This window comes from Cryptomeria japonica, unplaced genomic scaffold (genome assembly GCF_030272615.1).
Source record: "Cryptomeria japonica unplaced genomic scaffold, Sugi_1.0 HiC_scaffold_79, whole genome shotgun sequence".
Taxonomy (NCBI): domain Eukaryota; kingdom Viridiplantae; phylum Streptophyta; class Pinopsida; order Cupressales; family Cupressaceae; genus Cryptomeria; species Cryptomeria japonica.
The window spans coordinates 198988-271076 of NW_026728901.1; the positions used below are offsets into that span (position 1 = coordinate 198988).

Sequence of the window (72089 nt, forward strand, 5' to 3'; positions counted from 1 at the left end):
TCCTTCAACACTTGCTTGATTGATTCATGTACTTCCTTCATTGATTAAGAAAATTCTTTTGCATATCCACTTCTTGCTGCTGCACTACCTAAGTCTCTCAACTCCAAAATTCCTCTTTGGTGCACTCCATAGACCACCTCAAAAGGGCTCTTGTCAGTAGTCCTATTCATGGTGTCATTGTATGCATATTGAGCTTGTGAGAGTACTTGATCCTATGTCTGACCATATTCCTTAGTAAGGCACCTTAATAAGTTTTCCAAGCTCCTATTCACCACTTCAGTCTGCCCATCTGTTTGAGGATGATAGGGTAATCCAAAAGAGAGGTTGGTGCCAATCTTTTGCCAGAGTGTCTTCCAAAAATTACTCATGAACTTTGAGTCTCTATTGGAAACAATTATCATGGGTAAACCATGTATCCTCACTACCTCTTTGAAGAACAATTGAGCTACTTGGCATGCATCATGAGTAGTCTTGCAAGGCACAAAGTGAGCCATTTTGCTAATTCTCTCCACAATGACATAAATGTTGTCATATCAATGTTTTGTCCTTGGTAAACCTACTACAAAGTCCATACTAATGCATTCCCAAGGTCTATTTGGTATAGGAAGAGGTTGGTATAAACTGGCATTTGTAGAAGTACCTTTGGCCTTTTGGCAAACTATGCAAGTCTCCATATACTTCTTCACATCTTGACTCATCCTTGGGCAATAGTAGTACCTTTGAACCAACTCTTGAGTCTTATTGACTCCAAAATATCCACTAAGGCTTCCATTATGCTTCTCTTGTAGGAGATTTTCCCTCATTGAGCCTCTAGACACACAATGCTGCCCACCTCTAAACAATAGTCCATTTTGCAAAGTAAAATCAGAATACTCACTATGGAAGTGGTTTTGATACTCCATTTACACCTTGTAGGCATTTGAGAAGTCTTCGTCCTCTGGATATAAGCCTCTAAAACTGTCAACACCTATGCTTCTCAATTGGATCTCTTGGATTGTCAAAAGTATTCTACTCAATGCATCCGCTACCCAGTTTAACTGCCCTTTCTTATGCTTAATGGTGAATGTATAGGCCTGCATATACTCCACCCATTTCATATGCTTATGACTGAGCTTATCTTGTGATTTTAGAAAACTCAATGCTTGGTTATCTATATAGACTACAAATTCCTTAGGGAGGAGATAGTGTCTCCACTTTCTCAAAGCCTGCACTAAAGCATGCAACTCAAGGTCATAATAGGAGTATTTCTTCTTGGAATCACTTAGCTTCTCACTATGGAAAGCTACTGGTCTTTCTTATTGGCTTAGGACAACACCTATCTCAACATTGCTTGCATCACATTCTACAATGATAAATTTCTCAAAACTAGGCAACACTAGAACCCATTGAGTAGCTATCTTCCCCTTCAAGGTTTCAAAAACTTTGTTGGCTTCCTCATTCCCCTAAAATTTTTCATTCATTCCACCTCTAATGGTGTCTAACATCGGTGCACATATAGCACTCAATTGCCTAATGAACTTCCTATATTACTGAGCTAGTCCATGGAAGCTTCTCACCTCTATTGCTGACTTAGGAGTGGTCCAATTTAATCTGGATTCAACCTTGCTGGGATCCATCTTCAGGTTTCCTTGAGACAATTCAAACCCAAGGTAAACCAACTCTTGGTTGACAAACTCACACTTATCCAAGTTCATGGTTAGCTTTTCATCATACAATCTTTGTAATACATCTTGCAAATGAGTAATATGATCTACCATCTAGATATACCATCACAAATTTACCTATGAAATCCTTCATCACCTCATTCATGAGTCTCATGAAGGTGCTTGGATCATTGGATAATCCAAATGGCATTACAAGCCACTCATAAAGTCCCTTTGTTGTCTTGAATGTTGTTTTCCACTCATCACCCTCTTTAATCCTAATTTGGTGATATCCACTTTTAAGGTCACTCTTGGTAAAGAACTTAGCTTCCCCTAAACAATCCATGAGGTCTTCTATTCTAGGAATAGGGAACCTATATCTGATGGTGATCCTATTTATGGCTCTATAATCAATACACAACCTCCAAGTACCACCTTTCTTTGGGGCTAACATAGTAGGGACAGCACAAGGGCTAATGCTTTTCCTAATTAGGCCTTGGTCTAAGAGTTCTTGGATTTGCTTGGTAATCTCATCTTTTTGTTTTGGAGTCATCTTATAAGTTTCCTTATTAGGTAAGGATGCTTCGGGAATGAAGTCTATTTGATGGCTTATGGCTCTTTTAGGAGGTAATGTGGCTAGTTGTCCGTCACTTACTATGCCTTTGACTTTTTTCAACAAATCTTGCACCTCTTTTGGCAAATCTAACAGTTCTTTCTTGTCTTCCTCTTTAGGGTTCATCACTAGTGCAAATCCTACACCTTCACCTCGCTCAAGTGTCTTCAAAAACTATTTTTCACTTACCAAAAGAACATTAGGACCTGCTGCCCTTTTCTCACCTTCCTCAAGGATAGAGTGAATCTTGCCATGGTCTTCCTAATAGGAGATGACATGCATCCATTGGTAGGACTTCACATAATACCTTGTCCTTATACCTTCCAATGGTAAAATCCACCCATGCTTGCTCATTGACCAGAACATGTTGGCCTTTGTTTAACCAGGTGAATCTAAAAGGATTGTTGTGAGGTATCCTTTGCAATTTGAGTTTACTCATTGCCTCTTCTAATACAATATTGTCTATAGACCCTGAATCAATGATCACTTTGCACACTTTGCCCATAATCTTGCATTTGATTCTAAACAAGGACCTTCTTTGGCTAGGCTCTTCTCTAACCAGTTCTTTGATCAAAGTTCTCCTTCTCATCAAGTTGTCACCTACTTCTGAATCTAAGGCAACCTCTGAGGTCACCTAGTTCTTTGTTCAGTACTTCTTCCTCCAAAGCCTCCCCTATGGCCTCTATTGCTACTTGAGTCATGTTTTCTTTTCAGTTTTTCCTCCACCTTAAGGGCAAGTTGAAAGGTTTGATGGACTTTTTTTGGACTCATTAGGCTGATTTCTTCTTGGATGTTCCACCGTAGACCATTTAGGTACCTAGCAACCTTGAGACTCTCTTCTTCCACCACATGAGATCTAAGGCTAAGTTTGTGAAACTCCTCTGTGTAGCTACTAACATCAAGGTCTTTTTGTCTTAAATTTTGTCTCTTCCTATGGATTTGCACTTCATAGTCATCAGGGAGGTAGACTTCTTTAATTTTTACAAGCATCCCTTTCCAAGAAGAGATGGGTGCTTCGTCCATTTTCTTCCTCTCATCTTTTATAAATTGCCACCATGTGAGAGCAACTCCTCTCATCCTGGACTTCTCTACCATGACTCTCTAGGATTTAGTTATACCTTCATATTCAAAGTGTTTCTCCATACCTTCTATCCATTATAGGACCACTTCTGCCTCCATCTTAGCAGTGAACAATGGCAATCCTTCTAGTGATTTACCACTCAAGGCTTTCAATGCCTTCAGGAAAGGTTCTTTCTCTAGGAGAGGATCTGGTTCAGGCACTTTGTCTATCTCTAACACTTCTTTACCCTTCCCTTCCGCTCCTTCAACCTTTACCAACACTTCATCAGCCTTAGTTTCAATTGCACCAAGCTTACTCTCCAATTCAATCAATTTCTCTTTCAGTAGTCTATTCTCTTCCTCCTGATCATCCACTTTCCTTGCCAACTCTGCATTGGTCACCATGATTTTGTCTCTTACATATTCCACTGATGACATCAACTCTTTTCACCCAAATCTTATAGGCTCTGATACCAATTTGATGGGGTTTACCAAGCTTGCTAAACACTTCACCTAGTTGGTGTTTCTCAATTCCACCAACTCACTAGGCCTTATTGCACTCTATACCTCCAATTCCTTCTCAATCTCTTCTAGGGATTGATTCTTGACCATTCTAAGGTGTTTTCTTCAAGTGTTTTGGTTAGGAATCCTATCAATTCACGGTGCTTCTCAGATGCTCAATTCTGGCCTCTTGGCTTCAACTTGTCAAACTGACCTCCTACTATTGTGGGATGATGCAGAGGTGTCCAAGTATCTTCTAACATGTTTTGAATGCATTTAGGGACCATTAGTGGTTTGCAATCGTTAGGTTTCTTACCGATTTCAAAATCTTGCCTAGAAAAGGGCTACAAGGAATGAGCCCCACTTTGGCCTCCAAATCCGGTTTTCTAGGGCTTGAAGGAAAAAGATGCAAAAGACCCCAAAATAAGTTTGGATTTTCTTCAAAGATACACCTAACACTAAAGGATTTTTTTGGTTTTGGCCCCTGGTTTAAACGTACAATGTACTAACCCCAAAATGAGGGTTTTGAAGGGTTTACTAGGCCTTTAACGAGCAATGAATGAACAAGTTGGGGTTTTGGCATCAAATAGCTTTGTCAAATCTCCTCCTTGCATGAAAAAATCTATCCCAACTTTATGGACCCCTCCAAACTCTGAAATGGTGATTTGGCACACACCCCTACACTTAGCACTTCATTTTCACCTTATTTCCTCTAGCCTGGTTGCTCATGGACTCGCCTAGAACAAGGTGGCAGTCATACTTAAACTCTTCTCCAGAACTTGAACTTGCATATGTATAATGTATAGGTGGTTTCCTGTCATGTCCCAACTATCCATGATTTTAGCACGTTTGGAACTCATGGGGACCATATTTACAAGAAAACTGCTATATGCAAGCCAAAACTAGCTGCTTGCAAACTTAAGCAAGAAAACACCAATGAACAGTATTTACAAAACTCTAAATTGAACCAAAAACACAATGACACATAAGAGTAACTCAATCCATTCCTGAATCAATGGATTCAATCCATATTCAATTGCAAAATGAGTGAAATCAAACCAAAATGTTGTCAACAAGACTGAAAATGAGTAGTTTCAGTTGTTGAGCTTACATCACACACTTCTCTAAACTTGGTAAACATGCAAGAGAGGGTATTTAAAGCTTTCCCATGTGTGGAGTCCTCCTAGGGCATTGAACAAACCCTAACTACACCGCTAACCAATTCAAGACAAAAGTTGTCATGACAACTTTCAAAAGTTGTCATGACAACTTTTTGCAACTTTGTGATTTTTGCACTTTTGGTCTTTCCAACCTATAAGACCTATTCCAAGTCATCACATACAGCTTTTCAAACATGTCTAAGACCTATTTAACTCTCCCTATTTCCTATACCAAGTTTTGACACTCTTGACCATCAAGAAGTTCAACCACCTACTCAAACCCACTATTTACACAAAAATGCAAACCTAAGAAGAATGAACTCAACCTAGGCCTACATTGACACAAAATGCTAACTCTTGGACCCTCAAATGTAAATAATACAAAATTTATTAAATAAATTAAAAATATGATTTTCATAAAAATAATAATTGAAAAATAAAATAAAAAATTCCAAAAATCCAAAAAAATTTACATATTTGAAATCTACACACCATAATCTATAATGTGTTTTAATTTCGTCAAACAGTTATGTCAAAGAAGGCTATAGATATATGTTGAAAGTCGGTATTTTCCATTGTTATTGACATATCCTTGTACTTGTAGGTCCAAGGCTAAGGGTCGGCCTAACCAAGCCTAGTTGCTGAGCTGAAACCTAATGCAAAGGGCAGGTTGGAATTTCAAACTTTAAATAACGGGTACCCATTATTTAAATGTAATGGGCACTCATTATTTAAGGTGTGAAAATGAGTTTGTAGAAATTAATAAAATATACTTTAAAATAATGGGTAACTTTTTAAAAAATATATATATTTAAGATAACATTACTTGTTTTTTAAATAATGGTTACCTACTATTTAAAAAATGGGCAATCATTATTGAATTTTAGTCTCAGGCTCTGATGCATAATAGGTACCCATTTCTAGTGGTATCTTTCCCAATGCACAAACTTCCCCAAAATTGTGCTCGTCTTCTTGCACTTGTCCATATATGAATGACCAAACATAACACGACTTATTAGCTAGGTAAATTCATGTAGCTTGGAATGTCTGTGGACCCCCAACACAGCACACTTGTTGATTTGTAAACCATGGAATATCGTCTTAGTGGTGTATGCTTTAGTCTCTTTCTAAAAGTCCACGTGTCTTTACAATAGCATTTTGGGAATGATACTTAATATTTGGCACAAATTTTTAATTGAGGTCTCTTCACCTAGTTGAATTGGAACCTTTGTTTGTCTTATTACTACTATCCTTTTTTGTGCTTTGTGTTCCTTTTGTGTCCTTAGTAAGTGTATCCTTCTTTTAGTATTCTTGTGTAGGTTGAAAAGATCCTAGGCTCTAGAGCTTGCAAATCCCTCAACTTAGTGTTATCCTATCCCTAGAGTGCCTTGCTCTCAACTGCTATATTTCTTTACTATGAGTATGAGCATAAGATCATACTTTCACTAAAGTAGGGGCTAAATATTACGTCATAAATTGTTTACGTTAAAAATTTTAAAGTTTATCTAGTACCTACTTTAGTGAGGTTTCTATTAGATCATTTTAAGACCATTTGTGCTCTATCCTACCCTATAATTTTACTGATGAGCCTATAACTTAATCATCATCAAATATAAAATTGAAGACTAGGTCCTATGTTTAGGATCCTGACATTTTAAGTTTCCCCTTTTGAAGGTTCCTTTTTAAGTGGACCTATTCCTTAATTCTCTAGTCCCTCTAAAAGAAGCTCAAATTTTATTATTGCAAGTGTCCACCTTCATTATTAGTGATTTGGTCTAAGAATTATTTGCATTTGATCATTATTTTCTAATCTATATTTAAAATAACCTTGTAATCTCTACATAAAGGACATCTTCGATCATTCATAAGGCCCTAAGGTAGATAAGACTATCTAGTAATCACATTACAATATAATCAAATATAGAGCTATAAATATATAAAGAAGTAGACTGCAAGAATTCTATATTCAAGTATGGATTCATATTTGTCATTTATTTTCATTCTTTTATTGCACTATTATTTGCAGGACTTCCAAAAGAGAATCACATTACTAAAGGGAATCATGCCATTTCAATATTTCACCATTGATTTAGCCTCTATCTTTGCAAGGGCATGCACTCTATCACTCATCATAGTTGTTGTGGAGGTGGGAACACAAACATAGGGTTTGAATTAGGCAAGCCCTTATACAACACAACCATTTTCCCCTTTTATGTGTGTGTAGGTTCAAATCTAATAGTGAGAGAGCTATAGAAGACCACAGTAAATAGTGATAGACTATGATGGATGTTGAATAGATGGAATACTAGGGTTCCTAACACCCTTTTTTCTCTATAATGACCCAATTTTTTGAGAGATAGATGTGTGGAGCCTCCTAATCGCATTTTTAGTCATCTTCCACAACCTTCATCACTTTTAGACTAGGGCACCCAGAGCTTATATCCTGTATAGTTAGCTTCAAATTTACGATCATAGTTCCTCTATGTATTCTCATCTCATATCTATCTTATTGTTCATGCTTTTCATCCTCTATCTACTGTATACAATTAAATTTAATCATTTTGTCATTTTTAGTCTAGATTACATACACACACATCACTATCTCATTCTTTTTCAATTAAAGAACATAATCTCAACACCTAGCTCTCTTGTTTAGGATAATAATAAGGCCTATTTATGTTACAATGTTACAAAAGGACCTTGAGATCGTTTTAGCTTAGAGGTCTGAAATCCCATTGTTTCAAAAATATTACTAAAATACCAAGTCATCTACCTCCTAATGTTGAATATACAATAGCCATTATAAGAATGTTACAACATAAATATTTTATCCATCTACCCATTATTAAAAAAAACTTTTGAATTGGAGTGTAAAAAATGTGCAACAATAGTACTCTAATAAACTACAAGATGATATCTTTTGCGTTCCAATTTAATTAGTACTAGCAAAATTGATTCCCACGAGTAAGGTTTTTACCTAAATCTATGTAAACAACATACACCCCTATGACCTATAACATTCTCTTCACCTTTGATATCTAAAATTGTGGTGTCTATAGAGAATAGTGAAAGTTTATCGTGGAGAGATTATTCTTCTTAGTCAAACCCCTAAAGTGAATTTAATGGTTTGAATAAGGATGAAATACTTGTTATGAAATTTTGCAACACCATAATGTGCAAATTATCTCAACAACTAACAACTAGTTGAAAGGAAGTAAGATAAGTTTGGGGCAATTTGTTAACAGGTTCAAAATAACAACTATAATTCTAAATTAGATTATCTCCATCAGTTAAAACGATAGACGTCAAGACATAGATTATACACAAATTAATTCCAAATTATTTAAAATTCAAATAAAATTAAATTCAATGATACCATGGTGAATTCCCATAGTTGTCAGGAATATGAAAGGTAATTGATTTAAGCATTCATTGATGAATCCTTACAAAGTAGCGGACTGTTTAGCGAGTGTTGAGGACGTTTTCTAGTCAAGTCAAATCGTAACTTGACTGCAAGTCGGTACCTAGAAAGTTGTAAATTAGATTTCTAATGGGTAACAATCCTTTTCTCATTGCCGTATTGCATGGGTTCAGTCCAGAAATTCAGGGGGGGAGAGAGGACTGAACGAGACGTGGGTCCCAGTGGAATCCTCCGTTCTTTATTTTTTGCTTTCTTCTTTCCTCGCACTTATCGGGTAAGACGAAGAAAATTCAAAGTCATAGCGGAAAGAGATGATGCACGTATTGTATGCATTTAGCATTATGGTATTCATTTCACGTGAATTAACTTTTACATTTCTTTTTTTTATTGATTGTAAGCCGATGTGACTGTCCGCATTAATTATAATAATGTAGGCTTATATTCATTGTATTGGTTAATCCTATTGATCATTTGCATATTGATGAGAATACAGTTTGTTCTTGTCAAACTATTGTCTCTCTTTTGTGTGCTTTTCATTGTGCCCTTGATCTTGGAAAAATCTCACACTTAGGATAATGCATTCATTGCAGTTTGCATATGAGACACTTAGGCAAGTGTGCATCTAGGGAAGATGGTTGTAGGACAAAGTCCACCTTTTGTGGTGTTATCTTGTTATCACATTTTACCTTCGGTGGATGATCAACCTTTAGTGTTCAGAATATTCTGTTATTTCTCCTACCTACCCCTACTTACCTTTGTATTTCATTGAGCCATATGTCATGGTTGTGTGCTCTCATTCCTTTCCTTTATAAGTAGGCTCATTCACATTGTATGCAATCCAATGATCTAGTTGATCATGTTTTGCATCTTGATGAGAATACAATTTGTTCTTATCAATATTTTGTCTCTCTTGTTTGTGATATTCATTGGGCTCTAGATCTTGGCTACTTTTGACAAATTCTCACATGAGTGAATAACGTCTAGTCCCTAATTAAGATCACATACCTTGTAAATTCCTAGTAAGGAGACATATTCACATGTTAAGTTAACTTAGTTCCTAGATGTCATTGTAGAAGTTAGTTATAATGGGGCCATGCTCACCACATTTATTTTTAGTTACCTAGACATTTAATATTAACATTGAGGATTTAATCATTGTCATAATGTAATTTCTCATCCTACATCTCACCTTGCCTATATAAGCAAGGCTAATGTATATTTGTAATCTATCCCATATCTCATATCTCAATATTGAGGAAATCTCATTATGTAGCATGCTCTCTTGTGGAAGGCATCATTTTTTTTGTAGGTGATCCTAGAGTTTTCAGCTCCTACATGAGCTCCTACACTAAGCAGCCTCCTTGGCTTCAATCCTTGAAGCTAATTTTTCTTGTCATTTCTTTCACTTTTTCTCATTTTATTTTCAATTTTAGTTGATATTTGTAAGAGCCAACATTCAAAATTTCCTTACCCATAGAACATTAGTACTACTATGAATAAAACACATTTAGCTATATAATTTCCTTGGATAAAAAAAAAAATCATTCCTCTAAAAATATAACCTTGCTAAATCATTAAATAGATTGCATCATTTTTTTATTTTCCATAATTTACTTTTACTATTTTAAAAAAAAAATCTCATGAGCACAATAGACAAATTTTTAATCACCATAAAATAAAATATATTTTTAAAATATTTTCTATTTTCAATGTTGTCAAAATTTTGTTTTACTTTTATATAGATTATGTCTTTATTTTAGTAGTTTAAATTTTACTAATTTAACAAAGATTTAATGGTTATAGAAAAAACTATTTATAGCTATATTGGCCAAGAACTACATATATTTTGTTTGTTCCATAATCCACTTTTTGTAGTTTTTAGCAGATGGGACTGCAAATATTTCTATATTGGCCATTCTATGGTACCTTTAGGGGTTTTTGTAGTAGCAAGTAGTAAGACAGATTTCTATCCCTCATTAGACTCGTGGGATGTAAGATAGATTTCTATCCCTCATTGCAAATATGGAGTGAATGATGCTATTGCTAAGTGGAAACTTGATAATGTGTTTTTTGTGGAAGTTAAACTTAATAGCCTCTATATTGCGTCTTTTGTATCCCACATATGGAGAGAGGTTACTTTATTTTACATGTCGTATAATGAAGGTACGAGGATAAATATTGTGATGGCTTCATGGACATATAAGTTTGTTATTGATAGTGGGGATGACCCTTCACATAGTTGTGTGTGGGTCCTTTCTTTTATCAGTGGATAACCTATTGATTTTTGCTTACTTTATGCTTCTAATGATCCATAAGATAGAAGTGAATTATGAGAGTGGATGTACAAAATGCTTCATAGAGATAGAAGTGAAGTGGTGTACAAAATGACTAATAGAAAGAAAAAATAATAACAAAATTATATTTGTTTAACTAGTTTATTTCACTAGCTTTCTACTTAGTTATTGTCTTGATCACATATGTTATGATTAATTAAAAACTTCAATTAATTACCCTACCCATTAAGATATCATATATATTTTTGAGGTATAAATTCTATAATAATCTTGAAAAATTCACTACGAAAAAGTATAATAATTAAAGTAATTTTTTCAATCTTTGACGCCTCTTCATTTCTAAGGAACCCCCGACTTACAGGGCCTCCCCTCGAGAATAGAACACAAAACTCTGGTTTTGATGAAAGAGGTAACCAGGTAGAGTCAAATAATACAGTAGTTGCAGATGCAGAAATAATGGATTGATGGTGGGAAGTGGCAGTGGGATTATGTTATGGGGTGGGATTTATTTCTGTGATTGCTTTGTTGCGTTTTCACATAGAATGGAGGTACAGATGCTTCGTTTTTCTGGATGGTGTTGTTTAGAGTGTGAATTGTTTTTAGGTTGAAGGTGTGCACTTATAAGCTTTTTCTACTTACAGTTTTAGAACATTTCTTTTAAAATATGAAAATTATGTGGTATTTAAAAAAAAAAAATTCACATTATATGGTGAATGATCTATTCTCTTAGTTTTCTTATTGAAATTTTGACAAATAGTAGGTAAATATCTACATCAATTTGATATCATACTATTGTTGAGTAAAGAGGGATCTAATTAAATTTAGGTGATAGTGAAAATATAATTTAAGGACTTTAATATTACACTTGCACAATGATTATATAGGTTTAGATGGGATTATTTTTAATTCCAAATAATTGAGAATGAATATATATTCTTCCTACCCTATTTATTTGTATATGTTTGGAAATCATATTATTATTGGAAAAAAATTTAATTTGAGCTCTTATTGCACATCCACAGGTGGATATAGTTCATTTTGAAACCCAAACCATTTACATGGTCATACTAGTTGAAAATGATGATCATACATATGATCTTGAAAACTATGTAAATGTTTACATCCTTAATAGCTAAGATAGATATGCCATATACCTTGCATGAACTTTGTACAAGGGAATATACTCCCTCCTTACTAGCCTTTTTCTTCAGGAATTCATTAAAAAAAAAAAAAAAAAATTGTCCTTATCTCAGTTATGTACATCCCCTCTCACTTGTTGTAGGGAATCTTAGTGATTTCCTTGATGAAGAGGGGTGTTCACTTCAATATAGTTATTGTTTCTAGGGCTAGGTGAGATTCACCTTACAATCCTAAGAATAATGTATTTCATTTCATTACTTTATGAGAAATAATTTTGTGCCTCCAACAATCATGGAGAGGGTAATTGGATGCCCTACACAAAGAAGAGAGATAAATATTTAGTTATCCTCTCTTAGTGACATAGGAAATGCATGTAAGCTAAAATAGAATTAGAGTGGGGCACGAGATTTGTCTCATTCCAGATGAAGGGTATAGCTATGGTAGCTACATGATATATTACTGTGATAACATGTAGTAATGGTTATGAAAATGTGTAGGAGCACCTTCTGTCCTGTATGACAATTATGACAAGTTATGGCATATTCCTTACAAAAAGATAAATGCATACTATTCTAAGAGTTTCCACATGTGTATGTGTATGTGTATATGTGTAGGTGGGGAAATTAGTATTTTTTCCACATATGTGTGAGTTATGTTTGAGCCTGAATGGGCATTTTTAAGATGTGATATGGGGTCATATTTTATCACATTCTTCACAATACCATTCATGGTATCTTGCACTATTTTTTCTTATAAATTAAAACCTTGGGATAGAAAAGTATATTTTTTGTAGGTTAGATTGATTTATGTCAACTAATAGTCTCTGTGCAAGAGCTCTCCATCATATTTATCAACTATGGTAGATGCTAAATCTCTTATCTTTTCTTGAAGTTCATTAATTCTCATTAACTACACAATTGTGGCTCTTTTATGAGATTTGGGTTTCTCGTCCTACATAGAAGTATTTTGTAAACTAATATTATTGATGAAAGCATGATGTCTCTTTTTCCAAATCGAACTTTAACCTTGTGGGAGTTAGCAGGCTAGGTTATAAATCTTGTTGTTTTTTCTTTTGATTTTCTTGTTTATCCTTCATTGGAGACTCCTCTTGCTACTCCTATTGTTAATATTTCACTATGGTCTCTTTCTTTGGTTGTTTTCACTTATTAGGAGCATGTCCCTTTTGACGATGTCTCCCTTCTCTTGGTATTACTAGGATTGTCTTGTTATTGCCTTTTTCTATCCCTCCATTGAGCTTATAAGATTTTTTTGCTCCTTTGTAGTTAGGACCAAATTAGAGGAAAACTTCACTAAAGGTGTGTAACCTAGAAATATACTTCAAAATTGAACTTGCAAGATTGATTAGTTTTCACAAATAACAAGAGAATCCTACAGAATACTCCAAAAGTTACCAATGAAACAAATTATAAAGGATTTAAAACTTAGAACATTATACCTTCACTTACTGTCCCATTGTGTCCTATCACCATTTGAACTTGGTTGTAGATATTCGCTCTCAAACTACACTATAGTTGCTTCCAGGATAAAAATTTGATGAATAGACCGATAACTAGATTTTTGATATGCAAGTTGCAATGATTATGAAAAACTATATGAAAATGATTAAGCCAAAGGCACACTTCTAATTTTCTTAGAATGCTTGATTGCTAAAACTCATGGATGCAAGATAACTATTAGATGACTACTAGACTTAGAATTCTTAGGGAATGCCCTTTTTATAGATATTTATGAGCAATCTTGCAAGATTGATGGCTATGAAGAGATTGTTTGGAATGTGAGAGAAAAAGGTGGAAGGAGAGGCTAAGTGTTAGAAGGCTCACCTTGACTGGGGTTGAAGACTTGAGAGAATATAGGATGGTTAGAGGAGATTTAGGGATGTTGAGACAAGTGGACTCAACTTACTCCAAGAATGTAGGGATGTTGGAGAGAATATAGGGGAGTTGAAAATGTGTGTACATACACATTATTTTATTTAGGAGATGGAAATTGAAGATAAATATGGCTATTTAATAATTGAAAATTAATAAAAATTTTAGCAACAAAATTGTGAGTTGGCAACATTGAGTGATGTGGAGATGAGTTGAGATAAAAAAAGAAGATTAAATAATTATAAAATTATTTAATTAATGGAGACCTTAGAAGAATGCATAATGCATGATTAAATATTAAATATTTAATAAGATTGAATTAGAAGAAAGACTAAATGAATTAAATTAATTAATTTTTTTTAATTTAATTCTTTAATAGAGGAATTATAATTAGATAAATAATAAATATTTATTTAATTATTCATATAAAATTTTGAGTGTATACATTTTGCCCCTCTTTGAAATATTGTTGAAACAACATTGTTTCAAAGAAAATCAAGTCTCGATATTTTTGCCCCTATCGGTGATAAAATGCCACTAGTGTGTGCCCCCTTGGGAGATTGATCATGAAATTTTGAATTTTTTGATTTACAAATGAATTCCACAATAAAATGATGAAAAAGTTTGATTTAAAAGCCCCTAGAAATTAAAATTTAATTTTGAAAAATAAAATTTCCCCTCAAATTTTAAAAATTAATTACTCCTTTAATAAATCAAAAAGGTAATTATTTAAATCACATTGGGCCCATTTCCACCTTATTTGCATTTTGTCATTTTGGAGAGTGAAAGTAGGAGAGCTAACTTGGAGTGTTAAGCTATCACCATGGTGGTACCATACACGATTCACCACTTCGAGTGAGTGCAGAGATACCAGAGACCGACTATGTATGGAGCCCCGGTAGGTACCCTAAACTTATTCTTGCATTTCAATTTGTACGATTTTCTGATTTTTCCAATGTGTTAGTTAGGTTTTTAAACTTTTTTATTTTTTTCGATCTTGATTTAGCGCATTTGTTTGATTTTTTAGTCCTTTTACTTGTTTTTTTTGTGCTTTCACTTTTCTGGCACTTTTGTGCAAAGTATTTATGCTTTTGTTAAATTTTTTCACATATTTGTCATTCTTGCACATGCATTATGTGTTTTCTCATCTTTGTCGGATTTGACAACACATTCATTTAGTCTTGTGCATACACTCGATCTTTTCATTCATTTGTTAGATTATATGGCGCATTTGCTTAGTTTTACACTTTAACTCAAAGTTGCCATGCATTCATTACATGTTGTAGCGCTTTTGTTTGTTTTAGTGCAAATACATAAATTTTTCATGTTTTTGTGGTTTGGTTTAGCGCTTTTACATTTTTACCTTGCACGATTATGTCTTAAGTCAATTTTGTTTGATGAATCAATGATTTTTTATGTGTCGAGATAGATAGATGATGTGATTGATAGATTGATAACCATGATTCATGGTTTTAGATTGGATAGAAGCTCAAAGAGACCGGTTTAGTCTCTGATGAAGAGCTTGATGAATAGATTCCTTGATAGATAGGATAGATGAATTGATAAATGATGATTGACTTAGACAACATTGTTTGCATAAATAAGAGAGATTTGATGTTCTCAAGTGTCGTGAGCAGTTTCCCTCGATGCAACATTTAGTTCCTGAGTTAGATGCAGTTGCCTTGAGACATATTGATGCCTATGGTTTAAGATAGCTCCTGTATATGCTTGATATCAGGATAAATAGGGGATTATTGATAGCCAATTAACCAAATGGTATGATTACATCTACAATTTCAAATCTTGTTAACTTAAGAAGCCTTTGGATCAACTCCTATAGTTTAAGTGGCTTCATTTCCCTTTCTATATTTGATAATCTCACTAGACTTAAAGAGTCATATCCTTCTACCAAACACTTAATTGTAAATATTTATTCAACATGAATTCCATAGTTTAAGCTTTCCTCTTTGGGAGTAAGACCTAATCCCACTCTCATGCACACATTGGAATACAAAAGAGCCTAAGGAGATGATTCACTTTGACTACTTCTTGCAAGAGCGACTCAAGGAATATCTTTAGGGTCTATATTTGTTTTCTTCTATGAAGAGGAGATGTGTAAAATGTAATTATATGATAAATTAAGCTAGGGAGATGACTAAAAGTGCAGATGTAAATTGAAATACATAAAAATCTAGATCTAACACTGAGATACAAAGTATAGAACAAGAAATTAAACTTATATGTGCACCTGTGACCAAAATTTGAGCGTGACTGAGCAGGACCAGGGTGCTAGGTGCCTTGGTCTCTAATACTGCACTGAGCTGGAATCCTAAAAACTATAGATTAAGATCCTTGCAAGTTGAACTGCTAAAAACTACAGAAATATATTGCGGGCTAGGGTGCTGGGCACCATGGTCCTAGTGTTTTGGGGCCTGTTTTTGGATCTGAGACTGCACTTGTGAGTTCTATCTTTCCAAAAGATCGTGCATCCATTAGATTCCTTTACCTGCACTCGCAACTTGAAAAATGGTGTTTGGGTGGCTATATAGTGTTTTACCTTAGTCAAACCCCTTGTTTTGGTGATTTTTACCTCCACAATAGTCAATAATGTATTGAAAATGTGTGTGCAAGAACCTTATGTGTGTATAAGATCTTAAATGTACTAAAATATAAGAATAAGAGTTCTATCCTATGATATGAGCATACAACCCTAAATGAACATGATGTAAATGAGAATGCTTCAAATTACAAATACAAAACTTGATCTAAAGCAACAATATAGGTCTGAAAATAAGTATTGTGAAACTCATACAAACATATAAAAATAACATGAAATCATACCAAACCCTAAGGGAGAGGTACAAGCCAATCAACTGTCAGATATCTCCTATTATTCTTCAATATCTTTAAAGCTTCAATTGATGATGAAAATGGTTGATGTAGAATTTATAAGAAGCTTAATTTTCTAATTGAATACTTCATATAAACTTATAGTTTCACTTCATAAGAGGCTCCTTCAATTGCTAGAGTTGTCGGATCCTTCAAATGAGGAAAGGAAAGGTTATATGTATGAAACCCTAACTTTACTTTTGATAATAGGTCGACCTAAAAGTCGTATAATTTCACACCAATTCGGTTATAAACATTATAATATTTCCAAAACATGATCCTAAAATTCGAGGAGAAAAAGTAGGGACCGATGTGAACCACATCGGTCTGACCAACTTTTTCCCAAATTTTTAGGGATGCAAGGTATCATGATTATAAGGTGATCCCCAACTCGATGCGACAATTCAAGATGTTTAGATATGTGAAATTAGGCCTTGAAGGTCAAAATAGAACATAGTTAGGGCTTTGATGAATGAATTAATTAAAAAAATAAAAAATAAAAAGGAGCACACTTATAGTTAAGGGCCCATTTTTATGATATGTGAAGTGATAAAAGAGGATTTTAGATTTAATTAAATTCATTAATTAAATGCTTAAAGGGGATTTAAAATGAAAAATGCAACACACTAAGGTGGGTGCTAACCTAAGCATGGAATTGTACCACCCAATTAAGAGTGTACAATTTACGATGCTACAATCTTATACTATTATTTTACTGTTTGATTCTTCTCAATGATATTGAAATTATTGTTATCAACATTCATGATTTGATGAATTTATGTGCTAGAATAGTGTAGGGTAAAATGTGTTAAGCAACTGTTTGGTTAATTTTTTATTGGGTTTTAGAAGTATCACTAACTAGACATCCAAAGGTAATTCAATACCTATAAGACTCTTACACATAACCTCCATCTGATGCACCTAATTTATAGGATATAACAAATGACATCTATACCAAAATCAATGATTTACATGGGGAAAATCCTTCCAAAAGAAAAATAGCACACTTTAAAGATACCCAATTTATTATTTAAAAATAAACAAAGTAATACTATATAGTTGCATAACAAGTTTCTCATAGAAGTATCACTAACTAGACATCCAATGGTAATTGAATATCTATAAGACTCTTACACATAACCTCCATCTCAAGTAGCTAGTTTATAGGATATAAAATACAAGAAACTATCAAATGGTATTACAAAGCCATGAGCTAAAACTAGCTAAAAGTGGTGTCCAAATTATTTTTTATTCAAGATTCCCTATGATGTGTTAAAAGACACACCAACACATGTAACTCCCTTTTACAACTCATTTATATTCCAATACATTTTTATATTTCCCATTTCAAGAGACCCAAGTTCTAGAGGTCATAAATTTGATCTGAGAGTTTGATTGACAAACCACTTGAATAAATTTGGTAAACACATTTTTATACAAACAATAATTTTTCAATAACTTGAGTTTATATTTTATATTAAGTATATGAAATATGGTTGGATATGATGAGTTGTGCAATATGTATGAGAAGTTAGATTATGTTTAACATTTAAGAGAGAAAAAAAATCAATTGTATTTTTTTTAAAACGTTTTATGGATATTAAGATCATTAGCTAGTTTTATTATAAGAAAAAACGTTATTTCTATAAATCTAGATTAAACAAATAAATAAAAATAATTATCTACAATGGTGATGCACGAGGATTAAAGACATTAAGCAAGTATGTAGGACACCTAGAATGATGTTGCAAGCTAATGATGCCCTTACTAGGATGTTACATGATCTTTATATTATGTTTTCATGTAAATATTATTTTGATTATCTCATGATAATTTAAATGAAGTGAAATTAGTCCTTACAAACACTAACCTAGGTTGTAATGTGGAATAAATTAGACTTTAATTTAATAATAATGGTAAAAAAGGGATGAAATTATCAATCCAATTTTGAACTGTTAGGTTCAAATATGCATGCACGCAAGTGACCTACGTGAATTATGCATTTGTGGGTCTAATCTAGAGTGATGAATGGTGGAGATTCGATATGATTACTTTTGTTTTTAATTGTGGTTTTTATTTTCAATGAAAATTTTGGATCACACTCACTTAAAATCAAACCGTCGATTCATAAATATGCATTGTTAAAATGAAAAGTAATAATATCAATTCTTCATGGACTATGAAAAAATCATGCTAACTAATGGTGGAGATTATTGATTATGTTCATACCTTTGAGATGCATGGAGATTGAATCAAATTAGGATAAAATCATTGAAATTCGATGTAAAATTATGTAGGACATATACTAATCAACACATAAAAGATAACCTAATCAAATTAGGCCTAATACAATCTTTTCTATTTCAATATGGATAAATATAAACTTTAGGAAAATTAAAGAAAAAATTAAAAAAAAAGCAATTTATAATTTTGTTGCCAATTCTTGGATGAGTTTCGATAAAAATGATGTTTCTACTCTATGTGCGATTTTTTTTTTAATATATGAAATTCACAAACTTGTTTTTAAAAATATATTAGAAACTTGAATTTGATTACTATCTAATAATATTTAATTTTTTAATCATAAAATAAAATTATTTTTTATCAAAACTCTATTACCTATATAATTTTTATAATGATAAACAGTTAAACTTTATACAAAATTATTCAGATATATAATTAAATTTTATATAATTTAACTTGTTATCAAATATATCTTAGTGTTCAAAGATCACATGAATAAACCACAATTAAAAATGTTGCTTGATATTCAACATAGATTTTAGAAAAAATGCTTTGCTTGAAAATATCTCAACTCCGAAAATTTAGTTTGTGCCCCTGATTTCTTTATTATTCTTATATTTTTGTAGTATGTTCTATTTTTGTGTGAGTCGTATGATCTGGTCTATGTTTTCCAGCGATCTCAATTTTATGTGAAATCTTTTCTTGGTTGATACAAATATTTGTGGAAATAAAATGCACGAGATTTAAGTTTAATAAAAAATTATCGGTCAATGTTGGAAATAATTAGAATAAAAAACATATAGTCACAATTTACATAGTTAATTTTCCATATTGACACACCATATTCTTGTTTTACACGATACCCATCACATTCAAATTGGAAATATCACTCCACGACCCTCGAATTTGTTGTGCCTTACGTTCACATGACTTTTCCACCCATTGAAAATGACAAAAATGTTACTGTGTTGATGTGGCTCTTTGCATACACGACACTCTTCACACAACAACACTTAACCACAGTTAGCGATATATTCATCATTCTTCTCCCATGATTTCTGATCATCTCTTTTCTTTCATAGTAAAGATAATAAGAATTTTAGTTTCCAAAACAATGGAAGCTATGCTTTCATGTGGCAGAGTTGCATTTGCAAACATAACAATATTATGTTGCTTCACTTCCCCTGCAATTGCATGCCTCCTCCCTGAAAGAAATCTTCTCCTCGATTTCACTTCCCCTGCAATTGCATGCCCTCTCCCTTAAAGAAAACTTCCTGGCACAGATTCAATTGCTACACGTGGAGAGGAGGTGGCTGGTGTGGGCCCATAGCTTCTCCCAAATCCATTCCATCGAGTCTTGTTTAGCACCGTTAATGTTTGAATTCAAACTTTATTCCCGCCCAATGATTCCCATTTATATCACTGCTGTCATGAAATGGTCAAGGATTTTTACAGCCCAGCACAACACAGCCCAATAATTATCAAATATCATAGTTGGAAATGCTATGGTAGAGATTCAATCAAAATGTGGAAGCATAGACAAGGTACGTGAATGGTTTTACAGAATGCCTTGAAGAAATATGATCTCACGAAATGCTGTGATTGCAGGGTATGGAGAAGATCTATTTCTTGAAAAGGATTAAGATGATTTCAACCAAATGAGATGGGCAGGTGTAAAGCCAGACATCGCAACCTTTGCCAGCTTCCTCTCAGCCTCTGCGAAAATGGGAGCTTTGGAATAGGGGATGGACATCCATCACAAGAATTTATTCAGATCCTTTAGTTGCAACTATCTTGACTGCCCTTTTAAATATCCGTGCAAAATGTTTAAGCAAAGATGAGGGACATGAACTGATTGACAAAAGGCCATGATTGCAGGATATGCAAAATCTATAAGCATAGGAAAGGCACCTGATCTGTTTGACAAAATGCCTCAGAGAAATAGAAATATCTTCTCATGGAATGTCGTGAATGGGATACTAACAAAAGATTTCATTTATATCCACCAAGTTCTATAAAAGATTGCATTGGACAAGCCATGGGCAGATAGTTTTTGAGCTTATTAATAGCTTTACAATACTTTGCAATTTTGAAAGATACCCTCGAAACAACATTGTATTATCCATATTTCTAAATGATACCATGGATACCCACTTGCTCCATTTCTTCTTGAGCAAAACAAACACTCTCCCATGTTTTGCCATCATGACCTACCTAATAGGTCTAAAAGACAATTTTGTTCATTTGTAATAACAATGCAAGTTCTTTTTCTTATCATAAGGACTGTTTCTTACCATTCAACCCAATTATATGTAACCTAAATTACTATTTTGTAACAATCAAGCAACATTATAGTTCAAATTTTGCTCTGAAACTAAATTGAACCTTTCCTTGTGGGGTTTCCACAACCTCAATTTAATTTTCTTACAAATCCTCCATTAAAAATCTTGGAGAATGAGATGATAACAAAAACACAAATTAATTAAATTACAAGGCTTCCAAAAGCAACAATTTAAATGCATCTCGAGTAAACAAAAATATTCCACCCATGCTTCTCATGCCACTACTACTTATACTTTTAAATCTTCAATATATTAGTGAAGCAATTTGATCAATTTAAGAAGAAAATGGATGTTATCTGTGCAACTTTGACTCGATTATATTAAATAGATGTTTCTTATGAAGAAAAGGATTGAAATTATTAACTATAGTCAATGGGCCCTTGAATTGTTGGTGAAGTCGAATGGTTCTTAATGAACCCATCAAGGATCAAGTCTTGCTAAGTGCATGGCTCCAACATCTTGAAATAGGATGAGGTCGAGATCGTGCCTTGGGTGAATTTGGATACCCCTTAGTCCTTGGCTCTTATGATAACTCTTGTTCTCTACCAATAAAGAAAGAGGAGGACAATTTCATTCTTCAATATATATGAAGAAAGAGAAATTTTCATCTTTATTATCCAAAGAAGAATAAGAAATCAACTTTTAACAATCTCAATGCTAATTGATTTGAAGGCACTACTTTATGAATCAAATAGTTTATTTAGGATATTTATAATCTCATCATTTCCTTTAATATTTGTGTTGTGTTGATTTTTGATTCCTTAGGCTTGCCTAATTCTTTTCTGTATCATTTCATTAAAAAATTTGTGAGATATTCTATCTATTATTTTTTCTGTAATGAATTTTTTATTTATAATGCATGTACAAAAGATTGGTTTAACCTAACTTCCTATAAACTAATTATATCTAGCTATATTAAATTATACATTTGATTAGCATTTGGACAAATCTCTCCTTATACATACCCGTGCATAAATCCTTGAATCTCCCTACACAATTAATTCATCTAAGATTTCAATTTTTTTAAAGTGAAATGTCAATCTACTCCAAGATTGTGCATTACCACTATTCTTGAAGAAGACTATAAATTCTAAATATATTGAAATTTATTGGATTTTAAGATCTAATAAGTCAAAACAATTGATAATTTTTCAAGAAGAGGCCTACACCATTTGACATCCTTGGCCCTCCATTAAGGTCATTATCCCTTTCCATTTTATTAGATAATTCTACTAGAAAGAATCCTCTTGAGAGGAATTTCAGTGTATAGGATTCTCCTATTTGATTTTCAATTTAATTTTTCATTTTCCTTTTTCAAGATAGGAGCCAATAAAATTTATAATTTCAGCAAACTAAATGAAAGATGAATTTCATTCTCTAGTCAAGAGCAAACCAAATGAAATATGAATATCATTCTCTAGGCACAAATTATTAGATGAGGATCTTGATTGATGGAATAGAATTATTGTTAATTTTCCCTAGCCTCACTTGCTTCTCTTAACGTTGATTTCCTTTCTTGAAAGGTGAAAGATTCATTAGTCTGTTTCAAGAACTATTTTCATGGACATTATTAAAAAAAAAATTTGTTGAGATATGATTGATTATTAAAAAAAAATGACATTCTTTTCTTTCCTTTTTGCCACTCATGATATTCATGTATTATTTTTGTATAAGTGTACTTCTTCCTATGGAGTTGTTCAAATTAGAAAGATTCTTCTTGCCTTTTTGTGCACCTTTTCTTGGAATTTTTCCTAACCATTGCTAGTTTATTTCTCAATTATATTTTTCATCAAATTCATGGTGATTATGCTAATGATTTACCAAACCCTCAAAATTGGTTCATAATTTGTTGCTCCAATTCACTCACATGTGGTTTCTCACTATTTCTTATGGAATATTTAAATTATTTGTATATTTAAATGGATATTTTAAGAACTCATTACATATTAACACGTTACAGTCACTATTATTATTTATAAGTTTATAGAGCCATTTTTTATCAACTTAGAGACAATCTATAATTGGTTATAGAGCTTACTAGGAATATTTTCATAATAAATATGCCCTCAATCATAAACCCAATTAAATCAAAGTTGCACACATTATGTTTCTATCATCCTTGAATTTATGCTTCATTAAATTAGTTTATTAAATGGTTCAATATAGTGCATAATTAAGGATGATTAGGCTCTGTAAATCTAATTAAAATAAATTAGCATGCCTTAGGGATTTATTATCTTTAATTTGACATGTGATGTGACCAATAAAATTATTTGTTTAATCAAGTGTTCAATTGCAACAAGCCCTTTATATGAGTAAGGGAATTTGTTATGTTTTATGAATTAGTATGTTAAAAATGTATAATACCTTAATTGTTATCATTTAAGGAATTAGAGTTACATCAACTAAAACTTGATTTAAAATTAAGGACATTCAACTAGGTGAAATCCAAGTACTGTGACACATCATGATAAAAGAAATGAATAGCACTAGCCTTTGGTCTAACTTTTAAACTTGAAGTACATGAAAGTGACATAAATTTTTAATGCATTTAATGTTTTTATTTAAATTTTAAATAAAAATATTAAATTATATTTCAAAAATTAACATTTTCTTTAATAATTAAAAAATTTCAAAAAATGATACCATCTCAAGATATATTATGTTCTCTAGAACATCATATTTATTTATTTATTTTAAAAATTATATATATATATATTATATTTTAATTTTAGATAAAAAGTAAGAGACCATCAATAATAAATATATTATTTAAAATTCAACGGCTTGTCCGTGCTTCCACAGTTTGCATACGTTTGTCAGAGCATTTGCAACCGTGCCAGCTCACCACATAGCTCCCATTTTGGTACAAGCTGAAAGAATGCTAGGAAATAAAAATTGCCCAGAGGCTATTAGCAAACACGTACTGAATTCACTATACTTACTGGGCGGGAGAAATTTGAGAATTTGAATGCTAACGGAAACGGGACAAACGGCAACGGATGGTGGCAAAGGGAATGGGCCCACACCTGCCATACTAAGCGGTCAACGCTTAGTGTGTGCTGTTTAAGGGTGGCTGTATCTTTCTTACAATCACTTAACTGTAAACATTGACTCAACATGGATTCCGCAGTTTAAGCTTTCCTCTTTGGGACTAGGTTCTTGCAATTTAGATAGAATTCCATCCTTCCTTGTGACCCAATATAACTTGGAAATTCTGGACCTATCTGCTAACAGTATCCAAACAATATTCCATCTTGGATATGGAACTTACCCAGCCGTTATAGTTTGAACCTTAGTTGTAATCAATTAACAGGGTCATTGCCATCTAGAGTAACCTTACCCAAGTATTTTGGCTATCTAGATTTGCACAATAATAGCTTAAAAGGTGCTCGTCCTCTTCCTCTCGCTGGAGCTTATCTGCTGGATCTGTCGATGAATCAGTTTAATGGTTCTATTCCTAGTCGCATCGGTGCGTATCTTGAAAATGCAAGGTTCTTATCCTTGTCGCGGAATAATCTCAGCGGAGCGATTCCAGATTCTATTTGCACTCCATATTTGCAGGTTCTTGACCTTTCAAAAAATACGCTGAGCAGTGTCATTCCTCCTCATTTAACCAGGAATTGTTCTTCTCTTAGTGTTCTAGATTTGGCAGAGAATCATCTGGAAGGTATGCCAGCAGAGTGGGGCAACATTACAAAGATTCATACATTGAAGCTCAATGGTAATCATTTGAGAGGAGTTATTCCCTCATCCATTTCAGAAGGCTGATCTCTGCAAGTATTGGATTTGGGAAATAATGATTTGGAAGGCACCCTTCCCCACGCCAGGTAATTGGCCTTCCGAATCTTCAAATTCTGGATCTTTCTGGCAACAACCTTTCAGGACCCATTCCAAGAAACCTTACAAATTTGCTCGCAATGGTCAATGCATCGCAAAGTAATCCAGACTATCTCGAAGAATACACTTCAATTGGTGCTACATATACAAATCAGATTAAAATTTCCTGGGAAGGTTGGGATGTTGAATTTGTGAAAGTTCTTTTCATTCTTAAATGTATTGATCTTTCAAACAACAACTTATCTGGGAGCATTCCTCCCGAAATGGGATCTCTTCAAGGCTTGATAGCCCTTAACCTTTCAAGGAATGATCTCAGTGGCCGAATCCCAAAAACATTGGGACGCATGGATCAGCTAGAGTCTTTGGACCTCTCGCTAAACAGGCTGAATGGCAACATTCCATTAGAACTTCAGTTGCTGAGTTATTTGCAGTTCTTAAATCTATCTTACCCCACGGGGGGCAGTTTCTAACGTTTGGGGAGTCGTCCTACTTGGGCAATCCTAAGCTAAGTGGGATTCCATTTACCAATGTAACCGTCTGCAACAACTCTTCTGGCTATGGCAACTGCACAAGTATTGAGAGAAGTGGTGAAGCAGAGAACTCAGATGGTGAAATGATAGGATGGGCAATCGGACTTGGATTGAGTTATTGTTTGGGATTCTCTATTGTGATTGGAATATCGATCTTCAATAAGAGGGTGAGAAAGAGAGCCTTCCATTTGTATGATGTTGTAATTTTAGCTCTCGATCGGTGTATAAGAGGGAATAGATAAAAGTATATAGCATTGTATAGAGTGTTTTGTTAGTATATGGAGTAAGTTTTCTGTTTGTTTTGTTAGTATATGGAGTAAGTTTTCTGTTAGTGTAGGGACACAAAATTTAATAAGCATAAGGGGAGCCAGAAATCGTTGGTGTTTCTATGATGTAAACATCGCGAGGCGTAATATAGAAAATTCCTTGATTTTAACTATTTTAGTGCCTAATTGTACATGTTTTATTTTTATTATTTTTAATTTAATACGTAAAATGTATGTGTAAGGGGTAAATTTGTATATGAAGTAAAAAATAAAAAATGTTTTTTTTTTTATTGTAAATATGTAATTATAGTACCTTATTTTATTTTCTTAGTACATTGTTAGATTTTTATTTAAAGATTTATTAATTACTTGGTATTATATATCATTTAAATTTCCATCAATAATTATCAATAGATAGTTCAATTCAACTTGTCTATTTCAAAATTTAAATCTTTTATTTTTTGACTGACCTTTCTATGATAAAAAAGTTATTATGATATAATGATCCAACCAATTAAATCACTAATGAAACAATTACTTATCCTTAAAAAAATGGCATTTAGAAAAAAATAATATCATCCACTCTAGAAATTCATTTTCCAATAACCATAAAAAGAACATCTCAAATTCTATGTCTCTTTATAATAAAATTGTTTAGAGTTTATAAAAAGTTCTTGAGATTATTTCTTAAAATATACCCTTCTCTTAATTTATATAAAATCTATTTTATCTTATCTTAAGAATATACCTATCTCTTCATGTTACTTACAATCTCTATTTGATGTTCACTATAATTATAAACGACATGATATCATATATCTCATGTGTGTGTGTGTGCACGCACACACGTGTCTCATTTTGAAATCTAAGATGTAAGAATTCAAGAATACAATATCGACCACCTAATATATTTTGTAATTAATTTTTGTGAATTAAATTATGCAGAATAGTTTTGAAGATCAACATTTTAGATCATACATCATTATCTATTTTTAGTATGAGAATAATAGTGATATAAATTAATATCAAAAATTTAAATATCAATTATGAAAACATAATATTTCACTTAATTCATATTACTATTTTTAAAAAAGAAACATAATGATTTGAATTCAATTTCAATTATTTTTGTATAATGTTTAGTATAAAAACTAGCCTCTTATTATAAATGCCTCACTTTTATGAAATTTGAAAAAAATAAAAAATCCATAAGGTTCCTTCTTATCCTCGTATCTATGGGGATACTGATCTTAATAACCCCTTGCAAAAGTCTATTGAGATCGAACTAAGCAGCTTGCATTGGTTTCAACACTTGGATTGTGAAGCTCTTCCTTAAATTGGTGTTAGCTTTCCCAAGTTTATGAGAATCTCGTATGGAATTGTTTTAAGAGGGCCTCTGATGTTTGTCCCTTATATTCTATGTCTTCCAAGTATATGTCTATGGTAAAGGGCAACAAACTAGTGTCTAATATGCGTACGAAGTCTACTAAGTTTATTCTTGTAAGAGATTTGAATAAAGTGAAAAAAGTTGCTTGAAAGAAGAAAGGTTTATCTAAAGGATATTTTAATAATATATTTGATGTTTTAGAAACGTTTTATGACATGAATTTAAATGTGCTAGGCAAAATTTTAGAAATTTCTACTTTGCGTCCTTCTTCTTTTGTTGTTGATGTATCTAAGGAAGTCCTGACTCCTTCTAGTGTGCATTCTATTATTGGGCTACTAATCATAAAATGTCTGTTCCTTCCAAATATGACTTGGTGGATTCCTTCAAATTGATCTATTGCTTATTTTGCAGTTGTTCCCTTTAGTTACCCTACTTATACTTTACCTAATGGTTGTAGGATGGTTCATGCAAATGAGAATCTCAAGAAAAATATTCCTCTTCCTTTGGGTCTTTAGTAGTAGAATCTCAAAAAAGATACTTTGGACAAGAATAGCAAGGTTGGGAGGAAAAGTTATCAAAATAAAGTAAAGTTTTTGGGTGAAGCTTTAGTAGAATTGGATGATGTTCATCCTCTGGACTTGCATTTCACTGACTCTCACTAATGATTATCCTTTCATGGAATGCAAGGATTTGGGTAGCACCTCTTATCAAATATTTTTTTTCAATCTTGTTCAACATCATGAGATGGTTATTTTGTTCCTTCGGGGGACTAAAATTTCCATGGATGATATATGAAGTCTTTCTTACACTTTGTCAAAGGGATGCTAATGTTAGTATGTGGGGGTGATAGGGGGAAAAGGAGGAGTGACCTCATCAACTTACTTCTATATTTTTCATTTCTTCCAAGCACTCACTATCCTTGGTGGACAAATATTTTTCTTCTATTGATCTTATTCTTCTTTCTGACATTAATGCACCAACATATTTTTACAATAAGCTTAAGTTATGGTCTAATTTATATCTTTTGCACACTTTATTTGTTTCTCTTCTATGGATTTTGGATGAAGACTTTAATTCTATTCTTTCTCTTGAAGACATTATTAGAGGTCTTAGTTGACTAGATCAATCTTTTATCCTTTTTAAAAACAATATTTCATTTCTCAATCTTGTGGATGTTAATCCTATTGATGCCTCTTTTACTCGAGTAATTGTCATTCTTTGGAATAAATTTCTAAAAGATGAGATCATTTTTTTTTCTTCTTATTACATTAGTGATAAGTGTCTCACAACTTTTGAAAATTTGGATTCGATTCTTCTCTTTTTCCTATGAAGAATCATGTGTTTTTTTAAATTTCAATTAATGTGGCTACAAGATCATGCTCTCTATGAACACATGTCATAATGGTGGAATTTGGAAAAACCTCCATGTGGTAATTCCAATTACTAATTCTCCAAGTTACTCCAATTTATAAAATTCCAACTCAGAAGGTGGCACAGTTCTAGATTTTGGAATATATTTATATAGACGAAGCCAGATTCAATCTCAGTTGAATAATGTTACTTCTCTTATTACAGATTATGGTATGACCATGGATCACCTTCGAAAGGAGTCTTCTTTATTGAAATGACTTCATGAATGGGAGCTTTGTGAAGATATTTTTTGGAAACAAAAATATTGCATCACTTGGCTTTAGGAGGGTAGTCAAAATACTACTTTCATCCATAATTATGTCAAGGATAAGAATTGTATTAATCCTCTTTTATATGAGGTAGAGGAAAACCCTTATTCTTGATGCTCTCAAAAGAGCATAGAATCAAAATCTTCTTGACAAAACCAAGAGGAAATCCCATCACTATGGAAGTGGAACTTATGAGGGGTTTGAAAAAAGAGTCCGTAATCCCAAAAACCAATATATAGATCAATGTAACTTTGTTGAGTAACTTTGAATCAATGTCAACACAAACAAATTATAGTAAAAAGAAAACAACTTCTAGATTTTGTGATATCATTAATATAAATGAACTGGCCAATTGCATCACCAACTCGTTGGATGATACGTTAATTCTAGAATTCCAATGGGAGTTATGAAAATTTAACTCATATAATGGTCAAATTAAATTTACTAGCATTAAAATCAATAGACCATCTTTGAAGGTGAAGAGAATTCTTACCAGAAAACCAAGGACCACCCTAAAGAACGCAAGAGAATCCCTCATATAATTTGAAGGAGAATATGAGAAATATGTTCAACAAAGATTACACATTTTGTCTGAACCATTCCATCTATTAAATGGGCTCCTATAGATAGAGTCAATGTTTGGCTTGTGACCAAGAAACCTCCCAATGAGTGAAGACTGCAACCTAGAAGAAGTTTTGCAAGCCCAAGGATCTAATAAAGAGTAGAGTGAAAATAATCCAAAGAAGAGATCCTTTAGAAATTACATTCAGTGGTATTGGAAGGAGAAGACACTCTAAGAATTGAGGGTTTGCATAGGTGAAGGAAATAATTTGGTGAAACCCAAACCAATACTAGGTAGAGGAAAAAAAACCCTTATGTACCCAACAATAGGGAACAACACCAAAAATTGCTTTACAATATAAATAACTTTAGTTAAATGAGAAGAGGACCCAACATCTAACTTGCATTAATAAATAGGCATCTAAGGAGGATCAATGTCGTCGTCCACAACCTCAAAAAAAAGTCTGTAAAGTAGAGCCCTTCTAGCCCCCAATGACTACCTCAACACAAGACTCCTCAACCAAATCTAACCCATGAAGAGGTAAAAACAAAATCATAAGAGGGGGAAAGAACATGAAAAAAGTAGGTGCAAGGACATAGCGGAAATTTTAACACTTGACAAAGTGGGTATTTTGATACTTAGCTTAATTGAGTATATCTAATAGTAGCTCATCGTCTGATTCACTCTAGAGAGCCTCCTCATCCACCTAAATACCATCAACAACAAACAAAGTAACATCCCCAATAGGCAAGAATCCCCAAACAACAAACTCAAAAAAAACCTTATCACCCTTAATAAGCCCACCCTAGTATTCCCCTAACTCTTACATAAGAAGAAACTCTAGGGTTTCTCCTCATAGGTTCCCTTCATTGTTCAACATTGTGCTCCACACTTTTATTTTGTTTGTGTGTAGGGGAAAAAGTGAGACTAGGTTAACATGCCCTAATCCTACCTTTTGACACACATTACGGAATACGAAAGAGCCTAGAGATATCGCACAATTGGCTACTTCTTTTTGTGAAAGAGAGAGCCATGGGATATCTATTAGGATTTCTATTCCCTTGTTGAAATTGTAAGATCAAGTAATGCAAGTTCAAACCCTAATCCCAAAATGCAAGTATGAACTAATAACAAGATTGCAGAATTGAGATTAAACAATGAACAGCTGTAAATACACAGATGAAATAAGAATGCAGATATGTACCTAGAGTCAAAATCGGACTGAAAATGTTCGGGACGGGAGCGCAGGCGCCACTATCCTGAAAACTGCACCGGAAACTGTCGTTCTACACTCTAAAACACTGTCAGAAAGCTATCTGAAAGCTGTCTGTCCGGAGGACCAGGGCACCCAGCGCCTCTGTCCCAGGGACCAGGGCGCCCAGCGCCCCTGTGCCAGTCTTCTGCTCTGCAATTTGATACAGAGTGCTGTCTCGACCTTCTCTCTCCGGATCTGTATCCCGCGGCGTCGTCCGAATCCCGAAACCTGCAATGATATCTGAAACAGGGTGTATGGGCGGCTATATAGGGTTTTGCCTTAGTCAAACCCCCGCTTCAGTGATTTCCACCTCCACGAATAGCCGAGTTGTTTTGTAAAATGTATTGTGTGTGCAGACCTAGTGTGTGTGCAAGGTCCTAAAATGCAAGAAAGCAAACTAGAGCAACCTAGAAAGTAAACCCTAATTGCTTGTAAATGATAACGTAAATGCTCTAAATCAAGATGCAATGTGATCTAAAGCATGAATAAATGATGTATTGAAGCTTATGTAAAGACATGAAAACAACATGAAATCATACCCAACCCTCAAGGGAGGAGTACAAGCCAATCTTCAGTCGGTAATCTCCTATTGTTCTTCAATGTCTTCCAAGCCCTAAGTGGATGAATGAATTTGATAGATGCTTGATAGAAGGATGTTGAATGTTGTTGAAGTCTTCAAAGATCTGCTCTTTCGCTGCATATGAGGTTCCTCAAAACCAAAAATTAGATCCCTTCAAATGAAGAAAGAGAGCTCTTATGTAGGAAACCCTAGGTCGTAAATTCGTCTTTTGGCTGACCTAGAGATTGAATATCCCACCAATTTCTTGGGGTTAAGCTTTATTTTATGATTGGATCGTGCTCCCAAAATTTCGGGAAAAATGTCCGGGACCATGTGCACTCCAGGCGCCACGGTCCCGACAACTTTTCACCAAATTTTCAGGGCCGTCGGATATGATAATTTTAGAGAGAATCCCGAAGTTACAGGTGATTTCGAGATGTTTTGACCCCAAAATCAAGCCCCCAAGTTCGAAATAGGACTTAATTAGGGTTTTTGATTGAGTGATGTATTGGAGGAATAAAATGCAAAGGGCACGCTTTAGCGAAAGGGCCCAACTTTATGATGCAAAGGACGATGAAATAGGACCTTAGACCTAATTAATTTGATTAATTAAGTGCTAAAGGAGAAATGCAATGCAAAATGCAAAATGCACTAAGGCGGGTGCTAAACTAGGTGTGAAATTGTACCACCCTAGCAAGTGCGTACAATTTATGACGCTACATTTAGCCCCCACTTTAGCAGTCATATGAGTACTACATGCATATGCAAGCTAAAGTATAGAAAAGTAAACATCATTTGAAAAAGGATATATCCATAAGTTGTCGGAAGAAGCCCCCAACGATATCTGCAGTACACAGTTAGGAACCGCACCCTACAAAACACACGTTAGATCACAAAATCACCTAATGCTTACTAGGGAAAGTGATGAAATCTGTGAGTAGCTATATGCCCCCCCTATTTCGGCTTGCTTATTAGGGAGGTGAAATAGGGTAGCATGTTTACTTGTGACAAATTGTGTAAGAGAGTATTGATGAGGGGTGTTCACTAAATAGGCTTCATTAGAGCACTTTTTGGAACATCCCGAGAGTAGGGGAAGGAAAATACGATTCCAACGCAACAAACGGCTCGAAAATCGCATCTCCCAAACCCAAGTTATGATAAAATGAATGATAGAGGAAAATTAGGGTTTCAAAAGTGAAGATAAACAAATGAGAGTATATACTTTGAAAGTGACACTTACATTTGTCACTTTGTTGATTTCAGAATACTATTCAGTGCAGCGGAGCCCACATAGCCATCATCATGCCTTCACGATGACCGGAGCGTCCCACGAGGATCAAGATCCTGCGCCAGGCCATGATCGACGACGAGCCACTGGACAAGGTGAGTTGACTGAATGTTTGACTTTTAATTTTTTTGCATTTTGACTCTTTTATGATCGTATGCGGGCCTTGAAGGCTGACCGGGGCCCACCCAGGGCGCCATGGTCCCTGTGGGGCGCCCTGGTCCCCTCAGGGCGCCATGGTCCCCTCAGGGGTGCCATGGTCCCTTCAGGGTGCCATGGTCCCCTCAGGGCGCCATGGTCCCTGACAGGGCGCCATGGTCCCCAATCAGGGCTTGGCGAGGGGTTTCAAGGCTGGCATACGATGTTCGATAGTTTGCATTAATGATTTTGATGATCGAGTACTGATTACGATTATGTTTTTGTGTTGCAGGGTCTCCCGTACATGAGAGAGCATACAGCGGGACATATTCTTCACAGTTTGCGAGATCAGATTCCGCGGCTGACTCAGGCAGAGAGAGACACACTATCGATTGTGGGATTGTGGTATGTGATCCTCATGCTAGCCATTCGGTTCCATCCTGCGATGCTGATGGCATTGATGGAGTGATGGGATCCTGACACATGCACTTTTCACCTTCCAGTAGGAGAGTTGATGGTCACACTCGAGGATGTGTACCGTATACTTCGTCTTCCTACTAGAGGAGTGATTGTTACATACGCGACCGATCGGTCAGTGGAGGATCATCAGAGAGAGCAGGTGTATTGCATAGGGAGAGTCATGCCAAGCGAGACGAGAGGTCGCATCATGGTCAGCTGGCTCTTACATCCTACAGGGGAGGTACCCCTTCTGAGACACCTTATGATCGCCATCATAGCACTAGCCGTCTGCCCTAATGGGTGAGGGACGCACATGCATGGGGGTCTCACATGGTGTATCAGAGCGATGGAGAGACATAGGAGAGTGTATGCTTGGGGTCGGAGTATGCTTGCACATCTCTATCACGACCTTGAGGAGTACGTATTCGGATAGGGTTTCAGTTTAATGACATGCACACTTCTGCAGGTGTGGATTTTAGAGCACTTCACATGCACCAGGCCCGTCGGCTTTCTGCTGAGTACAGCGAGCAAGTGACCTAGGGTGTTTGCTTATCCACTTACCAGCGAGTGGAGATTTGGAGATTTGTTATATTGGAGAGTGGTTTTTGACAGACTGACAGCCGAGGTGACAGTGTGGAGACCGTACCTACGGATGCATAGATGGGATGGGATGGAGAGACAGTTAGCATGCCTACAGAGGAACCGCCTACTGCGGGGACGATATTCACACATCATAGTCCCATTCTACTTCGACCGAGTACGGAGGCAGTTTGGGCTAGAGCAGTGTGTTCCAGCCGATGTGCCCATCTATACTCGATACTCACGGGTCCTTCCCAGACCTAGAGCAGTAGCGAGACCGACGATAGATGACATCGAGACTACAGACTTAGAGGGATCAGATCAGGATGTAGTCACTGATTATTCTGCAGAGCCTGGAGCACAGCGCAGGTACGTCTCATGGTTTATGAGATCATATCCAAGTCCTATCTTTCCACCAGATCATCCGACAGGCTATCCAGGCCCATGGAGACATGGAGACCGAGACGAGGACTAGGGATCCAGGTCAGAGGAGCCAGAGGAGGGAGAGGGTCATGAGGAGGTGGGAGATCCTGATCCACCTGCAGGCGATCAGCCCAGTGCCGAGGAGGAGGAGGAGGAGGATACAGATAGAGAGGAGGACGAGGAGGATGCAGGTGATGATGCGGATGAGGACGAGGATGAGGATGATGAGGAGGACAATGAGGAGGAGGATAGAGATGATGAGGAGGAGTCGGATGCAGCTCCCCACCATTCAGGAGATGATACCATAGCTCTGGATCCACCTCTTATTCCCCAACAGGGGGAACATGAGGCGATACGGAGACCTATTCCTAGTATCGTCCAGCCTACACCCGTCGTGCACAAATTATTCGAGCGAGGGGAGCCTAGCGGTTCCCAGGCACAGATGCTACCATATCATGATCCCTACTGGCGTGAGGGAGATCCAGGTATAGTAGGTTTATATTGATTGATTGATGTTTTGATGATATAGAATGGTACTAACAAAAATCTGTTCGACTGCCACAGCTAATGTGCAGGAATGGTGTTCCCTGATTCAGCAGGCAATGACAGACATTTCCATGATAGCACAGATCCCCAGTTCCTCACAGATTGCCTATAGGCCTCAGGGGAACGCGGGTCGTCATGAGGACTTGTTTTCCCCATTCCGAGTACAGGTAGACATATGGAGGGAGAGAGAGAGAGTCCTATCAGAGGACCTTCAGTAGGCGCGACAAGATCTAGCAGCAGCTCAGGCCGAGGCCACCACCTATCGCGCGATCCTTATGGATAGTGATCGTAGGAGTTCCTCTCGGAGTCACTCACGGTCTGTATCGCGCTACACACCCATGGGTCCACCTTAATAGCCAGATCAGGAGGGAGCGTCCAGTCGACACTCTCCAGCCACTAGTCCTAGGGATAGGAGATGATTTTATGATGTAAAAGAGAGGTCACATTTTGGATATACAGTGACCTATATTTGTATACGATCCACACATATATGTATATATACATGCTTCTCTTTTGCCTCAAATGTGTTATCTTTAATGCTTAAAACAATGTATATTTTGCTTTGATTAAATCTAATACATTTGGTAAATGTACATGTATGTTCAGAATTTAATTTCCATGTGATTGATTTCTCAATGCTCCATAATTAAATTGATACATGTGTGACTTAATTAAAATATTTAATCAAGTACTAAATTGATGATAAGGAAGAAATATGCATTAAGTCTAAGAATCATATAACTAATGTGATTTAATTTTGAACTTAAACACAACATGATACGATTCTACTTAACACATAACGACACTGTATAATATGCTAGCATAATGGAAATGTAAATCTTTTACAATTTACATAAATGAATTCAAGACAAACTATAAAGTAAAGAGACGCGCTTGTCAGGAATGAAGCAATATAGATTAAACAACATAACATTTAATTCTATTTTGCTCTAATTAGGAGATACTAACATATTATCCAATGTTGAAGAATTGAAAAGAAGATAGATGAAGAACGAAGAATTAAGCATAATATCTACGCAAGTGCATAGCATTGATAGGTTCTTTAAGAGGCATACCGTCTACATCCGCTATTTTGTAAGCACCTGATCCATAATCCTCAATAACGATATATGGTCCAAGCCAATTAGGACTAAATTTTCCCTTTTCTGCAGGTAAGGCATTCACATTGTGCTGATTCTCATAAAGGACTAAGTCACCTACTGAGAAGGAACGTTGAATGACCTTATCATTATAGCTTCGTTGTAGAGTTTTGTGATATGCTTGAATATGCTCAAGAGCATTTATACGCTGTTCATCAAGCATCTCAAGCTGTTGAAGTCGTTGTTCTCTATAAGAGTCATCATCTACTATACCTTTGAGAGAAACCCTAAGTGATGGAATCTCTAATTCTAAAGGCATAATAGCGTCAGCACCATAAACAAGATTATAAGGAGTAGTTCCCGTAGCAATTCGTACACTCGTTCGGTAGGCCCAAAGAGCATAGATTAGCTGGTTACTCCAATCCTTACCATGCTTATTCACGGTTTTGCGAAGAATTTGTTCAATTATTTTATTGGATGATTCGGCTTGACCATTTGACTGAGGATAGTATGGTGTAGAAAATCGATGTTTGATATAATACTTCTCGAGGAATTTCTTCACGTCCTTGTTCTTAAATGATGTCCCATTATCTGAGATAATAGTGGAAGGTATCCCAAATCAAGAAATGATGTTTTCTAGGAGAAATTGACAAATCACTTCGGCAGTAGTAGAGTGAAGGGGAATAGCTTCTACCCACTTTGTAAAGTAATCTGTTGCGGTTATAATGAAGGTGTGTCCTTGAGATGAACGAGGAGAGATTTTTCCGATAAGATCCAAACCCCATGCGGAGAAAGGCCAAGAAGCTACTTGAGAACGAAGTTCTTGGGCAGGAGCATGAATCAAATTATTGTGTTGTTGACATTGATGACATTTCTTAACAAATGAAAAGGAATCCTTCTGCATAGTTTGCCAATAGTATCCCATACGAAGCAATCTATGAACCAAGGATTTGCCCCCAAAATGCCCCCCACAGGCACTTGAATGTGCCTCTTCAAGAGCAATGGGGATTTCTGATTTGTTAAGACAGCGAAGGAGAATACCATCATAACCCCTTCGGTAAAGAACATTAGAAAGAATGATATATCTAGCAGACAGCTTGCGGATTCTAGCCCTAGTGTTCCTATTAGCGGAATTAGGAAAGGTACCATCGGTCAAATATCTTACGATATGCGAGAACCATTCATCTGAATCTACAAAGTCACAACATGTTACCAAGCTAGAATCGTCTACAATAGCTGGAGAAATAAGGTTGTGAATAATGAATTTAAGATCAACCACAAGGTCCTCTAAAGATACAAGAGAAGCCACACATGCCATTACATCCGCATGTCGATTATCTTTTCGAGGAACGGGTTCCATGGTATAAGAATCGAATTTTTGTAATAAAGAGATAGCAAGATCTTTATATTGTGATAATTTGTCTTGTTTTGCTTGATACATTCCTGTTACGTGTCTTATAATCAATTGCAAATCTCCATAGATATGTATGTGTTTTATATTCAGAGCTAAGGCTGCTTTTATTCCCACTATAAGAGCCTCATATTCAGCAATGTTATTAGTACACAGGAAATTTAGACGATATGATAAGGGAATGGATTTCTTTGTAGGAGAAATTAGAACAACACCTGCCCCCGATCCCGTACGACACTTAGAGCCATCAAAGTATAACTCCCAAGTTTCATCTTTCTCTATAGAAAGAATAAAGTCATCAGGAAAAGACTCAGGGTTAGGGAAGGAGAAAGGTGAAGGGACCTCAACTAAGTGATCGGTCAACGCTTGTCCTTTAATTGCTCTTTGTGAAACAAATTTAAGGTCAAATTCAGTTAACATCATAACCCACTTAGCTAGACGTCCTGATAAATCAGTTTTAGAGAAAAGATGCTTCAAAGGATCAAACTTTACCATGACATGGACTTCTGAATTTAAAAGATAATGTCTTAATTTCTGAGTTGCAAACACCAAGGCCAAGCATTGTCTTTCTATCGCAGAATATCGGGTCTCATAATCGAGTAAGGTACGACTTATGTAATAAACCGGACATTCCTTACCATCTTTATCATGTTGTGCTAACAATGCTGCGAGAGCATGAGAAGAAGCAGTTGTATACAGAAGGAAGGGTTTAGAAGGTTGGGCAGGTTGAAGAATAGGAGGACTAGCCAAATACACTTTTAAATCTTCAAATGCTTGCTGACAATCCTCATTCCATTGAAAAGTGATATCCTTTTTAAGAAGTTGAGTAAAAGGAAAGGTATGATCCGCAAGTTGAGACACGAACCTACGAATGGCTTGAATCTTTCCTTGTAAGCTTTTAAGCTGAGAGACATTTCTAGGAGGTGGCATGTTAACAATAGCATCTATTTTCTTAGTGTCCACCTCAATCCCACGATGCGAAACTATGAATCCTAATAGTTTTCCACTATCCACACCAAAAACACATTTTCGGGGATTCAAGCGCATGTGATACTTACGAATTCTTTCAAAGATTTGACGAAGGATTTTAACATGATCCATGCGAAGAAAGGATTTGGCTAAAATATCATCAACATAATCCTCTAAAATCTTATGCATATAATCATGAAAGATAAGGGTCATCGCTCGTTGATAAGTTGCACCGGCGTTTTTAAGTCCAAAAGGCATCATTATCCAACAAAACGTACCCCAAGGAGTGGTGAAAGCGGTTTTGAATTGATCTTGAGGGTTTATGAAAATTTGATTGTAGCCTGAAAAACCATCCATGAAGGATAACAAGGCATGTCCTGCCGTAGAATCAACTATCATGTCAATGTTTGGAAGAGGGAAATCATCTTTTAAAGAAGCCTTATTTAGATCCCGAAAGTCAGTACACATTCTTATTTTGTTGTCTGGTTTAGCCACAGCGACAATATTTGAAATCCATGGGGAATAGTCAATATGGCGGATAAATCCAGCCTCCAATAATTTTTCAATCTCAGCCTTAACAAGCAGAGCCACCTTAGGATTCATTTTTTGAATCTTTTGTTTCATGGGCTTAGCATCAGGAACTAAGACAATATTATGAGTAACGATCTTAGGATCTATACCAGGCATGTTAGAATATGTCCAAGAAAAGATCTCAGGGAATTCATGCAATAGTTCTTCATATTGTTTCTGTTCCTCTTCATCCAAGCATTTTCTGATTTTAATAACTTTCTCTTTATTGCAAGGGTCCATCTTAACATCAGTCATTTCACTTATGAGAAGATTACTTTGTTGAGGAGTATCCTTTAACTGAGGGAATTCTTTCACAATCTCGTCATTATCAATCTCTTTTCCAAAATAGGCTTCAGTGTTCAAACAATAAGGGAGTCCCCTATTGTGATGATAACGAGGAAGAGTGTCATAGGCTCCCAAGAACTTAGCTAAAGCATCATCGGTAGGGAAGATATCCAAAGCACAATCACTCGAAGGATCCCCATCAATATACTCAGGGTGTTGTATTGATAGAGATGTAGAGATAGCATTAACACTAATGCATGGTCTTTTAGAAGCTTTAGTACGTCTGCAGGGATTATAGCCAAGTCCAAAGGCATAATTGTGAAAATTAGTCTCTAGAGGAACTCTTATCCCTTGTTCATGAGCACCACAACCTTTTCCATGATACCCATGCTTAGCAAAAATGCAAAAACCACGACCATAACGATCAGCCATTTCAGGAAGAGAAGGTGGTTTTTCATAAGACAAAGAATCAAACTCTTCATAATTAGAGGTGTGAGGAGAAGAAGTTTGAGAAGCGGCCACAAAATTATTACTCATAGATTCAGGTAAGGTTGATTGATTTTTAGCTTCTTCTTTCTTTTCAATTTTATGATTTTCAGCTTCTTCCTTCTTTTCAACTTTAAGTTCTCTAGAAGGAACCTTATATTCACCTACAAAAGTAGGGTTAAAATCAAGAGATCCCCAATCATCTTCTGCGAGAACCTTCTCAGGATCAAAATCCTTTTTATGTGTAATTCCAAGTCAAGAAGGATCTTCTTCAGGAGTTCCAGACTCATCCAAAGAATTTTGATCATCAGAGAGCGAAGACTCATCGATAGGTTTCTTGTTTAAAGAGTCATCACTAGACGAGGATGGCTTAGAAGAATCTCCTTTGGAATTAGATGTTTGTAGACAAGCTTGAAAATTAGTATCACCTATCAAAGTATATGTCTTATTGTTATAAACGAATTTAACTTGTCTATGTAATGTAGAGGGGACAGCTTGCATGCTGTGAATCCAAGGCCTCCCTAATAACAAGTTATATGTTAAATTTCCCGACATAACATGGATAGGAGTAGGCAAAGTAACAGGTCCCACTGTGAGAGGTAAGGTGATGATACCTAATGAAGTCTTAGCCACATTGTCAAAGCCACGAATGGGACGAGAGTCAGGCTCAATAAGAGACGTATCCACATTCATCTTATGCAATAGATTAATACTACACACATTAAGGCTAGAGCCATTATCTACTAGTGTTCGTCTTATAGCAGTGTCTTTCATGATAACCACAATCATCAAGGGATCATATTGTTGTTGAATTTCACTAGTAGGCAACTCATCTTGGGTAAACACAATTTGAGCTTTAGGATTCATCACAGAGTTAACCAAAGATGCTATATTACTAGATGTATTCGGTGGAGGAACATTCAAATCTTTCAAGGCATCTTGTAACATTCCATGATGAGCGGAAGAAGTTTGAATCAAATCCCAAAGGGATATCTTAGCAGGGGTAGCTTTAAGTTGTTCTATGAGATCATATTCCTTACCCATAACTTGCGAAATACGGGGAGCTTGAGGAAGAATTGGTTGAGGATTAGGAAGAGAAACTGGAATAACAGGAGGGGGATTAGGTTGCCTATTATTTCTGGTATGATAAGTATGGGCAACCGCATGATAACTCTCTCTAGTTATTTTCTTAGCATAACTGTAAGGACTTATAGGTTTTCTTCCTTGTACGGTGATAATTGGTTTATTCGGGGTACGAAAGGAATCATGATCATACCGTCCTTGGACAGTAAGGAGAGGTGATTTAGGAACTTGAAAGCTGGGAGAAGGATAAGCACCTTAGACTTCAAAGAGAGGCTTATTATGTTCATTCAAGTTTATCATGTTAACCAATTTAGAAGTCTTGTTCTTGTTTAAAGATTTTGACAAAGCCACAAAGTCATCAAGAGCATCATCCAACAAAGCATGATCATATCGATTAAAAGGTTTGTCTTTTGATTCAAAAGGAGACATCTCCTCATTGAGGGGATTATTGAAAACAACCATGTTACTAGATTCAGGGGAAGAGTGGATAGGAATGTATCCTTGAGAGGAATCATTCGACTTATCTTTCTCATCACACCTAAATGGCATAGTAACAAGGTTTATGAGTTTTTGGTAAAATGAAGGTTTGGCATCCTTAGGGTTTAAAAACTCATCTAAAGCTTCATCTAATTCATCTTGGCTATACTCATAATAATCATCAAAAGCATAAACATTTTGCAAATAAAAATCTGACATTTTGAAAAGATTGCATAAAATTTAAACACACAATGCAAAGAAACACACTTTTTTTTTTTTTTTTCTCTTTTAATGAAAATGAAATGAAAACACACTAAATCTAGATCTAGATCTAACAAATGAAATGCAAGAGGAAGCAATGATAGATTCACGTCGGGTTCACCAAAATGTGTAGGGGAAAAAGCGAGACTAGGTTAACATGCCCTAATCCTACCTTTTGACACACATTACGGAATACGAAAGAGCCTAGAGATATCGCACAATTGGCTACTTCTTTTTGTGAAAGAGAGAGCCACGGGATATCTATTAGGATTTCTATTCCCTTGTTGAAATTGTAAGATCAAGTAATGCAAGTTCAAACCTTAATCCCAAAATGCAAGTATGAACTAATAACAAGATTGCAGAATTGAGATTAAACAATGAACAGCTGTAAATACACGGATGAAATAAGAATGCAGATATGTACCCAGAGTCAAAATCGGACTGAAAATGTTCAGGACGGGAGCGCGGGCGCCACTGTCCTGAAAACTGCACCGGAAACTGTCGTTCTGCACTCTGAAACACTATCGGAAAGCTGTCTGAAAGCTGTCTTTCCGGAGGACCAGGGCGCCCAGCGCCTCTGTCCCAGGGACCAGGGCACCCAGCGTCCCTGTCCTGGTAGGACCAAGGCACCCAGCGCCCCTGTCCCAGTCTTCTGCTCTGCAATCTGATACAAAGTGCTATCTCGACCTTCTCTCTCCGGATCTGTATCCCGCAGTGTCGTCCGAATCTCAAAACCTGCAATGATATCTGAAAAAGGGTGTATGGGCGGCTATATAGGGTTTTGCCTTAGTCAAACCCCCGGTTCAGTGATTTCCACCTCCACGAATAGCCGAGTTGTTTTGTAAAATGTATTGTGTGTGCAGACCTAGTGTGTGTGCAAGGTCCTAAAATGCAAGAAAGCAAACTAGAGCAACCTAGAAAGTAAACCCTAATTGCTTGTAAATGATAACGTAAATGCTCTAAATCAAGATGCAATGTGATCTAAAGCATAAATAAATGATGTATTGAAGCTTATGTAAAGACATGAAAACAACATGAAATCATACCCAACCCTCAAGGGAGAAGTACAAGCCAATCTTCAGTCGGTAAATTCCTATTGTTCTTCAATGTCTTCCAAGCCCTAAGTGGATGAATGAATTTGATAGATGCTTGATAGAAGGATGTTGAATGTTGTTGAAGTCTTCAAAGATCTTCTCTTTCGCTGCATATGAGGTTCCTCAAAACCAAAAATCGGATCCCTTCAAATGAAGAAAGAGAGCTCTTATGTTGGAAACCCTAGGTCATAAATTCATCTTTTGGCTGACCTAGAGATTGAATATCCCGCCAATTTCTTGGGGTTAAGCTTTATTTTATGATTGGATCGTGCTCCCAAAATTTCGGGAAAAATGTCCGAGACCATGTGCACTACGGGCACCACGGTCCTGACAACTTTTCACCAAATTTTTAGGGCCGTCGGATATGATAATTTTAGAGAGAATCCTGAAGTTACAGGTGATTTCGAGATGTTTTGACCCCAAAATCAAGCCCCCAAGTTCGAAATAGGACTTAATTAGGGTTTTTGATTGAGTGATGTATTGGAGGAATAAAATGCGAAGGGCACGCTTTAGCGAAAGGGCCCAACTTTATGATGCAAAGGATGATGAAATAGGACCTTAGACCTAATTAATTTGATTAATTAAGTGCAAAAGGATAAATGCAATGCAAAATGCAAAATGCACTAAGGCGGGTGCTAAACTAGGTGTGAAATTGTACCACCCTAGCAAGTGCGTACAATTTACGACGCTACAGTTTGTAGATGCATGATAATTATATTATTTTCATTAATAAAATATAGATAGGCTCATACCATTACCTATCCGCAAAGAGACACCAAGAGCACATGAGGGATGTGCAACAAATAAAATATTCCCCCACCCAAAAAATAAGAAAAAACAAGTAGGGTGAATAGAGATCCAACAAATACACTAAAAGAATAGCAAAAAAAGAAGAATTGAAATAATGAAAAAATATAGTAAAACCACCCAACATAGACACAAAGAGATGGTCTACTATATGGGGGTAGCCTTCTTGCCAACTTGGCACAAACTAAGCACTTTATAAAAAAAAAACTTTTTTACTTGACCCAATCTTAGAGCTAGGGGAGACCAACATGAAGTCAGGGGTAGATTTCACTAGAGATGACGTGGGGCCAAAGACAATGGCTAGGGACTTGATGTGTTTTCTTTTTTTTTCCCTTTTCCTTTCCATCTCATCCTGGATAGCCTATAGGGAGGCATTATGATTACTATCCATGTTCTTACAAGCAAGGTTTACCTTCCCAATTTTATTTTAAGGGCCTCCTGGGTTTTCTTGACCTCTTGGCCCAGCTCAAGTTTGGTCCCTAGCATCTTGATCTTGGAGTCTGTATCATCAATCTTTCTGCCCCTAGCCCCAATATGCCAACAAGATCATTGACAATTCTCCAAACTATGCCCTCATCCAAGTTGTCCACCCAAGTGTTAGCCTTGGCCTTTGCCTTAGCCACTAAATCCAGTTGGTTGATCTTTTAATGACCACATTCATGTTTGCAAAGAGCCATTTTAATAGGTTGTCTCATCTTTTTATATCCTCATGCAGGTCCTTCACAATGTTAGTTAGAACCAAAATAGAGCTCGATGGTTTAGTATTAGTAGAGGAGGGAGGGGTTATGGGGGAAGGGCTAGTGTTAGCACCAATTTTAGCAGGGAACCAATCGAACGACGTGGTGTCTAAGGAGTATGAATCATCCAATGAAAGAGGCTTAGAGAAAAAATATCCAACAATATCTATATTTTGTTGCATCTGAGGTTGAGCATGGACATCCTGATCCTTTTTGGTGGTGAAAATGGTCTTAAATTTGGCCATTCTAGCAAGTATTTTCCTATTGGCCATTTTAGAACCCAAATGAGACACTACCTTGAATTAGAGGGAGTAACAATAAGATCTACATATAAATTGGCATCATAGGTGAACCCAATCTCAATAGAAGGGACCCCACTAGAGGGGGATAAAGCTGGTTAGAAATTATACAATCTATAAATGAAGCCCTAATGGAGTGGGGGTTAACCTTTAATAATGGCTTTAGAAACAGACTGAGAAAAAGATGATATAACCTAGAAGGAAAAACTCATTCTTACCCCATGATAGAGATGATTTAACATGGGGAATTTCTATAGATGGAGCCTACTTTTCCTTTCTTCTAAGGTGAGGTACTTCATAAACAATATAGCTTACTCCTTCCAAATATCTGGTAGTTCTTCCCTAATATAACCACTTTGAAGCTTGGAAACCCTTTCCCTAGGTTCAAAGAAATGATCAAAGTCCTCTTTATGATTCCCTTTTTTCTTTTTGGGAAATGAAACTCCATCAAGGGATAGCCCAATCACCTTTTCTACGGTCTCCATTGAAACCATAAAGGTGACACTACCAATCTTAATAGTACCATTATCCTAGACATGAACAAATGTTGTAGATAGCTAAATATTAGGGTTGGTCATCCCCTCTGCATAAGTATCTAGATTTCCTTAATCACCTTATTCCAAAGATCTTTATTAATCTTAAATTCAAATAATTTTTTGGGTTCGATCTAAATCAAATCACCACCCATATCCGTAGAAAAGAAAACTAGGTTGAGAAAGCGACAAGCCTAGAGAATATAGTGGTAAGTGGTACCAACAAAATTTAAATCTTGTTGCGTTAGCTAGTAAGGAATGGAAAAGGAAAGAAAGAAAAGTACTAAAAAGGCAACATTGGGATTATTCATCATTAATAAATAGGCCCTTCAAAATCATGCCACAAGCCTCTATCAGGATTTTGTAAAAGTGAATCCAAATTTCAAAATCATTAACATATGTGCCTAAACTTGTCCCCTAGATAGTTTTCTTCCCACAACACATGGTAGAACCTGACATCTCTGAGAGTAGGATGGAGAGCATGACACTTGATAATAGCGAGTTAGATTTATAGTTTGGTTTAGCCACACGTTTAAGCATCATTCTTGTATTGCAAGAATCACCTTCAATAATGATGCATCGAAGCTCCTTTTCCCTTGCTACAATTAACCCATGATAGATCATTGCCACTTCAGCCAGTCTCAAAGCTTGAGCACCAAAATTTTCTACACAAGAAAGGATGAGGTTGCCACGTGAGTCTCTAATCACTTTGCCCCCTGCTGCCTGACCCTGGTTACCACGAGAAGACCCGATGATATTCAGCTTCAGCCAACCAGTGTGAGGGATAGTATTAATAAGACATTAGTTTTTCATATTTTTTATTATATTTTTTAGATAATTTTAATTTATATTGATTTTAATATATATTCATTTATATTATAGATATTTTAAAGAGTGACATTCTAAATATACACATATAATATAATTTTGTAATTGATAACTTACAATTTTTTGTGGTGATTAAAGAACTAGTTACTTTTCAAAATTTAGTGGCTCCAAAATTTGATCATTATTTTAAATATATTTCACCATTTCTAAACAATACAATCATTCTCTTGAATAAATTCCTTGTGAATATATAATTTCTTACCTATTGAGATAAAATCTCTAAAATTTTATTATTGAATATTATTACACAACAAAATCATACTAGTTATAGTATTCTTTCAATTTTTAATTTAATTTTGATAAAATTCTATGCCTTATATCTTCTATGAGTCATGAAAGAAAGGATACTAAATATCACAAAGAAAAACAAGGGTCACTAAGTAATTCTATGTATCACAAGAAGGAAAGTATGAGCAGAGTGTATGCCCCCACGTTAAAGCGATCGCACGCACCTTATTGGGAGTGATTGCTTTAACGTAGGATACACCTAAGAGAGAGAAAAGAGGGAGAACATTATCGCAAGGATTTAGCTCCCAATTGAGGTATAAAACCAAGGATAATGAAGAGAAAACACAAGGTAGTGTTGCTTTTCTTGGGGTCAATATGTTGTATAATAACTCATGTATATCATATTTGTATGTGCATATAATAATCTTCATTCCCCAAAGTATGACACTACCTTAGAAGAAAAGGAAGAGAGGATGTCTTTTGAGTCAACATGAAAGAGACCAAGAGAAGATCTCAATGCTTTATATCATGCCCAAGTAGACATTAAGGGAACAATAGAATAAGAGGAGTACACAATAGAAGAATGGTCACAAAAAAGAAGGAGAGGAGAGAGAGAGATCTACAGTGCTAATATCGCTAATATAGAACAACATCCACCTCTCGATCTTTCTCATCACTATTTTGGGAAGGCGAGCAACATGCCAAAGAAGCGACATCGAGCACATCAGATGGAGCTATCACAAGACCCAAACAAGGACTATGCTCATGTTGGAGGCCACTTTGTTCAATTCTAGGAGCTAGGATTAGGGTTTGTGAAAACTCATCCAATAAATGTTTGTCCACATCAACATACTCATAGTCACTATTATAAGCATTAGGAGTTGTATTGCCATTATGAATAAAATTTTCACCCATTTCTTCATCAATGTTTAAAGAAAGAGGAGCAAGAACATGAGTAGGAGTAAAACCATCACATGTTTTATGAAACTTATGATTTGGAGATGTTGGTTGAAAATATTTCTTAGGAGAAAAGGGAATCATGTCAACTGTCAGAGTCTGAGGAGACTGAGTATTTTGAGGGGTAGCTTCACGAGCTTGAACACGACGTATTTGTCATGCGTTCTCTTGCACAATGATTCCATCGAGTCTTAGTTGAAGTTTGAGAAGGAGGAGGAACATTTGAAGAAATAGGAATTTTTCCCTCCTTGATAGTTGAAGGTTTAGGTTGAGATCTTTTTGGTTGAACAATAGTTGAAGTAGGCTTCTTCTCTCGATAAGAGGAAGGAGATGTAATTGCACCATAGGAAGGAGAAATATTAGGTGTAGGAAGGAGACCAGATCCAACATGAGGAGGAGGTATAGGTGTAACTTTAGGTGGAATATTTTTGTTCTCCTTAAGAGAAGGTAAAGTCACATACATAGGAGTAGGTGGACAATTTTCCTTAGGAGGGAGATTAGTTCTATTTGAGAGGGGAAGAACCTCTTCTTGAAGAATAATAGGAATGTCAAGTGTTGGCAATCTAGGTTGACTTAAGGATAAGATCATATCATTCTTCCATTTTTGATAAGATTGAAAAAGAGCACCACTCCTTGATGGAGGAGATTGAAATTGTTTAGGCCAAAAGAGATCAATAGGAATACCAGTGCTTCCTTCGGATGGACGAAATAAGATATGGTTCATGGTTATTATTTCTCCATTGTGAGGGAATTTAACACACTTGTGTATTGGAGAAGCAATAGCCTTCATGGAAGATAGCCAAGGATAGCCCAAATTCACACGGAATTTCTCAGAAGAAGGTATGATAACAAAGTCAACATCCATGGATTTAGCATGAACTCTAACAGGAATAGTGATAGAACCAATGGTAGGACAAGAGAAGCCATCAAATAACTTCATCACAACATTAGAAGCATCATATATAGGCTTATGCAATCATAAAGTAAAAAGATATTCATTAGTTATGACATTAACCGTGCAAGAGGGATCAAGCAGGGCCCCATGGCAAGGGATATCCTTAACCTTCACAACTATGTATAAAGGACCATCCGGTTCTCTAATGGTCTTGCTAGGGTCAAATAAAATACATGGATCCTTAGGCAAATCTTATGTTACTACCATATTAACCAAGTTTGGAGCCGTACAGGCAAATTCCTCAGAAGTGAGAGAATTAGGCACAATATCAATAATGTTAGAGGTATGAGATGGCAAGGGATCAGTGAAAATCTTAAGATTTTGATTAGGAGGAGAAACTGATTTATTCCCTTTATCATTCACACCTGCCACAAATATAGTATTATTATAAATCAAGTCTTGAACCTTCTTTTTCAATGAAAAATATTTCTCAGTATCATGACCAGGTTGATGAAAAAATTGGCAAAAGGAATTGTTATCAAAATAAGGAGATGGAAGTTTGGAAGGATCAATTTCTTTTATAGGGGGAAGTTAGATAACATTTATATGCAACAAATGAGACATATTACAATCTAAAGATTCATTCAAAGAAGTAAACGGACTTTGTCTTTGGAAAAATTTAGGAATAGAAGGCACACCTATTGTTGGATTCACATGGTTGTTGTTGATTGGATCATTGAATTCGATGAAGATTTTTGTTGGTTTGAACTTCACAAACGGTTGCTGAGCACTCTCCCCCTTATCACTCAAAGCCATAGGAGTGGATTGCTCCATTTGACTCACAGCCAGTTCATAATTATGGAGTGTTGAGAACAACTACGGAAATGAAGTAGACTCAGATAAAATAAGCTTTTCCCTGATATCTTTTTGTCAATTAGAAATGAAAATTATTTGAATATCATTATCAAGTACATGAAAAGAAATTTCAACACACAAATGCTTATATCTACCAATGAAATCAGTCCCTTTTTCTTTAACACCTTGTTTACAATGCATTAAATCAGTCAAAGTGATTTTAGGACCAATGTTGTTTTAAAATTGTTGGATGAAAGCATTTGCCAATTGTTGAAAAGAAGTGATAGAATAAGGAGGCAAAGAGAAATACCATTGTAAAGCCTTATCTCTTAGTGTTCTTGTAAACAGTTTTGCAAGCAATCATTGATCATAAGCAAAATTAGCACACAAGGTTTGAAATGCTTTGAGATGCGTTAGAGGATCACCTTTTCCATTATAGAGTTCCAATTGAGGGATCTCAATATCAAGAGAAATTTGGCTCGCAACATGAAAGGCGGGCGCACTAAACTTGGATTGACTCATAAAAGAAATTTGTTGTTGTAAGGAAGACACAGTTTGAGCAAGATTCTTAAGTGTCATCTCAGTAGAAGAATTAATATTAGACATAAGTGATTGAGAAGGTGGTGTGATGTTATTGAAAGAAGGCATGGGCTAAGAATAAGGTGGTGGGTCATTATGATAAGTAGGCATTAGTGATGATTGTGTAGGAAAAGGAACACTTAAAGGAGAAATAAAATTGTTGAAGAAATTTCCCCCTTATGTCACACTGATTGATTAAGGAATAATAGGAACACTCATGGAAGACATAGGTAATGATGGAGGATTGAATGAAAAAGAGAGATTTTCCCATGACCTATAGTTGTAGGAATGACATTTTGAGTTGAAGTAGCCATGATGCTGGATGTAAAAGTAGGAATACTAGTCATAAGATTAGTCAAAGGAATAGAGAAATTGACTTGTGTTGAAGGTTGTGAATAACCTACGGTTTCAACACAACTCTTGATAGGAATGACATTAGAATCAACAATATGTACAATGCCATGCATTATATAAATTCTATTCTTATCACTTTGAAGCATGTGTTTAAGACCTTCAATTTATGGAAGAGATTCACTATTAGGGTAATCTTGGAACATCCATTGTTGAAAGCTGTGAAATTGATTGTCCAATATAGAAAGTTGATCTAAAGAAACCCTAGTTAAGACTTTTTCTTCATCATGAGATCCATTAATAGGCACATGATTAGGATGAGAAGAATTAGCATGATCCTCATTAAAGAAGTCACTCAAATTAGGCTCCATCTCCTCAGTAATTAAACCTTGGGAAGCCTTAATTCTAATGCTTCATCTAAGAGGAATAGGATAGGTAGGACTTAGAGTGGTAAAACTCATGCACTAGAGGGAAAGTTTGAATTTTGAATTGTAGAACAAAGCTTACAAAACTGAGTAATGCAAAATTCAAGAAAATAATGATTACAGAATTTGAACTTTGTTGGGGACACATGATGACACAATTTCCAAAATTGAAAGGAAATTGGAGATTTTTTAAAATTAGGGCCAAGGGAATACCACTTAATTTTAAAATTAGAATTTTTAAAATCAGGGCAGACAATAATTAACTTCTTAATTTTAAAAAATTCTTGAAAGTTGAAATGTTGAATTTTAAAGGTATTTCCAATTCTAGAAGGATCAAAAATCGATAAAATCAACCAATCTTTCAGATTTAGGCTATTAAATAGAGTCATAACAGTGTCCCAAGATTTCAGGAAAAAAATCGAGGACCGTGGCGGGAATGCACCTGGTCCGACCAACTTTTTACAAAATTTTCAGGGATGGATATTGCAAGTATTTTAAAGCCAACCCCCCAAAATTGGCAAATTTTATGATCTCTAGATGGGTGAAATGAAGGCACAAATGTGAAAATAGGACCCCGTTAGGATTTTGAAGAAAATGAGGAATTGAAGTGCAATTTTGAAAAGGGTCAATCGTAATGGATAGGGATACCTTGGAAAATGTTTATAAATCTGAATGTAATTGAAATTGATTTTAAATTCACACAAAATTCAACTAATTTTAAAAATTAGGGTTTGATGGCCTAACCACTTAATTTTGAAATTTGAATTTTGGGAAAAGGGGAGAAAATTGAAATTTTGAATTGTAGGATTGAAGACAAATCTGAGAAAAATCAGGAATCTAAAAATTAAGTTTAAATCCAATTTTTGCGAAAGTTCAATATGATTTTTGAAAATTAGGGTTTTAGCAAATAACCTCTTAATTTTGTAAATTTTAATTGTAATTTGAAAAAGGCAACGAGGAAATTGAATTTGACAATCAAGACAATTTTCAGATCTAAAATAATCACAAACAATTTGTACAAATCACAGGTTCAATTTTAATTTTAAAAACTAGGGTTTTTAACAAATTAATCACTAAGGTTACAGAAAGTTAAAACTTGTAAATGAAAAATATGCGATATTGTTCAAAAGAAACTATGCAAGATGTCGGGTTCACCAAAATGTAATGGTGGAAAATGGTGAATGATAGATCAAGAGGAAGACTACCCTTTCCCTCAAAGAGAGATGAGAGTTTCACTATTGATTATCCTTCAAACAATTTTCACCATTACATTCGGAAGAAGGAGATGATAATTCACTAGATTCAATCTATCCACATAAGATGGTAGATTGAATTCTGAATGAATTGGGGAATGTTAAGTTGATCCTCTCTTCCTTTTTTGAAATGGAAAGGAAGTGATAGAGTTATGTAGTGCAAAAGTGACAAAGAATCAATTATAACTTGAGATTAGGATATGGGATGAAGTTGTGCACCTAGATTTGGCAACTTAAAATGTCGAGACGAAGTCACCCTGTGAATTTGAGGAAAATTTGCTCGGATCGTGGTGGGAATGTACACTATCCTCCGAAAAATCCATGAAACAAAAAGGGTTTTTCCACCTCAACAAATGGATCCCGAATCCGAAAGTACAGCTACACACTTGCAACCTACACACAGAAAAGAGAGGAAAATGGGATGGGATTGGGGGTTTGCCTTTAGGTCAAACCCTAGTTTTGGAATTAACCAAGTAATGAAAGAAAGTACTTGCAAGTAGATGTAAATGAAAGACTGAATTGTAAATCACCTCAAGGGAGCTTGTAGTAGCAATTCTGATAGAAATTTTTGTGTGGAATTGAATGTTGAAATCAGTCTCCTCTTCAATGGTTGAATCCTTGACTTGAATGCAACACCTAGCCTTGAAGGGAGACTTGAGAATGCTCAATGCTGGAAAAGAATTCTTGAATGCTTGAATTCTTGATCGCTTGTGAATTTCCCACTCATCCCACCTTATGCAAATGAGAGGAAGAATGCCCATTAAATACATGTTGGTAGGTTTGAATTTCATCACGGGCCGACATTGGGAGAGTTTTCCCGCTCATAGCACAACCCACAATGCATGCTCTAGGAAGGTCCTACCCCAAAATAGGGCAGGGGAAAGGGAACCACACCCCTATCTTGGGAGGAAAAGGGTGCCACGCCCTTGTCCTAGGGGGGATAGGTGCGTCACGCCCCTGTCCTACCCCTTTCTTTAGGGAAGAGTGCAGACAGAGTTATGCGGAGACCAAGAAAGAAATTATTTTCGCAAGCCAAGCAATCTCTAGTCTCCAATCAGGCTAGAGGATTCGAGTTCACATGCGTGAGGACCTTATTGCAGTCAAAAATTTCTAGGACCACAATTTTATGACACTAAAGGTATATGATGGATATAGATGATGGTTGAAACATATGGCAATGGATGCATGTTATAATGTAAGTGACAATGGATATTATGATATGAATGTAGATTAAGGTACATTAAATAGGTTAAGGTGATAACCTAATCGAGAATATAAATACCTAGAAGTGGGATATTTGATCATGGATGAGAGCCTATGGTATAAGTCTATATTATATACTAGAAATGATATTATGTGGATGTAAAAGGTAAAGTGAGTGATCTAAGATATGGATATATATGAAGATGATATGTTAAAAGAGGATGCTATGATATGAATTTAGATGAGGATATGGTATGTGCGTAAGCTATGATATAATCTATGAGGAAAATATATGGTTATGGTATGGCCAAAGGATGAAAAATATATGGATGATAGTAAAATAAAAGATATGTTTGCATATTTAGAGTGATATGAGACTCTGGATGTATTTGGAAAAATTGCATTATGCATGTAAATTTTTTTACGTGGACATATTTTAGATATCTATGATAAGGGATACTATAGTTATGAATGAACACATTAGTCTAAATTATGGTGGTAGATGCCAAACTAGGTTGCAGATGAGATGATGATATGATAATAGTAGAAAATTAAACATTTACAAGAAGGAAATAATGTTAAGAATAATAATTTTATTATAAATTTCAAATGATATTGATGTGAAGAAAAATATTCTTTAGATATATTTAATAGGAAGTTAATAAGAGGTAACCTTGTCTAATAAACCTATAGAACCTATAATTTCTTGATGCATTTTCTCATATTTCTCACATGTATTATCTAGAATTTTATCTTTTGCATACATGTCTACTATGAACTTTCTTCTACATCATTTACTAAAAATAACCCTTATTTTAACCTTTGATGGATGTCCATACTGGGTTCCAAGGATACCTACTTGGATACACTATAGAGTTCATACAATAGAAGATACAAAATAGCTCATGTAACCTTTCCATAATAGCCATATCCACTAATTGATATTATCCTAGTGTTGCCAGAACGTATGAGATATTGTATAGAATTAGAGGTTGTTTAAGAGTTGAAACTTGGTGAATAGTGCACTCTTTCTTTCATTCTCTTGGAAAACTTACCACTTTTATGGTTTTGATTATTTGCAAGTATGATATGCCCCTTAGCATTGAATGATCTCTTGAGAAGTACGTATTCCTTCCTTGAGAGGATTTGTTCCATTAGGAAGGTATATTGCTTCACAATAATCACCATCAAAAGATGTGTAATGTTTTCCCCTTGTTCTCCTCACTTGCAGGGCAAGGATTTTCACTCCTTTCCCTTTCTTTCTTTCTCATTTATCATTATTTCCTTTAGGGGCTGCATTTTTTATATGTGATTATCATGTCTTACAATGCTATGCTTTTATAATTAATCCCCCTTGGGAAATATGCGATGATTTTTCTCTCTTCCTTTCAAAGATTACCACTTCTTGAGACATGTATTTTACATATACTAATGTCTTTCCTTCCATGCATTTGTGAAAGTACATTTTGCATTTGATTATGTTTAATCTATCTCTTAAAGATTGTGTAAGTTCTTCTTATTGTCCCTACACTTGGGGGGTAATGATACCTCTCTCTCTTTCTCTAGGGATCCACTTTTCCCTATTTTGTGGATGGTGTGAGTTATATTACTTGATGTCATTCCTTGTGCAAAATTATTGGTGGTTTCCTCATGGGTTCTCTCTTATACAAGAGGTGTAAGTCCTTGACTACAACCTCTTTCACACTTGGTAATGTACATCTATGATAAATTCACCCATCCCTCTTGGGGCTAAAAGTGAGTCATCCCTCATTAAGAATCCCTTTCACCTAGGAATAGGAAGAAGGATTGCATTCTTGTTCTCTCCTTTTCTTTGTTCTAGATGATATTATATTTGTCTAAGACAACTCCTATTGGAGGGGGATGTCTTTTGAACAAATATCTCTTCTCCTCCAAGGATCTCCTTTATACTTATAGAAAGATATCTCTTTTCACCTATCCTATCCTTTCTTGAAGAGTATTCCCTCTCTTGTACAATGGGACATTCTTGGAACCAGAGGGCAGCCTCTTAGAGCAAGATGTCATCACTTTTCATTTCATGGATTTTTCGGAGGACTGTGTGCATTTTCAATAGGGTCCCGATGAATTTTCTCCTAATTTGCAGGTAAGATCCGTATCAGTCTAAATATCTCAAATCCGTAGTTACAACGCGATCTAGAACCGGTAGCTCCTCATTTCACTTATTTTATCTCCCTTTCCTGCATAGTCATCAAATCAACTTTCCCATTTACAAAAGAGGGAAAATCACACTTCAACCTTTGCAATCCACTTGGTATTCACATCCTTACTCCCTTTGGATTTGAATCAAGTGGATTCAAGCCCCTCTTTTGAATGTAAATTTCTCCCAAGTGAAAATCATCCTAGTGACTTCCTTTCTCTCTCCTAGGTGGGGAGTCACTAGGGTTCAATTTTCCACTTTACAACTACAAAATTGCGATATTTTATAATGCATTTTAAAAAAAAAAATTCTCTATGGGGGCATGAACCCTAAAATCTAATTGGAGGATCTTTGGGTGGCGACAATAGTGGTGTGTAAGTGGCCCCACACCCCTTATTAGGTACAAATATCCAAATGTGTCTAAATAAGACTATTTCTCAGTGAATGCATCTTCCTTGATGGAAATTAAAAACAATTTTAGGAGTAATTATCTACATAGGATTTATAAGGTTGATGGAACCTAATTCCTAATAGATAAGACATATATATGTTGAATTACTAAACCTTTGACCATTAAATTCACTTGGATTTATTTTATTTATTTCAACATTTACCTTTTGGACCTTTATTCAAATACAAATCACTAATTGAAACATGGTGAAATTGAGAGAACTATCTTTGAAAAAATATTCTATAGCATCATTATAATTATGTAATATGATTAGATTTTATAAAATTGCATGAAATAGATTGTGTTTTGTCAATAACAATTGAAGCCAGGTAAATTGTATTAGAATTGTTAAAAACCCAATCAACTTACAACGATTCTTTGTATGGATTCTTTCTTTCATGCATGTCATATTGTCATGATGTTAAATGCAACCTAAATTAACAATTATAAAAGTCATAATGTACACTTTACTTGATAAACTTCTCATCTATGATACCATTCAAATTTATTGATATTTCAATTAATGATTTATCGTTCTAACTTTCTAGATCCCTATATGTAAAATAAATCAATAATGACCATGTATTTATTTCATATAATTAACTTTATTTCTTTTTCAATAATATATTTCATTACAAGTCAATATACCATATTATAATATAAAATATTTCTAATGTCCTCTATAAAGTGAAAGTTGACTTAAATATTTAACAATCAACGATTAAATTAGAAGTAACATGACCAAAGATTTTCAGAGGAAAACTAAAGTATTTTTTCAAAATCAACGGTGAAAGAGGTAGCCGTAATTGTCAAACAGATGATAATCCATTGGGTGATGCATTTGTCACGCTCATCGAGCTTTTCCTTGTTCAACATGGCAAACGACTAGTTGATTTAACCAGTGAATGCAAATTGAATGTCCAAATGCGTATTCGAAAGGTTTTCAAGGTAGCAACTTAAATCATTCAGAGTCGAATCAAACCGCAAGTATTCGTTTTCAGTCATTTATGGCCACCTAATTTAGACTTTCTTTCTAGTGATCCTTTTCGGAAAAACCAAAAGGTCATATAATTGAATTAGAAAATACAATTGTATTTCAAATATTTTTCAGGTAGCCACTTAAAAAATTAAGAGTCAAATCAAATCGTGAGTTATCATTTTCAGTCATTGATGGCCACCTAATATAGATTGATTTCCTTGTGAGCGACTCTTCCTAACAAATTAAAGTCAATTAATTGACTTATAATATATTATAAATTAGATTTGTACTACAAACATTTGTGAGGTAGGGACTTGAAGCATTTAGAGCCAAACCAAACTGTGAGTATTCATTTTCAGTCATTGTTAGCCACCTAACATAGACTCACTTTCTTTTGGTCGACTCTTCCCAAAATATTAAAGTCACTTAATTGACATGAAAAATAGAATAAATTAGAATTGTAGTAAATAGATCTTTGGTGAATTTACATAATGTGAACATTATTTTAAATTATTATAAATGTTTATAAGAAAATATTTAAGATTAAAATATTATTCAAAATATATGTAATCAATTAAAAATATTTTCAAATATTTTTTAATATTTCTTTGTAACCTTTTATTTAAAAGTCAATTAATAATTACTAATTCAAGATATATATATATATATATATTTAAGGAAAAAAATATTAAACATTCAAAAAATAAAATTAAATAGTTAATAAATTAAGATATTTATAAGACAATAATTTTATTACAATATTGATTTCTCTAAGGATGGCCTTCATGCGGGTCTGCGCAGGAGGCCGAGCTAGGGTTTCGCGGCCCTAGCTCCCAGGCGATGCTGATGTGGGTTCGCACGGGGCGGGGAGTGTTGGGTGTCGGGGGAAGACGGAGGAGGAAGGAGTTGCTAGGGCTCGGTGGTGGCTGTGGGGGTGGTCGCCAGGAGGTGGGAGGGTTGAGTGGGGGTGGGGTTTTGTTGTTGCAGCCGAAGCTTTCCCGGGGGTTTGGGGTTTTAGGTGGGCCGATCCTTGGTGGTGCGAGTGAGGGGAGGGGCCTTGGGTGCTGAGCCCCGTGGGGAGACCTAGGGGTGTGGGCCCTCAGCCGTTGTCCTTGTTTTTATTTTTTATTTTTGTGTGCCTCGATGGTGACTTTGGGTGGGGAAGCCTCGCAGGCGATTCCAGCTATGGATTTCTATGCTACGGTGGGCTCAAAACACCCATTTCAGAATGTAAAGACGTTTAACAATAACCTATTCTCTTTTGATTCGGGCTCTGGGAGTGCTGGTAGCTCATGCATGGTGAAAATTAATGGTTGCCTAGAGAGATGCAGTGAGAGGTTGAAGTTGATCATCCCTCCTAAGATTATAGTTGATGACATTGAATACTTTTCAAATCACTCGCTATACTGCAAGTTCTTGGGAATGAGGGTTTCATTGCATTTTTTGGAAAGCTGGGCCTAGCGGACATGGGCACCGAAAGGGGAAATGGAGATTATGCTGCTGGCAAATAACTATTTCATGGTTATGTTCAACTGCATGGAGGATCGCAATAGGGTCTTTGAAGGAGGTCCGTATTTTTACAACCAGATGGGATTATTCATCAAACCTTGTCATGCGAGGTTTAATCCTTTAGAGGAGCTCCCAAATAGAGTTCCGGTGTGGGTTCAGCTACCACATCTTCCAGTGGAATGCTATCGAGAGGATGTGCTACAGATGCTCGCTGCTTTGCTTGGGAGGCCAGTGGGATCCTCGTTGCAAACTCTGGGGAGAAAGGTAATGACCTTTGCACATATCTGTGTTGAAATAGATCTTAGTAAACCCTTGCCAGATGCTATAGATATGTGTGTAGGCTCTTATTCATTGGTTCAACAGCTAGATTATGAGACTTTACCATTTTGCTATCGTCTGTATCATGAGTACGGTCATTTATAGCGTAAGTGTCCTAGATACAAACCGGTAGTGAGACAACCTTAGCAGTCAGAACTAAGCCTTGATAGGGCTGAGAAAGGGAAAGCTGTCATGTCGGGTGTGGTAGAGGGTGCTGATGGTTTTGTCTCAGTTAAGACAAAGAATAGGAACATAGGACAAAAGAGACCCTTACAGGAGAAACGGGAGGAGGATACCTTTAACAGATTTGAGGCCCTGGATGACCTGAGCCATCAGGAAGTTAACCCAGGGTTTACCCCTCTAGATTAGGGTGCATCAGGAGGGGTGCTAGAAAGTGTGATGGAGGAATCTTCCCAGGCCTTTCTAGTGATTGGAAGCCAGCAGATGGAGATGGACTAGATAGTTGGGGCTCAGTTGGGCCTGGCTCCTATTATTGAGGTGAACCTAGCTGAGGGGGAGGGTTCTCTGATAGCTTTCAAATTGGAACTGGTTGGGGTGAAAAGTAATAAGACAACCATTCACCTAGGTCTACATCAAAGAGATATTAAGAAAAGTGCTTCAGAGAAGAACTCAAAGGTTGGCAGAAAGAAGGATCTGGATAAGATCAAATTGATAGGTGAGAATTTGGTTGAGTTAGGGTCAGTGAAGACTTTGGATTCACACTTTTCCAACCCTCCTAAATGATTGTGCTCTGATGGAATGTAAGGGGCTTGAACAATGACCCTAGACAAAAAGCTGTTCAGGATTTGATTAGGAATCACTCACCTAATGTCCTTTTCTTGCAAGAAACTAAACTTACCGTGGATAGTTGATGGGTCTCGTACCAAATTTGTGTGGGCGAGGCGAGTGTCAGTGTGTTGGGGCAGCTGGTTCCTCGAGAGGGGTGGCCTATCTTTGGAACCCTTTAAGGTTCTACCCTATCTAGTGGGTTGCCTCCAGATCCTCTTTATCTGGGGTACTGGCTAGTCTTGAGACTAGGGAATTCATCTTGTTTTTGAATATCTATGCTCCCACTGATTTTCAGGGTAAGCAAATCTTATGGTCACATGTGTTAGGTGTGCTTAGGTTGGCCCCTTTTCATCCTTCGATTATGGCAGGAGACTTCAATGCCATCCTAGAGTTGAGTGAAAAGAAGGGGGGCGTAATGTGGTTGGAACCTTCTTCTTTCCTTTTCTAGGATAGTACCTCCTTGCTGCAGCTAGTTGACGTCAAGCCTAGCAATGGTTTGTTCACTTGGAACAACAGGAGGGTGGGAGAGAATTGGATTGCTGAACGATTGGATCATTTTCTGGTTTCCTATTTTTGGATTGGCAGGGTGTGGTCCACATGTTCTGAGATTCTTGACTGGAGAGGGTCGGATCACTGGCCCATCAAGCTAGTTTCATCTTCGGCTCGGGTTGCCCATTTGCCTTCATTCAAATTCCAACTTATGTGGCTTTGGGACCTGTCATTGCAGGTTCTTGTTGAGGACTGGTGGAGGAAAGGGAGACCAGCCTTTGGCACTACCATGTACTCTTTTGCCAAGCAACTGTAATTTGTTAAGCTTCAGCTTAAATAGTGGAACCGTCAAGGTTTCGGGAACATTTTTCATGAGAAGAAAGCTTCTCAAATCACACTGAATGAGATCACCAATAAAATTAGGGAGCATGGGTTGTATGAGGAACTACTTAGAGAGGAAGACAGGGTTGTCAAGGTGGTTGAGGAATGGGAGCTTCGGGAAGAAATATATTGGAAGCAAAGAGCTCATATTGACTGGTTGAAGGAGGCGGACAAGAACACCGCTTTCTTCTTCAACTCAGTGAAAGCAAGAAGACACGAAAATTCCATTCCCGTATTGGTTAATGACAGAGGTGAGTTATCCTTGCAGGAGATGTCTAGGGAGTCTCTCCAGTTTTTCCAGTCCCTCTTTAGGGAGGACTCTCAGGGGGAAACAGTGGAGGAGAATCTGGTTCTGGATTGCATCCCTTCTCTTGTCTCAAGGGAGATGAATGAGCAGCTTTTGTGTCCTATTTTATTGGAAGAACTTGAGAGGATTGTCTTCCACATGAGGAAAGGAAAGGCTTCTGGACTGGATGGGTTCCTGGTTGAGTTCTTTCAAGAGTTCTAGGATATAATTAAGCTGGATTTATTGGAAGTAGTCCAGGAGTCCCAGAGGAATAAACAGATGCTTAGGGCATTGAATGTGACCTTCATTGCCCTAATCCCCAAGTGCGAAGGGGTCGACCAGTTAGGCCAGTGCCACCCGATCTCCCTCTACAATGTGATTTATAAGATCATCTCTAAGCTGATAGCAGATAGATTGAAGAAGTGCTTGGGGAATGTTATTTCTGAGGAGCAGAGTGGGTTCATGGAAGGGCGCCAAATTCTAGATGGGGTGGTCATTGCTACGGAGACCATTCATTCTATGGCAACATCCAAGGAAAAAGCTATGTTTATCAAGCTGGATATGGCTAAGGCGTACGATAGAGTTCAGTGGTCCTTCCTTCAGAAGATCCTCAGGGCTTTTGGTTTTGTGGAAGAGTGGATCCTCTGGGTTATGAGTTGTGTTACGTCCACCTCTTTCCTTGCGCTCATCATTGGAGACCATACTCATCTATTTGGTGATTCTAGGGGTCTCTGCCAAGGAGATCCTCTCTCCCCTTATTTATTCATTCTTCTTGCTAAGGGTCTGGGGAGGTTGACTAAGCATAATGTGGGCTGGGGTTTTTTTTAGGGTTGGAGATGGGGGAATGACTTGCAGCCGCAGTCTCACCTGCAGTTTGTGGATGATACAACCCTGATAGGGCTTGCTCGGATCAACGAAGCTTCAAATCTGTGTAAGGTCCTAGATGTTTATCTTGCAGCATCTGGCCAGATGATCAATGAGGATGAATCTTCCATCCTCTTTTTTAACACTCCTGAGTCTATTCAAAGGAGGATTGCTCTTATCTTGAGATTCCAAGTTGGCTCCCTGCCCCAGACGTATTTGGGTATTCCTATTTCTCCTGGAAACCCCTCTAGGGAGTCGTGGCAAGGGATCTTGGATAAATTCCGCTCCAAGGTTGAACACTGGATTCATAGATGGTTATCCTTTGTGGGGAGGGTTCTACTAATTGAGTCGGTGGTTCAGGCTTTGCCGACCTATCGATGTATGCTTCAGGTGGCTCCTAAGTGGTTCTTGAAGGGTTTGGACTCTCTGGCTAAGAAATTCTTATGGGCTGGTAATCTCACCTCTTCCAAATGGAGTCTGGTCAATTGGGACCTGTTTTGTAGGCTGAAGTAGTCTGGGGGGCTTGGGTTAAGGTAGTCTATTCTATTTGGGGAAGCACTTACTACTAAATTATTCTGAAGGTGGTGTGTTGAGCAGGACCGAGGCTGGGCTAGGATTTTGGCCAACAAATATATGCAGAGGATCCCGATGGAGGAAATCCCTAGATATCTACTTGAAGGAAAGGGCTCATCGATCTGGTACACTCTCAAGAGGGGGGCTTCTCTCATTAAGGCAGGGCTTTTTTGGATCTGCAGAAGGGGGGAAGAGGTTCTTTTCTAGAATGATTCTTGGGATGGATACCCTCCCATTCTTGATCAGTTTCCTAACCTTGGAAACCTGGGCCACAGGTTCTTGGAAGCTGGATGGTCAAGGGTGAGTGACTTTAAGGCTATCTATAGGCGCGGTCGGCTAGAATTGGAGTGATGGAAGACTCCTAATGAATGGCTGGTGGTTGGGATGGAGGAAGAATGTGCAGAGTTGTAGGGCATTTTGGCAAATAGACATTGTAGCTCCATGAAGGGTAGGGATGGGATTGCTTGGTCTCCAAATCCTAAGGGCATTTTTTCTATGGCTAGTGGTTACTAGGAATTGTTGAGTCAAAGACTTGAGGGAGAAGAAGTGAACTGGTGGAATTAGGTGTGGAATAATGCTTCTTGGCCGAAGTGTAACTGCTTTGCCTGGACTTTGGCTTGGAATAGATGTCTAACTTGGGACAATATCTGCAAGCGAGGATTCCTGGGGCCTTCTATCTATGTTTTATGTGGTAACGGAGAGGAAAATTCCTCACACCTATTCTTCAGATGCCCCTTCTCTATGATGATCTGGCACTATTGGTGGGGGGTGTGGAAGCATCCTTGTGTCCATGCAGACTCTCTGGTGGAGTTTTGGAGCAGTTTGGGCAGACCTCCTATTCCATCCTCCTTCCTCCAGATGGTTTGGTATATTGGGCCCATCTTCATTCTGTGGTAGATCTGGCTTGAAAGGAATAGGAGGATCTTTCAGGAGGCCAAATTGTTTGTTCAACAAGTTTGGAATAGGATCATTGTTATGATTTGGGAGACAGTGGAAGCTAAATGTGAGGTGAATTTCTCGTTGGGTAGAGATGAGGCAGATATTGTGAGTAGGCTTGGATTGCAGGAGTTGTCTCCTGACTCTGCTTGTATTAGGAAAGGGAGACAGGCTATGAAGAAGGTGCAAAGGGTTGGAAGGTGGACACCCCCTCAGGATGAGTATATCAAGATCAACACTGATGGCTCATCTAGGGGCAACCCAGGCCCTACTGGTGTTGGGGGTGTTGGCAGGAATAGTAGGGGGGAGGTTGTTTTCTTCTTTTGGGTGTATAAAGGGTATCAGTCTAATAATTTTATGGAGGGTTTTGCGATTCTTTATGCACTTGAGTGGGCTTTGGCGAGGGGTTTTAGGAAGGTGATTTGTGAATCGGATTCACAAATTGTTGTTAACTTGTTGTCTGATCAAAAGGTGAGTGGGATTCAGTGGCAGTTGGCAGGGATTGTTCAGCAGATTCTTCAAATTAGCTCTTTAATGGAGCAGGTGTCCTTCATCCATATTCCTCATGAATGGAATGGTGTGGCTGACTATTTTGCCAAGTGGGCATCGGAACATGATAATGAGTGGAAAGTGGAAGGCTGGGAGCATCTCTTTGGGGATTACTGTCAGGAATTGTAGAAGATTCTCACTGAGGACATGGGTGGCTTTGAAGCTGGTTGATTTGTGGTTGGGCTAGTTGTCCTTTTCGGGGGCCTCGGGGCTCTAATTCTTTTTGTAATGCATGTTTCTAATTCTCAATAAAGTTTTTACCCTTTTGCAAAAAAAAAAAATAAATAAATAAAATTTTATTACAATATTATTTTGATTTAATAAGTTAATTAAGTTGCACACAAATAATAGCTAATTTTAACTATTTATAAAATTATTTATAAACATTTTTCTATGTTACGATCATATGATTTTAGTGATGAGACATATTATCGAGAAATTCAATTTTATTTTTTTAAAGCCTTCTTTAATAAATATATATTATCCATGTAAAGGACTCATCATATATTTCTCAATAGTCTATCTTTGTGTTTACTTAAAAGGATACAAACATGCATTATGTTATATAAGTTGAACAAATTTTAAAGGCAAATATAAATGCTCAATGTAAAGAGTAAAATGCAAAGCTAATCAAACTTTAAAAAAACCATTAGAACATTGGACTCCCTTACATTAACCATTTATGGTTTCTCTTGTAAAAAATAGGGAAATTCCCATGCAATGAGTTCCATCTAAATATGAATTCTATGATGATGCACTAAATGGGATGCTAGGAAATATGATGTGGTTAAGGGATTCTCTGTAATTTTTAGTTCATCCTCATTATTTATGCATTCATTTTACATTTATGTACATTTAATACTTGTTTCATGCTTCAAATCGCACAATGTAATGTAATATATTAATCTTCATCCTCACTTTTATGATTTCTACGTTTTAATAATTAGATCTTCAACCTAAAATTAATTAGTTGAAAACATAGCTTAAACCATGGTACATTTTTTGTTTACATCATAAAGCACATTCAATACATAGAAGGAAAATTTACAAGTTGCAAAGAAAAGTGATGTGATAATAATAGTATCAAAAGGAGAAGTAAAATATGGTAATAATCCACAAAACCATCACATGTCATAGGTAAATATTAATTATCCTCAATTTTGTGGGATCATACTCAATATATCTTCACTATGAACTAAAATGCATAGGAAAGAAATTTTCTAATTAAAAATGATATCACGTCCCATTTATCATTTATTTTTTCTTACATTATTATTTCACTTTTATTGATGGATCTTTATATCAATATTTAAATTTTGAAGAATATTAAAGGAATTAAATATACAAAAGTGGACATACTATAATCATAAATGAAAACCCAGTGGACATACTACATTAACCAAGACAATGAAAATCCAGTGGACATACTACATTAACCAAGACATTGTTAGTGAACAAAAATAAAATATATAGAATGAATTGTACAATCTATAAAATTAAAAGCATTCCAACATATCAATATTATTGAAAATACATACAACTTGGAAACAAATTACATTATACATTTTTTTTCACTCCTCCAATATTTTTAAAAAGATATAATATAAAAACAATAATAATATAGGAGATTTTTACTATAAAATTATATAAATTATAGGTAGAGTGTTTGTACTCAAAACAGACATTAAAAATTATCTTTTTGAACCAATATATTTCTTTTTGGAGTTCAATGAACATATGTTAGTTACATCAATGATCTAATTTCCTAACAAAAATGTAGAGTTATATATCAAAAATTCTAATTTTTTGACATAATTTACTAAATAAATTTAATCTCATTGAAGAAAAGATTGCAAGATATGAATAAAAAAGATTTGTCAACAATGACTTAGAATATTTGGGCAAGTGCAAAGTAATGAGTCACAAATTCGCGCAAGTCCACATGTTGGAAAACACACTCTTATAAACAGGGGCCCGTTTTCAAAAAACGGGGGCCCGTTTATGTTTCAGGCTCCCAAGCCAAAAGGTAACGGGGGCCCAAAGCAAAAATAAACGGGCCCCTATTTTGTTCTAAAATGGGGGCCCACTTTTAAACAAAACGGGGGCCCGTTTTTTAAAATGGGGGCCCGTTTCTAAAAAACGGGCCCCCGTTTCTAAATCACATTTTTCCTTTTTTTTCCACAAGCCACCCTTGTTTGAAAACGGGGGCCCATTTTGTGGAATTTGATTCCACAACCTGCCACTTAGCTTGGGATTAGACCTAGGATAGGCCTGGGATGGCCACACCTGAGACATGGACCTGCAAATTCAAATCTCCATGAATGATAGCACAAATATGAACTTCTGAAATAGTTTACGTGCCTCTAATCAGAGAATTTTTATACAAAATTAAAACCCATTTCAGACTATACTGTCTAGATTCTAAATATGTAAAAAAATTTAAAAATTGATTATTTTAACTATTTTTAATTTAATTTATACTAAATCGGGTCCATAAATTTGAAATATTAACTAATTTTGTTAATTTAATAACTTTTTTATTTTAAAGAATTTTGGAAAAAAAATTATATGTCATCAATCTACACAAAATTCTTTTGTATTTAAAAAAAAAAAACCAAAAAATGTTAAGTTTATATCAAATTATGTGGGTCGTACACGTCAAATTTTTAAAAAGATAATTACGGCCATTAAAAAATTAATTAAAAAAATATTAGAAAAAAAAATACAGAAAAATATACTCATCAATCTTTAGTGTGTTACAAACCATTTCCCAAAATGGTTTGAGAAAATAATTTTAATTGTGTCAAAAAGTGTGGGTCGTACACATGCATCGTATGGTCCTGAAACATGCATTTTTAAAACATAGTTTTCAGAAATCCATTCAAAAAGTTATTTTTTATTATGTGGGTATTAAAATAAATTACATATTTGGAAAGTACACTCAGAGGGATATCTTTTATATTACTAACTTTTTCCAAGATTCAATCTCTAAGTGTTTCAAAATTTAAGGTTAAATGAGACAAAATCTAAAAATTATGGAAAACACTTCCACTTTTTGGCCAAAAAGTGGACTCATCTTCTTGCACTGACCCATTTTAATAAAATGTAATTGATAGATGTAAATAAAGATAGATTCTTAAATGTAAACATAATATCTAGTTTGTCAACTTAAACAATAAAATGGAAAATGCAACATAATTCCTCCATAAAAATTAATGAATGAACAAAGTTAAAAATTACAAATAATAGATGAAGAACAAAAAATACAAACAAGTCAAGGCTTGGCACCTAGCTTAATTGGTGAGAGCTTCTTGTGGTAGGGACAAGGTCACAAGGTCTAGTCACCCAGGAATCACATGGTATTAGAGGGTATGTTGTGCCAACATCACTAGTCACATTAAAAGGATACCTGGCACACAGGAATTTATAGGGGGCTACCTGATTCTTGTAGTCCAAAAAAATATAAAAAAGAAAAAGGAATCGAAACACAATAGAATTTCTCATAGAAGAAAACACAAGGTACTTGCTTCTACCTGATAATAATAATAATAATATATACCAAACTATCATAATCCTTAAAACTATTGCAACATGGTAGGGAGATGCAAGATGAATCATTTTGATACCAATGATGTAAAGACGTAAATCGTGCCAACTTCAATAATAAACGAAATACTCTTTATTCTTAAATAAACTCATAATTCCTTTAATAAGTCTATTTCATTCCACTTTTCCTTCCATAGCTTCATTTGATCATTCCATTTATATCATAATAAACACGAAATTTCTATTAAAGATAAATATTCTTCATTCAATAAATCGATATAAATAGTATCTCAATCATACAATACTTAGGATTTTCAAGTTGCCTTAAGTTCAATAAAAAAAGAATACAAAGTAAAGGGTGAGATGCGTCCTTTGATCTGCAACCCAAGCTATCTTCAATACAATCTTTAGAATGAAGAAAGGAACAAGATTCAGGTTATTTTTCCAACCAACCTTGGAGCTGACACTTCCTTGGAATTGTTAGTCAATTAGGAATACTCGACCCTGCACGAATTGCTTAGCAAAAGAATTCGATAGACAAGATGGAATCTGGTGTGTGCCTAGATGATACATGCATTTTCAATTTTCTAATTCCATTAAGAAACAAGCAAGATCAATCAAGGATATGGTAGATAACATAAAGAAATCCATCTGTTTCAATGGTCAATAAGTTACTTGGCCGAGTATAATGCCATGCATAGCAATAAAAGATAGTTTGGAAAAGAAAACTATTCTCTATATAATTCCACATTTGGCACCTGTCCCGGAAGGTAACTTTCCAAAAACACAAGCCTATCTAGCTTTGTTCATATGAATCTAGAATAAATATATACAGAAGACAATCTTTCATTTTTCAATTCTAGCTTCCTATTTCTCGCAAGATAAAAATACAATGTTAAAGAAGACAATCTTTCATTGAATAAAAAGAATCAATCTTTTGTTACAACCAATCCTATCTGACATGAAGCAATCTTTCATGGATAAAAAAATATATATATCTGAAAATAAAATGATCTTTCGCTTCTATCTTTCCAGCAATTTAAAGACAAGAATTAAATATTAAGACGGTGTAACACATGTATGTATCTTTACATAAAAAGTGAATAAAAATGATTACACATTCTTTTATTCAATTATGAAAAAATTTAAATAGCGTAAACATTAACTTGCATTCTATTTCTTATGGCTTAGAATTTCTATGTTTATATCATCTAAGCTCTCTATCTTTCCATGTGTTTTGGTTTGTCTACCTCTTTTCTCAAATACCATATTTCGTTTAATACTAATATGTGACTTTTCATGATTTATGAATTCAACTAACTGAATTTAGTAAATATTCTATGAGTATTAAGTAAGACGACATTCCATAATGCACATACCTATATGGCTTCTTCAAACGATATACCAAATAATCCTCATAACTTCTAATGTAAGGATCAAATTCAGAAGTATAACTCTTTTCTTCACAAATTCAAAATAAGCTTCAATTCTTAATAATTCTTTACCCTAGTATTTCATCTTCTTTGTGGTTCAAATTTCAAGATTTCTATGCACAATTACTCTATCCTCTTACTCAATTTCTAGAGGGTTTGGTGGTCTAATATCTATGAATTACACTTATGTTTATCAACAATCTTTAAGAATATATTTCCTTAATACAATTATGTATAGAACATAATTTTCTAAAGAACGTATTTCGATTTCATTCGATAGAATTCTCATAATAAAAAATCTAAAAACTATGACTCCAATTATTTCATTTGATTATCATCTAAGTCTAATCAAAATATAACATTTTCTCTTTAGATCTCTACAACAAACTTTTCTAGAATAGAACCTACCACTAAGTGATATTATCGTTGTATATGATCTCTACTCGCTGTATTATTGTCTTCTTTCAATTTCACCAATTTCTCAAGAAGGTCGTTGTTCCTCTGGCGTGTCTGCTACTCTTCCTTGTTCTAGTATTTGACTCTTTTCTCTGATTTTCGATGCTAAATCTAAGATGATCATCACCAATATTTTACGACTGGTCGTAATACTCCTAAATCTCTAATACTTTCTCTTCTACATTCCATTCCCACACCCTTTGATTTCTATGTCTCTCCTTCTAAACTCTTCTATAACCTTCTTCTTGCCCTACTCTTCTCTATCTGTTGATCCTCTAACAATACTATTCTCTATAACTATTCTAATCATGCATCTTTCTCTTTCTCTATTCTTTCTTCTCTATTCTTCTTGTTGTCGTCATTCTTGTCATTCCTTCTATTGAGCCTACACTGTTATTTATCCTATTATCATCCTACGTTGGCTGCTAATATTTTCGCGTTTTCTTAGCCATCTCTACGCAACAACTGTTAGTCATCGAACAATTTCATTTCTAAGTGGTTTAGAACTCTTAGGGGTTGTATACATGTCGACTAAGCTCTGCAACTATTGTTTCAAATATTTAATAAACCTAATCACCCGTACTCTATGTCGAACTATCTTCTTCGACTTAGCTAAGGTTTGGCCTAACAACAAGTGCTAGATATTAATGCAGACCTCTGTTGTTTGGAAGATGACACAGTTACAAGATTATTGACTTCCTCTACCTATTGATAACATGCACATTTTAATTTTCTCTCAAGCACTTTAGTGTTTGTCAAGTGTAGGTTCATTGCCATCTTTGCCACGTCTCTGCCATGTTTGACTATGTCGATGGGTATTGACCTACCAACCCACGTCTGCCGATTTACCATGAGTTGTCATGCCAGGTCGACCACCATTCATCGGTTCCTTACTATCCTGAGATTTCGACTCGCCACCTTTTATAATATTATATATATATATATAAATATATATAATAAATTAATAATTTTATATATTACATGTTTATATTAAAGAAAGTATAACGTAAAAATATTTATTAGAAATCATATATATAATCTTAATTTTGCAAATGTATGTTCATAAATACATTACTTTGAATAGTCATGTTTATCTAATAAAAGTACATTCTCTTATACAAGGGACATTAAATCATCCTTTATAAATAATGTTAAATTGTTAAGTCACTAACTCTTATTCAAAATATTTAACTACTTTTCACCCTCATACATGAAATAAATTTAACAATTGACATTTACTCATAAAATTTCATTCTTATTTCAAAATCATGCATCAATGATATCATAATTGTATATACATAACTTTTCTACTATGGTGTGTGAGATATTCCATCTATTCTAGCCAAGTCCATGAGCTAGGACAACTCTACCTAAACCATGTTCTCACCTTCATTCGTGTTATCTTGTTCCTGCATTCACTTGCACTCAATTGCTCATTAGCAATGATGATCACAATTTTACAATAAAATTTATTACTGATCATTCAGTTGTATATATATCATTTTAGTGCATCCAATCTCCTATCTTATTTCATTAACAATTCCATTTTCATTTCATTTCAACTTCATTTGCGTAAAATAAACATTATTTTCTTAATTAAATAATTGTGGAAAAATAGGGTTCGTGACAAATGATCTAGATCTTAGGTGGTCCAAGAGATAATAATCTAAAAAAGAATGTAAATGTGACATGAATGTGGAAGCAATCTAGAGACAATTTTTAATATTAAGGAGAACTTAAAAAATACAATAAACTATTTTATTAATCTACATGTTGTGTTCAATGTATACTCTCAAAGAAGATAAATGTTTGTATTTCATCCTATATTTCCTATATTTATCTATGTCTAAGTACATGATCACAATTATTTTATTATGGTATAGGTGTACATTTATATATATTATGTACATGCTGATGAAGAAAAAGATCATTATGGAAATTTAAATTGTTAGGCTTCCATGTGTAAGACTTCACCTTTTGATGCTTAGAATTCTAGTTTCTCAATATGAAAATACATGACCAATTATGTAATGGCTCCAAAAACATTTTTAAAGTGTTGTGTGATATTTTAAAATGTTGTGTGATAATAAGTATTAAAATATAAAGCATGTTGTGTGTTCATTAAGAAGAATAATTACAAATGTTGCATGAAGCTCATAGAATTTTTATTCTTTTTTTTGGGTTTGATTATGTGATAGTTTTTTTGCATTAAAGTTTCAAATCACACTACATTATCCATCATTAGGATGAGGAATGTTAGAGGAGAAGAAATGAGCATTGTTGTAGACCCAAATATTAAAAATAAGAGAGGGTGGGTGGGGGGGGTAGAGAGAGGGTATGGGTGGCACAAGAAACCAGGAACACATAAAATTTAAAATCATAAATAATATATAAGAAAAAATAGAAATCAAATATAAATTCAAAATATTCTAATTGAACTTAAATTCTATAACAAAAGAAAATACTAAAACATATAGGAATGGAAAATATTAAAGAGAACAATAAATAAATAAATGATACAATGTAAGTGAATAAAAATGAAAAATTAAGATACAAAACACATACAATGATTACAATATAGCTAGAGTACAGTATATAAATAAAAAGAAAAAGAAAACTCATAAAGCAAGAAATAAAAAGGAAAAACGAAAAAATTACAATAATTTTATAATCTAGTAAAATAAATACAAGAATAGAAAAAAATATTAAAAATAGAACATACAATATAATAAAATTGGTAAATGAACAAATAAATGAAAAGTGGTAGCTTAATATAAAAATATAAAATAAGAGAATAGTTAAAATAAGAATGAAAATAGATAAAAAGAATAGAAAACAATTGAAAAAAAATAAACAAGAAGAGGGAACCTAAAAACTAACACAAGAAAAGCAAAAAAAAAAATCAAAAAGAAAAACTTGAGTATTTTAAAGGCTTGTATAGAATACTTAGTGCAAGAGTACAAAAATGAAGAAATCAAATAATAAAATAACATACAAATAAAATACAAAATATACTAAAGAGAGTAAAAAGCAAACCAATGAGACAATAAAGAAAATTTAAGCAAGAAGAAATTAAAAAGGAGTAAAATAGATAAATAGTAGAATAAAATAAACACACAAAAAAACCCTCATAGAAAAATCTGTATGAGAAAAAGTCTTTGGCAAATTTGTCCAAAATACCCTAAAAAACTCATGTATAATCCTACCAAAAATAGGCGCGAATGCTCAAACGAAGCATCTAACTGATGCTGCATGGAAAAGTAACTCCTCTACTGAAAAAAGAACTGCCACACTACCCAAAATAGGTCTATAAAAGCAAACCCCTATCTAAAGAACCTGCATGCCCTGTTGTGCCAAATATAGAATTAAAAAAGAAAATACTCCCCTCTAAAAGCTGCATGACGTATACTGCCAAATATAGCTCCCTAAAAAAAGAAAACTCTCTCTAAAAGTAGAACTGCCACTATCAATCTGCATGAATTTGGTTAAATATAGCCACAAAACTGTCCCGCCCCCTCTGAAATTGGATGCACAAACTGATATCAAGAAGCTTAGATAAAAATATCCTCTTTTGTTGCAAAGTCTGCAGGCAACTTTATTCTTTTCTCTTAATATTTTTAATCTAAATTAATTATAATAACTGAGATAATTATTATAATAATATTATATAATATTATATAATATTATATTAAAATAAGCAATTAAACTATGAAAATATATTAAAACAACTTTTATTAAGACTTTTATTTATTACTTGTCTTCATAAAAGCTATTTTAATATTCTCATATAAATATTTTTAAATTTAAGCTTCTTCAATTAATTCTTGGCCATGAAATTGTTTGTATGAGTGATTTTCCTTTTTCTAAAAAATAAAATTAGGGCATGTGAATAGAAATAGGAAAAC

At 35.2% G+C, this 72089-nt stretch overlaps 1 protein-coding gene across 1 annotated transcript; it reads left to right on the plus strand.

Moving 5' to 3' along the window:
- The first annotated feature begins 24166 nt into the window (after window positions 1-24166).
- LOC131864173 (receptor-like protein 45) lies at window positions 24167-57123 on the plus strand. The gene is made up of 5 exons (XM_059215191.1): window positions 24167-24239; window positions 24512-24865; window positions 25081-25425; window positions 25467-25732; window positions 56857-57123. Exons 1-5 carry the CDS (start codon window positions 24167-24169, stop codon window positions 57121-57123), a joined length of 1305 nt encoding a protein of 434 aa, XP_059071174.1.
- The last annotated feature ends 14966 nt before the right edge of the window (window positions 57124-72089 follow it).

What these genes read in the sequence shown, in the direction of transcription:
- LOC131864173 (XM_059215191.1), top strand. Translation starts at nt 24,167, where the DNA reads ATGCTAACGGAAACGGGACAAACGGCAACGGATGGTGGCAAAGGGAAT. An exon ending in CTCGCTAAACAGGCTGAATG is followed by an intron (nt 25,426 to 25,466) that starts GCAACATTCCAT and finishes AGTTATTTGCAG; the next exon opens with TTCTTAAATCTATCTTACCC. An exon ending in TATCGATCTTCAATAAGAGG is followed by an intron (nt 25,733 to 56,856) that starts GTGAGAAAGAGA and finishes GGGTCTGCGCAG; the next exon opens with GAGGCCGAGCTAGGGTTTCG.